Here is a 72,089-nt window from a genome sequence, read left to right on the forward strand (position 1 = left end):
TGTTTCCTATATTTTGGCGGCTTTCAGACAAATCAACCCATCTGCTTTAATAAACAGCTCTTTATGTCGATACGAGCATGTGATGTATACCAGACTGTACCGGGCAGTACGGTTTCATGCTCGGCTCAGGTGTGCGGGGAGGGAAAGCTGGCAGTTTGCCCTCCGCTATTAAAACAACAGGCTTTGAGTCGCTCCGGAGCAAAACGCACGCCGCTGCGCGCACTTTTACTATTTACCAGACTTTTTTTTCCTCCCTTCTTCTTCTTCTTGACATGCAAACATGTGGCGTGTAAATATGAAAATGAATGAGTGTGAGAGCTCTCCTGGCAGTGACTTCTCTCTCTCTCTCTCTCTCTCTCTCTCTCGCTCTCTCTCTCGCTCGCTCTCTGTCCCCGGAGAGCGGCGCGTCGGAGAGGAGCGGCTGTAAAAACCAAAGTGGGGCAATGAGACAAGCTGCGCCACAGCTGGCAAATCATCGATTTGAGCATCAGAAACGGGGAGGGGCGGTTCATTTACCTGCCACCCTCTCAAAGCAGCCCTCCTCACATGCCGCTACTCTACTCTCCTCTTCTTCACCCCCGCTGCCCGCAGCGCACGGTTGCTCACGTTTCTGCGCTCCATCAGCCGTGTGCGCTCCCCAACTTCACTCCAACCTCCGCCAGTGCGGTTTCTACTTGACGACCCCCTCCTCCTCCTCCTCATCCGTAGGACTTTTGACTTTTTTTTTCTTTTTCTTTTTTTTTAAAAAAAGCAGTTCTTCCTCCCACAGAGCAGTCGCCTATTTTTGGATCTCTCGCCGTGGAGCAGTGACAAGAGATTGTTCAACTTTTGATGGAAAACAAGAGGTCGGGCGACTGCTGACTTTAAAGGTACGGTCTCTTACTCTAAACTGTTTCTGCTCAAGTGATCGCTGTCCGCTGTCATTCTGTCACATGCCTCTTTATTAGAGCATCTGCACGGGTTTGAAATCACATTTTTATTGCGTGTCACATTAAAAAAGGGGGTCTCCTTGGAATTAGAAGAGTGAGATACTCTAAATGAATTAAAAGCAATTTTGCAGACCTTCATCTTCCAAATCACTTAAAACCCGCAGACCAAAAGTGGCTGTAAGAATTTAATATTTCAGAGAGATTTTTAAAATAAAATAAATAAAATTAAAATCGAGATTGTGAGCGGTGACGCCGAACCTAAACGCACGCATTCAGAACTTTCTAAATTTAAACGGGCCCGTGTCGTTTCTGCACAAATAAGCAAAGCACTCGTGATATTCGCGGGGTTAAGTGCACCCATCTCCTCTAATTCATTTAACAACTTACTCTGCGTCGCAGCAGAGGAGGAGGAGAAGTGATGCAGCCATCGCCACCGCTGCTCCTGGCCTGACCGTGTCACAGAAAGTTGCTTAGTTTTCCGTCGAGTCGTGAATCTTGTAGAAAATACTAGACTTCAAAATCAGGCCTTCCTCTCTTACTTATAATGAAGTGCGTGCTATCAAACAGCTGACACGTCTATTAGAAATGAATCTACTGCAGCCCAACTGCCCATCTACTTTTACTACTTTTTATTAGGCCATTAGAGCCACTTCATTTATTTCCTCCACATACTTACCATTTAATTACGTGTCAACTTGCTTCAACATTTTTACTGCTGTGACATGAAACATTTTGTGTAACTCTTAAAAAAAAACACTGACTGAGCCCAACAAGGTATAAAAAAGGTGTGAGAGACTCAGAAGGAAACAAACATTAAATGACTTTATTTCTTTCTTTCTGCTTGACATGGCGTGAGGCAGTCAAGAGGATGTGATGACAGAGTTGGCGTGGTAATGCTGTTTTGGTCTGCCTTATGGCTTTTGTCACAGTGCTGATAAAGTAATTTCAGGTACAACCAGACCTGTGTGTGTGTGTTTATGTGTGTGTTAGATAAAGAGATAGAGAATAGGGAGCAGTTATGAGAAGATGTATTAGTGTGCTCAAAATGCGTGGGCACCAATCTTCTGTGGTTTACAGGTTTTTAAAGGTTTCACTCTCTGTCTGTTCCTTTTGAAAAATAGCTGACATTTCACACAGCAGCAAGGCCAGTGGCTTTCACTCAGATATTCGAGATTATTTATATATAGATATCAGCATAAATACACACATGTAAGACAGAGTAGAGTTTGCGTTTAAGGCACAAGCAAGATGTGGCACAGGGGTGATCATTTGTGACAATTGTGCAGAGAAATTAATTTTATACAAAATAATAATAATCTAGCGGCGTTTTGCATTTCAGAGACCTGATCTGATAGCTTTCTGAAAAATAATAATTACTTCACGGTGTCACCGGTTGTTTACCATGTTGCTGCTGTAGTCAGGTCATGTGCGTTGCTCACGCACGTGCAAATTACAAGGTCAAGAGTGGCACTACTGCATGGGAAAAAGCAGGTTATGGCACAACACCGGTGATTTTTCTCCCTTTTATCTTTGCAGATCTGTGGCAGTTCAAGGTTCTGTGGCTTATCTGGTCAGTGCCTTAGACAGCAATGACAAACAGCCTTTTTCCTGTCTCGGGCTGCCATGTGTCACTTCTTGTAAAAGTCCTCAGACAACCAGAAGAAAGCCTCAACGGCAGTTTGTGAGCGTTGAAGCAAAACTTCTCGGTATTACTCCTCGCCTTCATTACAACCACTCCTTATCAGCTTGCGGTTGTGAAAGTGGCACAAAAAATGTTTGTGTACATACGATACCATGTCAATATGTTTGGCAAAATTTCTCCACTCGTTCTAGTTTAGCAGGAATGATAAGAATCAGAGTGTGAAGATGTCAGCGTTGCTTCATACTGCTGGGTCACACAGATCCAGCAGTAAAGCTTAAACATCTGTTACAGCTTATTAGTGCCTAATGAAATCCTCTGAATGTGTTCCCAGTTCTTACAATAACCCTACCGTGATTTACAATAAACCTACAATCTGAGAAGACATTTAAATATACTCACCCTTCTTCTTTTAAGTTACAGGTTTAACCTTGTTATACTCAGATTTTTCCCCTCAGAGCTTAGTTTTGTTTTCATTACGACTAATCGAAACTAGTGCACGCGGCATTTACTGTACTGTAGTAGTGTTGTAATAGCAGGAAATCAGCGTGTAGTGTGCACAAACACTCAGGGCTTTCTCACCGTCTTTTGCTTTTAAATCCCAGTGACGCTTCTGCATCACATCTCTTTTAATCATCAGTTTCAGGTCGTCAGGTCAAAGGGTTTCTTAGGACTGGCAGGATGACAAATTAAATCTTATCTCTCAGGTGGAGGTGGTGTTAGTTAAGTGTATATCAGCGTCTGCACGTTGCCGTGCTCTCGCTCAGTGTCAGGTTCACAGACTCTGAAGGGCAGGTTGTCAGGAGTGAGCGGGAGCAGAAAGTTTGTCCGGTGACCCCGAGACACCAATTAGCGTGGACATCGGAGAGCACAGGTTGTGATTTTTGTTGTTGTTTTTGCTGTGCAGTCTGCACTCAAATTATATTAGGAATGCTTCATCACTTTGCTTTAAAATTGAATTATGCTCTCAATCATCATTGCTTTCAGTAAAATTAGACAAAAAAGTTCAGGGAAAGAGGCTGTCCCTAAACACACAACAGACACTCCTATACGTCTCCATAAGCTTTGCTGTGTCGGCTGTGTGTCGTGGTTGTTGTTTGAATTCCTCCAGCAAAAGATGCTGTTTATTAACTCCCCCACCACCACCACCTCACTCGCTGAGTATTTGCTGGGAGTTTAGAGCTGGGCTGTTCCTCACTTTGCTGAGGCTGATATCTCAGGCTAAAACCATTAATCGTCTTTCTTTACCACCTCGATAATTATCGCTGTAGCAAAATAACAGCTCAGCAAACAGTGAAATTATACCTGTGGTAGGGAGCAGAGTAAATACCTGTTTAGCTGCCAGCAAATGTATTTATTAGACTGTCGCCAGTAAATAAGAGGCCTGTCTCGTTTTTTAATGTGTGGCTCTTTGGGGATTCCATCCCTCCACACTCCCCGCCATGCCTCCTCTGTATGAAATAGCTCTGTTATGATTGCTAATAGAGGAGAAAGATAACAATGATTCCCTCTTTTTTCCCCCGTTTTTTCTTTTTGGTGGCGTGTTACAACTAGTGTGGAATAAGAAAACGCTGGTGAGTTAATAATGACTGCTGCATTCCAGGGCTCAAAAATGTAAGAAAGCCCCCCCCCTGTCAGTTACAGACATACCACCCTGGGTGCATGCTTTTAGTGTGTGTGATTCAGGAGTTACAGCTCATTTTGTCATTATCTGGAAAGTTCTCTATAAGAAAGAAACAGGGGTGGGTTATGTTGTCCCGGCATGTTCAACTGCATTTATTTTGGCATATGCTTTGCATACTGTTGATCCAGATTCCTTGGCTTAGTGATAAAAGCATCATATTGTTTTTGGGTCCCCACAGTCAGCCCCGTTCGCTGAATGGCTTGGCGTGTCCTCCCTGGGACATAAAAAAATATCCGAAGTCCGTCACATTGGTTTTGTCACGCTTTTATGAAATGACATCCCTCTTATGTTAGATTTTTTTTTGGAGTTTGGAGTTGGGGGGTGTTTGTTCTTGTTCTTTATTGTGCTTCATGCTCCTGTATCAAATATAAATTACAGACGCAAACACATTCAAGTTTTCATGATTCAAATCATATTATTACCGGTCTAATCGTATGTTTTTTTTCTCAAGAGGGAAAAAAACCCTCATTGTCTTTCATTCGATGCTTGTCTTCATCCGATCTGTGTAGGTTTTTCTGAATCCTTTGTTCAGAGGGAGGAAAAAAAACAGCGATTTAGAGGAAAGCGCATCCCGCTAAGATCAGGTTGTTAATACCCACCCACATACCCCAATGAAACAATTTCAACAGATACTGTACTCTCTGTCTTACACACACACACACACACACACACACACACACACACACACACACACACACACACACACACACACACACACACACACATTTGCCTTATCAACTGTTTTGTTCGTCAGTGGATGGATGATGCATCCTTTGACAAGGGATTAAATATGCAAAGAAAAATATGTAGATAAAGAAACACATCTTTAAGTCTGTGCTTCTTATTCAATACTTCTGCCTAAGCCTGAATATTAAGTGTGGTTTCCTTACACGCTTGCGTGCCATCTTTTTTCCCTTCAACTCACTGCAGCCTCACTTCTTGCACACTGAGGCGAGTAACACCATCCCGTCACCTGCCCTCATTTCCTTAACACTCCCCACAAGGCCAGGGGAACTGTGCCCTTCACCGCCTCTCACCCACTTCAGGAAAAACCCAGCGAGCCATGACAACCTTTCTCGCCCCTTCAGCGTGCCCTCTCTCACAAAGCCGTCTTCAGTATTTCTTTCTGCCTCTCACACACTAACACCCGTGTCTCTCTAACTCTATTAATTGTTTATTTTTTGCCATCCACGAGGCAGAAATTAGAGTTTAATTATTTGATCATGTGACGACCGGTGTCCAGCACGCAGTGACAGAAAAGTAATTTCTCCAAACAGGGCCCTGCCTCTGATGCCTGTTGATTGTTCTATGACTAATTGGTTTTATAATTCGATAAAGGCGCAGAGGCGCAAGAGAGGGAGGGGGGTGATAAACAAGGCGGTGAAGGGTCCTCTGGGTGCGCCTGGGTGGGGATGTTGGCTTTGAATCGTTAGCGCAGATTCCTGTGAGGAGGCCTGACATGGGCTTGAACCGACACGGCGCTGCTCGGCGGTCATTACAGCCAATATTATCCTGATGGCGGGGGTCACGGGTTCGGGCAAAAGGCACGAACTTCCAGGGCAGAGGGGCCTCGTTACAAACGGCGCGGAAAAACGCTCGCCACCACTGAGCGGATGTACATGTGTCTGTCTGTGTGGCGTGCATCTGTGTGGGAGCTGCACAGTGTACAGTGTACACCACACGCCATCGGGGGTGGCTGCTGGGTGTGGAGAGTTTTAACCTGAAAACAAGAGGTGGGAGTGCAGCGGTCGATCTGTCTGTGTATCAGAAATGGGGAGGGAGGAAATCCTCGTGGGGTCTGCTGTCTGCAGCGACGCCGAGACCCTCTGAGGGGAACTGGCGTTAGGCCTTCCTGTCAGCAGGCCTGAGGTGGAGACCACTTGCTCTGCTTCTATTTCTGTCGACTTCATGTGATTATAAAACAATTAAGTACTTAGGAGCCGACTCTCAGTTCATTACATCCCCCTTGTTCTTTCTTTCTCTCTTTTCTGCCTCCTCCCACACCAAAGTGCGGACATATGAGAAATGTAGAAATCACCTTCTCCTGCCGCTAATTGAAAGCCACACTCCTTGTATGAGAAGCTAATTGAAAACACGGAACTAATTCGAGCTGAAGGATATATTCACGGCGGAGTAGTTTGTCTTTTTGTGGTCACCTCGCAGCAGCTGTGTAAGTAGCTCTTTACGTCTTGCATGTAAATATTAATAAACCACCTCAAAGCTGAGCTCTGTACAGAGCTGAATGCGAGCTGTCTGTGCGCAACAGGAAAACGCAAGCAGTACCTGTGACAGCGAACACACACACAGACCAAGGGTGAAACCGGTCACTCTTAAAAAAACATTTCTGAGAAAACAATGAGCACCTCTGAGACAGCATCGAACCAAATGATGACACATTGCGCTTGTATTGTTAAGAAAGTGTAATATTCTGGGTTGGGTTAGTGGAGTCTGTAGCGCCTTTTGAAACTTATTTGCCCACACACTGTCAAAGAAATGTCAGTGGCACTAAACAAGTCAAACGCCTCCCTTTTTCCTGAATTCATTCATGATAGAAAAATCAATTCTGCACCAAGTGCTGTGCTCTTGTTTAGAAAAGAGGTTCGCTTTATTTTTGTGGCTTTTTTTTTGCTACTCATTTAACTGCTTCTTGGTTTTGCACGGCATCTACTGTACAACACCCTTGTTTTCATTTTTTCTCTGCACATGACATATTTTTGAGGTTCGTCTGCGCACCCACACTGATGCAGGCGTGTTTTGACACGTTTCCTCGACAGATTATTAAATCCTCTTCAGCCTCTAATAATACTATTATGTTTATGTGTGTGTGTTTTTTTTGTTGCGCGAGACACTTGCAGAAAGAGCTCAAAGTCGAACCAGTGACAGCGCTAACCCCCATGCTGCGTCTGTGTGTTTGCTCAGACTGGATCCGCAGACTAATTTGTATTAGTAACCAAATAATCGCATTAATTCCCATTAGAAGCATCACAAGTGGTGAGCATGAAGACATCACAACACCTACGTAGAGTAAGTGATGGCGCTGCCGCTTCGCTTGACACACTAAATAAAGACGCCTCTCGATGCTGAGCCAACAATAATATATTTTCTTATTCATTTTCAGCCTTTTCTCCCCCTTTTGTGTGCCAATGATTAGTATCCTTTTAAATGAAAGGCACATAATACTTCATTTCTTCAGGGACGTGTGGTTTAAAAAGCAGCGGGCCAGATATGATACCACTGATAAGTGTGTTATGGGAAAAAAACACACGCGGTACCTGTGATAATGCACACACTGAGGGTGAAATATATTTTAATATTATTTAAATATGAGGTGTCTCTTTAGCATCCAGTCTGTCATGTCATTTTTCATGATTTCTTTACAAATGTAGCCATCAGGCACAAAATCCTGCCTGAACAATTACACTTGTGTACATGCATCTCCCCAACACAAAGCCACACAAGGCTTGTAAAAACCCACCTTGAACAGAGCTAAATCTGCATTCAGCACATGATTATAACACCGCACAGCTAGTATTTTTAAAACGGCTTTCTGTGTTTCAAAACCCATTTTTCCCTCTTTTCTGTGTGATACAAAACGGTATATGTTAATTGATAATCAGCAGTGTTGATTCAGTGGTGCATTCAGTGCAAATCTGTGCCCTTCTGGATGTCAGAGGGTTTTCACAGCCACGTCGGTGCCAACCTAGCTGGCAGTGCCGGCACCTGTTGGCGGTGCCAAGGCCTGGCAGGGGTTATCGATGCTCTCTGATGGTGCCCGACAATCACAGTGGAAATGACTGCGGCTGCTTGCGTCATGCCAGATAGAAAAGAGCATTTGCCGACAATGGCTCGCTTTCACCATCGCTCCTGTTTTCCGGATGCTGCTAACGACGGCCAAGGAAGAAAAAAACTGGTTAAAAAAAAGAAAGAGAGAGGAACGGGAGCCGCTGCCGTGAACATCATGTAAAACATGTCAAACGTGGAAAACATGTCAACGTGCAGAACGTTGAGTAGCAATGCTGTGCAAGCCGAGGTGATGCAAAGCAATCTGCTGAAGAGAAGGTGTGGGTGTAGGGGGGCTCCAGCCTGTCAGATTCATGTTAGTACAAATCACAGAGAACCTGAAAAGGAGGCGCATGCATGCACACACACTCGATATTCATGATTATTATTTCTATTCATGAAAAATAAAGTCAAATGTCCTTTACTTTCATGTATCTATGATGTGGTAAACTTACAAATAATCCATTCGTGACTTTTATGTCTTAAAGGGCTTGGTGGAAGTCTTGTTGCTGAATAATATGAATCTCTGAAGATGTATAAATAGTATTTACTCCACAGTTTGGGTCCTTTAACCACACTGCACACCACAGCTGGGTTTAATGCAAGTGTTGGCAGCTCACTGAAAACCAGAGACTGGTGGAGATAAGAATTGATTGCTGAATCTTTGAGTGACAGCCTCTGCACGTGAATTCAAACATGCTGGGGTCGCATATCAGCATTTTCAACAACTCTTCTACTTCCTGTTAAAAAAACCACATACGACGTGGGACCCTTTTAAAATGCAACCGCCTCCTCAAAACTTACACCTCACACTAACTAGGTGTCAATATTGCAAGACGTTCCATCTCAGGTCCGAAAGGTGAGTTTCACGTTGCATTTTTTTTTTCCGTTAAAAGCCTCTTTGATGGCCTCCTGCTATGAATTCCTAATGCAGTGTTTTTGGACACAAATGTATTTTAAAATGAACAAACTTTTGACCCCACAAAGGTGGGTGGAACAATGATTTAGTTTCACAACCAGGGGGGTGAATGAGAGGTGTAACTGTGATGCATCACTTCTTCCGTGATTGTTTTTTTTGATCAGTTCCAGGTTTGGCTTTATTTTAAAGACCTCCAGGTCTTTCCCTGCCTAAAAGAAGCACTTTATGTAAATTTAGAACCATTTTCTTTGTCGGGCTTCTCCGACTGCCGTCACTGGTTAAGCTAAGATGCTTACAACTGCCGGGATGCATTGTTTATGAAACAGCAGCTTTGTGTGAGACAATTTGCAGTCTTTTTTTTTCTTTTTTTTTGCGGGGATGAGCTTTATCAACCCTGCAAACACATCGTAAGTCAGCATGTAGCATTATGTAGCACTTCATGCACACCTGACCTCCACGATCGACAACATTCAGGTTCTGTCGATGTGATAGGTACACACACTTCCTGTTTTCTGTTGGTTTCCTGTTTTTGTTCTTGCACAGCCTGGACAGACGTGCTTCTTCATTTCTCTTTGATGTACACACTGGCCTGATGACAAAGCCACACCTTATGTTAAGTGTGAAGAAAAGCACGCTTTTTATGAAACAAGTGTCCCCATGCTTTCATTTAATGTGCAAAATCTATTTCCCCATGTATTCTCAACGCTGAACTTTGCCTCACACACTCCCCCATCTGGCTCTTTCTAGGATCTAAAGATGGAGAGTCAGATATGCCACCCCTCACACCATGTGTGGGTGTGTCCATCATTAAAATGACCTTTTTCTCATGAAGTCAGAGTGAGGATCTTATTATTGGGTCACCTTAATGGTTCGGTAAAAACACCAGATCAGGCCTTTATTGACAATACCAACAGATTAACTTGTGTGATGTTTTGGCAGTTCGGCCAGCAGGGACTGGTTTGAGAAATAATTACAAAATAATGACAATAGCTTAACATCAGCCTGTTCAGGGTTTTTGTTGACAATATCAACAGAGATTAGCTCATCTAATATTTTGGTCTAACTTGCAGTGGAGGTAAAGTTTTAGCACATATGGGAAGACTGCTGAAAGCTAAATGTTGAGAGAGGGAAATGAGAGATGTGGCAATGAAGACTGCTTTTAAAAAAAAAACTGTATTACTTGTACTATTTACAAAGCAATAAGTCAGTAATAGCCCTGAGAAATCACTAAAGCTTAATATTCAAGTTGATAAACAACCAACGTACATATTAATACAAAAATATGAGTCTAAATTGTATATTATTGCTGTAAGGGTGGAAAATGTAAATAAATATATTAATATGTAGTCAGTTTTTATTTGAAATAAAGCTATTATCTGCTTTTTAGACTTATATGTGTAATTTCTTATATTACTTTGTAGCGTATTTAGTTTTATATTTTTATTTAGTCTTTATTTAACTAGGAAAATATGACTCTTGAGATTAAAAATATCTTTTGGAAATGTGTGTCTGCCAAGATAAACATCAGCACAATCAACTGTGATCAGTAATCCACACATGGAATAGGAACATTATAGGTACTTATGTGTATGAGACAAAGCAAAATGGTTAATGTTAAAGCTCAGGCCTAAAGCAGGGTCAGTTATGGTCAGTCATCATATTTGCATCCTGAGGTCATTTAAAGTGGCCTTAAATATATTTGGTGTATGGTTTGGATCAAACTCCAAACAATATTTCTACTCTGCAAAAATTTATTTTTATTCCTAGTTATGAGATTATTTTGGAGTTTTAAATAAATGGGTTTTGTTTTTTGCAAACACAGCATTTGTTAAATTTTTTCTCACTTTTACGTTTTGCTTTCAGTTTGTCTCAAAGGGCCAGCCACCTTACTTATTTTGCTATTCTGACTTCATCTGGATGTAGATTAATTTGTCAAACAAAAACTATACATTTGGCCCAAAGTAAAGTCCTGAAATAAATAAATAAATAAAACACATCATAAATTAAGGTATCGCGCGCGCGTGTGTGTGTGAGCATCTGTGTGTTACTCGGTAATAAATGCAGGACCGCCTCACTCTAATCAAGCTGATTAAAAATTCCTGCGCGCACAGCCGGAAATCGCACCACCGTTCCTCCCCGTTGTGTGTGTATTAGTGAGTGTGTGTGAATGCATGTGTGTTTATGTGTGTGTGGTTTCGCTCCCGGTCCACTTTCTCCACTTTGTCTCCGCCAGGACTTTTCCTGCCTGAGATGCGGAGGAATAATCTGTTTTGATTTTAATAGGGAAGGCTGCTGATGCTGGTGGTGTGTGAGGGGATTATTCCTCTTATTTTCTCTTATTCTCACACACTTTACACCCCATCTCCTGCGCTCTCTCTCCCACACACACACATCCCCATCCTTTCTTCTATTTTTTTACCCTATTTTTTTACCCCCTCTTACCACGCCATTTGAAATGAGGAGGAGAGAAGGAAAGCAGAGGCAGCGGCAGCACCAGCAGCGAGGAGAGGAGAGGGGGGAGTGATGAGTCAATACAACTAATAATTTAATGGGGACAGAGAGGGAGAGACGGAGTGAGAGGGGGAGAGACAGAGAGGGAGATAGAGAGAAAGAGGAGCTCCGTCCGGACGCCAATCCCCAGCCAACAGGACACCTCCTACTATTACTATCAAGGCAGCTCTCTTATGCATCCACAGCGAGCCTTATTCATCCTCGGCATCGGAAAGTAAACCGCACTTTTTGACCCCCCTCTCCTTGTTTTATTTTGCGAACCTGTTTCGACTGTCCGCATATCGTCTCCACATCGCCTCCATGGCAAGCTCACACAGTCGCTTCTTAGTATTTTTGCTCTCTCTCAGTCTGCCGGCAGTCAAATCTAGCTAAGCCGACGCTGAGCTATTTTTTCCCGTAGTCCCTCCGTGAACACACACAGCGAGGGTTTGTTAGGTCTCGGCGGCGGTTGTTGTTGTTACAACTGTGTCCGAGGTGCTTGTGGTTCGTGCTGGCCGTACTGTGCGGCTGCCTGCTCGCCGTTTTGGATGTTGTGCTGCGAACTAAAGCCGAAGTCGCCTTCACTTGTAAGCGTTGCTAAATGTCGCCGGTTTTAACGCTTTCCGTTGCCGTCCTTTTTCCTCCACTTGGACGGAATTGGCTGTAACGTCAGGGCTGCACACTCCTGTCTCTCTCCGCTCCTGCCGCACACGCACAACCGCTTACCAATGTTCGCCTATCACGGTCCATCTCGACCTCGTCCTCCCTTGCACAGACCCGGGTTGTTGTTGTTTTTTCGCACCGCCTGCCAGTCCTCCGCCAAGAAGAGCAGGAGAAAGCATCTTTTTAAACACTGATTTTGGGAACCCCTCGCTGTCATGCACACGTAGAGAGATAACAAGAGAGGAACCGGGAGTTGTTTTTGGGGAGGGGGGGTTTCTTTCTTTTTTCCTTTTTCTTCTTCTATCTTTTCTACCCTGGCCAAACTTGAAGAAGAAGCGTTTTCCAGCCGGTGTTATATGCTCTCCAGTGCTGAAGTGCTGCGGTTCAGGTTGGTTTGAAGTTTTTTTCTTTTCTATTTCTTTTCTTTCTTTCTTTTTTTTTTAAACTCAACTTCTCTCTTAACTCCCACCCCCCTTTGAGCAGGGGCGTCCAGGATTTTTGTAAATGGGGTGGCCCAGAACAAAGCAAGGGGGGCCTTGTAGAAAGCAGTGTTTGATGAATTGATTGTGACTTGTTTTGTATTAAGAAACTCTTTTACAAAGTGGTTAAACTCTTTATTTAAGTCAAAGTCTACAAGTACTAAAACTTTAGCAGTACTTTTAGGTACTTACAGTTAAAATATTGATGATGCAGAAAAATATACATCATCTTATCATATTTGCTGATTCAATAGTGTACATAGCACTTTATTTTGCATCAAAAGACTAATTTAATCATTTTCTATATTGTTGGGTAGCTTTATTTATAATATTACAATTTTTTTATTGGATTTAAAAAAAATTGAATAATAATAAGTGGTAAAAACTTCAAAGAGTTTTTGTGTTTTAAGGTCATATAAAAATCCTGACCTGGATCCAGACTGTATCCGGGTCTGGATTCCTTTGGCTCCCTCTCTGTGGGGAATTAGTTGCTTCATTGGATGTTATGAATCGAGGAGTTCATGATCTTTTGAGTGGGGGTGGATGATTTTGCCCTTTTCACTCTTTGACAACAGCATTCCAGTTCAGTCCACCGGCACCCACTAACCACCACGAATAATTATTTTTCTGTTGTGACCTAATATTATTCATATTACTATTATTATTGATCAGATTTTCAAAGTTTGCCCGAGCACTTCAAATGATGTAGGAAGCTGTGTGTGTGTTTGTGTGTGTAAGCACACCTGTGGGTAAAGCAGCCATCCTCCATCTTTCCTTTTTGTCTCTTCCTCCCTTTTCTTTCCCACTTTAGATGACTACCCTCATGAGTCAGCTACTGCCTGTTTTGGAGTTTCCTCAAGCTGCTTTCTCCCCCCCACATCCTAAAGTTGTAAACTCATTGCTCGCCACGGGTGTTTCGCTGCACTTGCAGAATCTAAAAATAAAGTTCACACCTGTAAAAGCTTGTAACTGATTTTGTTTGTCTGTCACAACAAAATGACGGTGCGGCCTTTTGCCTTCTTTCTTTTTTTCTCCAAGCTGCGTCACGAATGGTAAGCCACACAAAGTGACTCACAAACTGAATTACGTTAGTTTCCCCTTCCGTGCGTGCTCCGCAGCACAACCTTGTTCCTTGAACTGTACTGTATTTATTGAAGTGGAATCTCCCAGCAAATTAATGTATTTGCTCTAAAACCTCGGCCTGTTTGCCTCCGCTCGCATGGGAATTTCTAGCGGGACACCCATACATAATACATGCGTTAAAAAATGGGAACATTACAGCAGCAAGATGACATCACCGCGGCCCGAGTCATCATAACCGAGGCGAATTGACAGTTACTGCCGTAATGGGTCCGTTTTCAGAGGTCTCAATTACTTAAAGGACTTTTTTTTGCTCTATAAAAATGTCCCTTCACATCTTCACATGTCAGTGATATCAACACAAAAGATTTTGCGTTCATTGCCCCTTTTGTATCACATGGCAACTCTTCATTCTCCTGCTTCTTTTATGCCACACACATATCTCCCCTGGCAGCTGATTACATGCTGTTTCTGCCTCCCCCAGGTGATAGTGAGCTGAGGTGCTGAGAATGATGGAACATCTCAGCGAGACGTGTTTGGGCAAGGAGAACTCAGAGCTGGTCAACAGCATGGCAGACGCCAAGGCCCCGCCGGCCAAGCTGCCCCGGCTGGAGCAGAACGGCAGCCCCCTGGGACGGGCCAGGCTGGGAAGCACCGGGACCAAACTCGGAGGGGTCCCGTACAAACCCACCAGCCACCTGCTGAAGACCTGCCATAAGAAAGGTAAGAAAGACCGAAACGGATCAAAAGGAATTTATTGAGAATAATTGTAAACATATAATTGTATTCTTTTTTGTTTTTTGGAGTGTTTATTGGCAAAAATAATCAATTTGAAGACTTCCCTCTGGGTCCTGGGAAATTGTGTGGCGCTTTGTGCGTTAATCACACAGGTGAAAATTAATCGCAAATCAAGTGATCAAGCACATATCCCAAATATGTGCGTCTAAAATTAGAATAGTTTCTGCTTTTATTTCTTTTATATGACAGAAAACTGAATATTTTAGGGGGGTTAAGTGTTGGTAGGAAAAACAAATGATCGGAAAATGTTTTCACTGCTTTTTTCTTTTAAGAAAAAAACTTTTTGTTATTTTACAGACAAAATTATTTTAAATTCAAAATAACCATTTACTTTCAGGCCTTATTTTTTGACATCTTTTATAGTTGTCCTTTATACACAACAAGATAATCTTGAAGGTGTTAAATGTTAGCCGCAGTGCCAGCCTGTATCAGCCGCATGCAATACAAATAAAGTATACGCAGCTCTGCGTGTATTTGTAATGACTGAGAGGAAACATAACCAATGTAAAAAGAGGAAAGTAATTTAAATGCAGTTTAAATAGGCCCCCTCCCACACACACACACAGCACCTTCCACCCACCACCACCCCTGCATGCTCTCCAAAACTCTTAAACCTTTTTACAATGCTTCTTTAGTCATCTCAGTACACACACACACACACACACACACACACACACACACACACACACACACACACACACACACACACACACACACACACACACACACACTCCCACTTATTTGCCCAGACAATAGCTAATAGAAAAGCACTGTGAGAATTATTCCTGTGCCGTGCTGCATAGCGCTGTGTCACTGCTGCTCTCTCCAACCCCGGCACTCCTGCTCTGACATTTGTTTATTAAGGGAAAGTTTCAGTCCTTTAAGAGCCATTGCTGCTTAAAGGGAGCCTTTACTTTGAGATTATGACATAGCTTTTTAATATAACCAGTGTCATCTTGTGAAAAACACGCCAGGCAAAGCCATCCAATATGTGAACCTTCATTTTATGATTATGTTTCTTTCTTTTTTTTTGAGTTTGAAATCCTGCAGGTTTGGAGTTGTAATAGCACTTGGCTGCGAGGGCTCAAATGTTTGTTTGTTTGGCTGGTTTGGTTTTCTTTGGCCAACAGGGACTAAGGAAGTCTTGGAATGTAGCTGCGAGAGTGTCCTCGGATGGGCCATTTCTCTTATTCGCTGCTTTTTATCTACGTGTTGCACACCAGCTGAGAGAGCCTAATTTCTCACCTTCATCATCTCTGCTTCTCTTGGCCTCCTACAACGTTTGCTCCTCCAAGCATCCTCTTTGCCCTCCCCTCCTCTTCTTTTTCCTCTCATCCTTTTTTTTTGTCAAATTTTAGAAAAGAGCGAAGCAGCCGAGAGAGGCGGCTGGTCAGCCACGGAGGCTTCGCAGAGGGCCCACAGTGGGCATTGTGTCCGAGCCCGAAACACTATTTACCGCAGCCCTCTCTGGGCTCCCTGGAAACAAAGCCAGTATTGATCCCCCAAATGAACCTGCACAGCAGTCTTTATTGTTAGATCTTTATCTATTAAAATCAGGGGAGGAGAAAAGCAGCTCTTTCAGCACATTCTTTTGCATCTGTTGGCTTATTGATTGTTTTGCCAGAGCTGTGTGCATCTTCTGGAATGCTTGGGATTAGAAAATATGGCAATGTTTATCATTTCTATCTGCACTTACAGCGTATGTAAAGAAACGTTCCCAGGTGGCAGCAGGTAGAGCAGAGACCTACTGAAAAAGTGGGGAAACAGGGCAACATTTACAAAGTACAGTAAGCAAAAGATTACCTCCAGTCAGTACTTTGACATAATTTTGACTTTCTGTTTTTATTCAGACTAAAACTTCAAAAGGCCAAGCCGCCCCTGTGCCCTCAAAGTCTAAATTTCACGCCTGTTATTTTAGCCAAAATGGCATATTGGATGATATTTGCACAGTTGGTCCCTTGAACATTTGACAGTCTTTGGACAAGGATTGTTCATTCCACCTAACAGCAGAGCCACTGTTGACACAGACTCGTAAACCTCAGGGCGCAGAGGTGGCTCGGGATTTGTAGCGCTGCATCATGGGAAGATGATTTTGGGTTGGCAGTCAAGGGGAAAAAGGCTAATGTGATCCCAGCACCTTGACAGTGAATAAACTGTGTATTGTGCCAAAAAGAGAGACGAGACTTTCTGTTTTTTGCGGCATGTTTGTTCACACGCGGTTAAGGTTATCATTATCACAAGCAATACCAATCAGTGCAGGCCATAGTGCAACACCTCTGCAATATTATGTCATCATCTTAAAGCTTTAGGCAACATGAAGGAATGCTACAACATTTAAAATGAATCTTAAAATGGGAATTTGGAGCAAAAAGCATCAGGGGGGAGATGATGGAAATGGAAAAAAAAGAAAGAAAAAAGAGGGCAAGTTCTTAAAAGACGAAGCAAATTCTGTGTCTAAAATTATGCACCCAAGTAATATTTGATCCCTCAAGCTGATCATAGAGTTTGGCAATGGGACAAAGAGGTGAAGGTGTTGAAGGAAATTGCCCTATAAAAGATGAAATATGCCTTTGTGGTCCAAACTTGTGTTCAGAGCTTAAACCTGGATGTTCACTTCTAATCCCTCGACAGCCAACCTCAGTGTAACTTAATCATCTGCACTAAATTTTAATCCCATTCCTCTGCAAACAGAGGACTGAAGGTCAGAGTTTTGCATGTGAAGAAATGGCTTGTGTCTCTTTGTCTGCAGGCAACATGCTGCCTGTGTTCTGTGTGGTCGAGCACTACGAGAATCCCATGGATTTTGACAGCAAGGAGGAGCACGCTGAATTTGTCCTGGTGCGCAAGGACATGCTCTTCAACCAGCTCATCGAGATGGCCCTGCTGTCACTGGGCTACTCCCACAGCTCAGCAGCCCAGGCCAAAGGTAACCCCCTCACCCACTCTCATCATTGTCATCTCTTTCTTCTCTGATCTGACGCTCTTCTTTTATGCTTATCAGCGTCTTTTCTACAGCATTTTCAGACATGCTGGTGCTTGTGCACACACACACTCACTCAAACCTACAGACACACATACACTCTGTGACCATAATAGCTTACCGCCAGCAGATCTGAAGCCACAGTAACACAACCTGACACTGATCCCAGAAAGTCTCCCAGGGGTCATACGCTACATATTCCCACACAGAGGTATCCTCGCACTCTCACAGAGGCTAGCTGCACAGTAAAATGTTTACATGCACATTCACTTGAGTGCTCATATTGTATATATTTATATACATATACCCTCGGTGACAGTGGGTGGGAGGGGCAGGTGGAGGAAAGGGTCTGCTAATTGCACTTGAGCACACGTAGGCTGAGTGCGGCTGTTTCAAGGTGCCTCGATGCATGCTCTTTTATTATAGGCTGTCCATCACGCTGCACATACATACACATCCTAGGCCACCTTTCTCATGAGCAGTCTTCCATCTCTCTTTCTGCTGTGCGGGCTGCCACTGTTTTAAAAGCACTCTCAGGAAAAATTCCTGCGTGGTTGTTGCGATTTCAGTGAAAATTAAGGAAATAAAGAGCATTTATGGCACCGGAATGCTCCTGGGGGTATCTATGCGTGGCTTCGTTCCTACCGTACATGTTTACGGCTTTGAAATGAACAGTGAAAGCGAGCTTTGTGCTGATTTATTTGCTTCTGTGTCCATTGTTGTGCTTTTGTTTCCAAATCTGTGATTTTTTTTCATGCGTTTCCACATTTTGTCCATATTTATGTGTGCCTGCATGTGTTTTGCATCATCCAGGTATGATTCAGGTGGGGAAGTGGAACCCCGTCCCACTGTCATATGTGACAGACGCACCAGACGCCACAGTGGCAGACATGCTGCAGGACGTCTACCACGTGGTCACACTTAAGATCCAGCTGCACAGGTAAGCAACCAATCCACAAGTTTGGGCACATGTGCACTGGAATATTTACAGTTGCACCAGCCCAGAATGTGTGCACATGTTCATACATATTCTTACCTGAGTGCTAACCACAAAACTGTGTTTGAAGAGAACAGTTAGTCATGATCACATTAGCATTTTCCCCCCTCTGATCTGTTGCGCTGTTTATCCATCTAGATAATTTCGATGTGAGTTTCAGCGTTTTGAAGATATATTGGTTGTAGAAATGTCTGCCTTCTCATTGGTATAATGGAAATAAATGACACATATCTTGTGGTGCAAAAATGCCAAGACAATACATAATTAAACAAAACTCAGCAGCAATATGTATTTCTGGAAATCATAACCTGGTTGCTCAAAACAGTCCACCAACCTAGCTGTGAGTAGTTTCGTGTAGGAACTATTTTCTTTTTGCTGTCTACATCCGCCACGCAAAAGATTGGTGCAGCTAGCAAACAGTACAACTCAGGCAAAGGAGATACCGTCAGTGTTTATCACACTGTTTATTACATGTGCTGGTGGTGTTTTTGTCACTAGCATAAGCCTTTTGTGTCCCTTTTAGAGAGTGACACAGTGAACGGCTGAAGTTAAAAGTGTTTGGGGGGGTTTTCTGGAAAGAGAGATGGTCATCTTTTCAAATGTGTCACAAGTCCTTCAAGTAAGCAACTTGGCAGCCATCTTGAAACACATGCGGGCACTGACTTGGGTGGTTATTTTGAAGCATTTTTGTAAATAAGCGTGATTTTCAAGACTTAAAATCAGCAGTTTCTTTCAATTACTTTTTTCTTGACTTTGTCCTAAATTAAGGCTTTTAAAAAGCTTTGTTTTTACCTTAAAAGCTCTGCTACTACTAGCTTCTTTGCTGTTGTGTGAATTGACCATGATTCAAACGGGACATCAGCTGACATCTCCCAAACTGGACAGTTCACACCAAAATCTGTTAGATAAATACCACAGCAGGCCAAATTAAAAATACATAAATTAGACCTTTTTTTAATGAACTCTCTCTTGAAAGTGTGTAATCTCAATCTCAACCTCTCAATCTCTGCTTCTAGCAATAACACATATAGCATGTGCCAGTTTACGTGTTTAATACCGAGAAAAACATTATTACTCAGACTGGCCGTTTCCAGGAAGTGGGAAAAACCCATTCATAAACCAAAAAAAACCACTGATTAATTGATCAGAACACAGATTCCGGAGAATTCGAACTCTTGGTAACAATCTAGCTTATCCATAGCTGAGAAGTGATTCTATGAAATTAACCGCTGAGTGATTTTTAACATGTTGCAGTGGAAACGTGAAATATGATAAGTAAATAACCGTTTTTAAACCAAGCTCTGCTTCAGCTCCAAAAAAACCAAATAAACGAATGTGGTCGGTGACTGCGTGGCTAAAAATGACTCACCTGAAATAGTTCCATAAATAAACCTGGCTGCAGCGGATATTTTAGGCAAAATATATTTCTTTTGAGTCTACATTGTGAATGATGAAGATGAAACCTTTACTATACTGAATACTGCTAGCTTTCTCCTGTCATTGCTCACCATATTGTATGCTAAATTATTCTCTGTAGGTGTGAGGCTTTGTCATATTTATACACACGGCAAGAGCATACAAGCATTTATAGACATGGACACAAACAGGCTCATATGCACTCATGGACACACACACACATGCGCGCGCACACAAACAGCCGACTGGCTCTGGTGTGGAGGCTTGTGCCAGCTGCACGCTAACCCAGTGTTCTGCAACCCTCTGGAGAGCTGTTTCTACTCTTTTTCTACCTCGCTCTGCCTCTTCCTTTTCTCTTCCCTCTCCTTCTGTTTCCCCCGCCACCAACACCATCACCACCCACCTCCACCAATGAAGCACTCACACACACGCACACACACACAGGCACGGCGACTGATGTGAACACGTCCACCAGCCAGACTACAGAAGGTTGTGTTTATTTCCGGCTTGCTAGCCCCTGAATGCATGGATAGCTGTCTTTCTCCGCTGCCCCCCTCTCTCTCTCTCTCTCTCTCTGCCTGTCTCTCTCTCCCACTCTCCCTCCTCTTGTTCACTTCCGTCTCCCCAGAGGCTTTCTAGCTGCTGGAGCAGTTTAAGGTGTTCTGGAAAATCCATTGTTTGTGTGTTAGAGTGTGCATGTGTATGTTTTCTTAGTAGCAGATGTGGTGTGCATCCCTTTTCTGTTCTCCTCGCTCATAACATTTCCAACACACCGGCTGACAGATTTATGGACAGGCACACACACACACAGCATCTCATGCGCCCTCATCGCTCTCTTATTCACGTCTCTAGCCAGGTTTAACGTGAAGTAATTCAGCGGTAAGTGTAATGCGAAACACACACAAAGTCACGGGAGCCCAGTTGAGTTATTCTCTGCTTCCACCCACCACGTAAATATATTTTACGTTTTCAAAACCCAGAATTCAGTCGGTGTCTCTGCAGCTCGCGATTGCAGCACAGGCGAACAGCAAAGACAGTCTGTTTGATATACAGCTTCATTTTGATTACGCCGTATATACGCAATTGTCAATATTGTTATTGGTTTGTATTTGTTTTTCCCCTTTTTCTTACCCACGCTGCCAAACTCTTAAAGCCCCCCCGCCCCGACTGCAGCAGAAATCTCGCCAGTAACACCTTAAATTGTTTCGCCGAGCACAACAAGCCAGGAAGGTAGAAGTAACACGAAATAATAGTCGCCACATGCAGCTGATGTATAATTCATGCATCAATCCAGCAGATGTGTTGTATAAAGTAATTAACTAATCAGAACAATCAGGAGAGAGAGAAAAAGAGAGAGAGAGAGAATATGAAAGAGGGAGCGAGATCGAGGCAGGCAGATACAGAGAGAGAGAGAGAGAGAGACAGAGCAATCTCCAGATGCATCTGCTTGATGCGCCAAATGAAATCTGTCTGTCTTGGAGGGGCGCTTGCAGCAGGAAAAACGAGCAGGGACCCGTGTGCGTTCAGCTCGCTTTCTCTCTGGTTTCCTCTCTGTCTTTGCTGCTCTGCCTATTTGATGCAAACCAGCCAATTTATCCACGTATGCATGTATATGTTCCTCAACCGGGGTCAGGCGAAATGCTGCAAACTGTGTTTGACACCTTTGTTTTTAGGGAAAGTGATTTGCTTCCAGAATTTTCAGCTCAGCACTTGATTAGTGGGGAAATGATCAGTCGAGTTGACTGACAGAAAATTAATCAGGAGTAATGATGATAATCGAAAAAGGTTCAAGCGTCTCGTGGCTGAGGATTTGGTGCGTTTCTCTTGTTTTTAGAAAATAGAACATAACAATTTTAACATGCGATTTCAAGACATTTTGTCATGTTTTCTGACATGTGTAGGCTAAATCGAATAGCAAAAGTATTGAAATTATGCTACAATAAAATATCCACTCGCTGCAGGTGATAATGTCCACAGCTTTTACAAATATTAGGCAGTTTTAGGAGTAGACTGAAGAAAACACCTATCTCGACTCTTAAATTTTTCTTATGCTTTTATGTTGTACACGCTGGATACTGTGCACTTATCATTTTCAGTGGGGTAGAATTGTATACTCACTAGATATGTCATTTACAACATTTCACTACAGTTGTCTGCGTTTTGTATTAGTACAGAATAGTAATTTCTTCGAATGAAAATTTCACACAAAACAATGCCAACACGTTCAGTGTGTGGAAAAAAGTAGGAAAAAAGCTTCTACTCTTAGCTAGCCAGTATTAACATCACGACACCTGCTGACCCTTTCCAAAAGCTGCAGATTGTTTGGTTTTCCCTCCGTCTGGCAACCTCTAAGAGTAAGATGTGGACAGTGTTTCACACCCAGCTTTTTGACTGTTACACTTGAAATATCAAATGTAAATGTGAAAATATGTGATTTAAGATGCAGCGAGATTTTTAAGGTCTATGATGTTGGATTGAAGTTGCACAAAAATACCTCTATAGTTCAATGTGTAATACACATGTGTAATGTCTATACTCAGTTGCAAGATTGTGAATTTTAGCATTTCATTGAAGATCCCATCAAAGCTGCTGCCTTCCTGTCTCAGTCTCCGTTCCATCTGAATTTGTTTTCATGCTCTACTCTTTCCCCCCTTCTCCTTTCTATCCCTGTCTGTCCTTTCCTCACACTCATCCCTTTCTTCTTCTCCCCATCCTTATCCTCCCTGTCACCCTCCACCCCAAATCCCTGTGTGTCTCCTCTCTCTTCACAGTTGTCCTAAGCTGGAGGACCTGCCGCCCGAGCAATGGAGCCACTCTACAGTAAGAAACGCCCTCAAGGAGTTACTCAAAGACATGAATCAGAGCTCTCTGGCTAAAGAATGTCCTTTATCACAGGTGCTGAAGACCAAACTGCTTATTCCAAAAAAAAGACAAAAAACAAAACAAAAAGCCCAACCCTACACCCTTCTATCATACCGCACAACTAAACAAACACCACTGTGTCCATCACCTCCGTGTTTTATCTTTAACTTATCAAATGCCGTGAGTTTGATCACATGGGAAAGAGAATCAGCATAGAAAATCCAAATCAATGGCTATTGTTATTTGTTTGCCTCTTGATTTTTTTTTTTGTTTGTTTCTTTTACCACCCACGACACACACACACACACACACACACACACACACAGGCTCGTATGTACCAGCAGCCAAAAAGCAGAGGTGTTGTTGAACGTATGGTTATTGTGAGATAAACACTGGCCCGGGCCCAGAACGATCTGGATGCTTTTTGTTCTTTTCTCATTTGATTCACTCTCAACATTTCAGGCTGGAGGTATGTTTAGGTTTTATATTCTGTGTCTTTCTTTTCCTCTTTTTTTTTTTTTTTTTGTCGGCTGGGAGGTTGGATAGAAAGCACTAGTGCAGATATTGTATTAACAGGCGGTGTAGTCAGTATATCACAGAGGCAGCTCTGGAGTGAATGGAATGAAATGGCAGTATATCTCTCACAGGGGCCAATAATGTGCGTGTGTGAGGGAGTTACAGCACAAGGAGATATGTGTGCACCTGTGTGTATTTGCTTGTATATCAATGTGCAGAGCGCATATGCGAAATTGCTATTTGCGTTTTGCATGCGTGTGTGTATTCACATCGGAGCGTGTGCGTAGGTGCCTTCAGTACGAAGCCAGCTCTCCTCCTAGGCCACCGTATGGTCACCTGGAGACCCTCATTTGCGTTGTGTGCGAACGCGTGCGAGTGAGCTGCTGCTCTCGGTGTGTGTTCGTGCGTGTGTGTGTGTCTGTTTAGCCGGGCATGAGCAGTGCGCTGATGATGTAAAGAGTCCCTGGGTGGCGTTCAGGCGGAGCCCAGCCCGGTCTGGTAATCACCCTGTTTACGGTCCATATGTGAAGACGGCTCAGAAGAGAGCACACGCTAGCTCAGAGGATTTACCACACAAGCACACACACTCCTGCTCAGACACATTTTTGCTATATTGACATACACACCAGTCTCAAATTAAACTGAAGATTGTTTTTGGTTTGCAGAGAGGACGAGCTGCAGACCTGAAATTATCTGATCTTTTTTTCTTTGTGAATATCTTGTGTATTTTACAAGCCAGTCTGGATTTCAGCGGCAACCTTTAAATGGCAGCGTCCTTTGTAGATTTATGGCAGCTACAGTCAAAATGTAAGGCAGCGAGCTTAAAAAGAATAATCCAGTTTTTAAGTTTTCGTGTAACTTGGCAGCTTTGCCGTGTTGCTGCTTGATAATCTGATGATCTCCTCGCATGTATCTCTATCTGCCTCACTGAAACATGGCTGCCACGATGGTGTTTGACATCTGTTACTCTGTGGGGTTGCATGTGGTCAGTTACACCCATGGAGCGGCAGTTTGCTCCTCCTAAACCCGATTGGTTTACGACCGTGGTCATCCGCACGTTGCTTCGATACACGGACTCCCTGCCTTGCGAGCGGTGATGTCACCGCCTGTGTGCAGTCTCATGAGAAGGTGAGAAGCCAGGAAGCATTTGGCCCACCCGCTGAGATTTCTGAGTTGACAGAAAAAAAAAGGAGAGAGAAATGAGTGGGAGGAGAAAGGGGCGTTGCAGGAGGGAGCAGAAGATTGGCACCTTTTTAGGATTAGTGTTTCCTTGATATTCTTCTGCGTAATCCCAGACCGAAAAGAGAGGTTAACAGATGAGAGAATCGCAGCGAGTGAGTGAAAGAGAATTAGCCCACCTCTGAACAGGGCTCTGAAGAGAGACAGGGGTGGGGGGTAGAGGAGGAGGGGGAGCAGAGCAGCGAGGGGAGGGCGGTGGGGCGTTATTTTGTGAAATGCTTCTTTTGTCCGGGGCCTTGTCAAACATTTAGTTTCATTCTTTTGTAGCGGAGAGTCATGCTTTGTGTGTTCGGCCTACAAATGGCTCGAGGAAACTCAAGAGAATGCAGTGTTCACTAATGCCTGTTGTCATTCTGCTACAGGAACTGTTTCTGACCCGTGCGAAATACGAAGCACGCTTCAGGATTCACAGTTCATAGCTGGGAGAGGCATCTGCAAAATACAACTTCTCCCTCAATCAGGCTGATTTTGTTTTCTGAGGTTGCTACCAAGCTTAGCATCCCCCTTGCCCATATTCTCAGAAACTATGGCAACAAATGAGATTTCCCCCCCACGCCCCCCACCATCGCCACCACCTCACCCCACTCTTTCCCATTGCCACCACTACCTCTTCTTGCCCACCCCCTGTTCACTCTCGCTGGGCGGCCCCTGATGCACCAGCTGCTGCGTTGTGTAGCAGCAAATAGTCATCAAAATGCCATCTTTTGCAGGCCTTCACCACCTCGGCTGCCACAGGCATAACCTGGCTGCCAGTGCGTGTGTGTGTGTTAGAATGAAGGAAGGGGAGGGGTCATCCCAGTTGAGGTGGATATGTGCCATAATTGAGCTCTGTTAGATGTTGGCGAGAGACGAGGCGCAGTGTTGCAAATGGGATGCGCTTTTTTCCCCAGCTGATTCAAGACATCAGGCTAAGTTGGAATGCGTGTTGGTGTTTAATTGTGTATGTGCTTGTGTGAGTTTGTGTAACAGCACCATGTGTGTTTGTCTGCAGGGGTTGTACTCTGTATGTGTGTGTGTGTGTGTGTGTTTGCCAGTGTGTATATACCACACTCTAACACTAGCAGCTGGGTGCCTACAGTACCTGCCTGCTGCACTGCTATTTTCTTACACACACACACACACACACACACACACACACACACACACACACACACACACACACACACACACACACTCTTTCCTCGCTCTTCCTGTCTCCCATGTTGGGGAGTGGAATAGATGTTGGGGACCGATAGTAGCCCAGTGCCACTTCCTGGTCTTGCTGATAAGCTCTCTGTGCTGCAGATGGCTATCACTTAAAGGGTCCACACACATGCTCATGCACAGAGACACACCCGCAAACTCTCACACACACACAAACGCAGTCATGCTACCTGTTGACAAGCCCTAGCACAGCCCTCCCGCTGGCACCGCAGTGGCAGCAGAGGCTCTGGTTATCTGCTTGATTTCACTTAGTGCGTATGCATGTGTGTGTGACAGAGCGGTGGGGAGAGGGAGAGAATAGGTGTGTGTGTGTTGTTTCGTTCTCACATACACACAGGGCCCCCTGTGAGAGGTAGAGTGATGTATTGAGGGAGAGGGCTGATTAATGAGGAGCGTTTATTAGAACATCTGTGTCAAAGATGGCGGAGAAAGAGGGAGCGAGAGAGATAGGGGAGAAAGACGGGAAGTGAGGGAGAAAAAAGCACACCGTCTTTTGCAGGCCTCCTGTTTGTTGCCTGGAGCCGCCTAAGCCCAGATATACTGTAAATAAAAGATGCCAGGCTGGAGGAGAGGAGTTCATTATCCCCCTGACTTAAAGGCGAATTCTTCTTACGTTTTAAATACGTGGTTTGCAGATGGATCTTTGGGTGGGGACGTGGAGTTGGAGAGAGACTGTCAATGTAGGACCAGAGAATTTTGAACTTGCAGCTACTATTTCCTAATACCAGTATTGTATAAAAATGAGTCAGTTCATGCATAAAAGTGTGACCCATTAAACCGAACCTGAACTCCGTCAGCGCTTCCGTTGAATGAAGGCTTTTCAATATATTGATAAAAGACTGCTTTGTTGTAGCGTACAAGTCCAAATGCAGACCTTTTCACCCTCCTGTTTTTCATCATGCCGGGATGATGCACCGCAGCATGGTTGGCACAAGTTCTCACCCAGCTGCACGAATGTGACTCGCCTCAGCTGCCTGAATTTGCCTTTAAAGAAAAAGAAAGAAAGAAATATTAATAATAATAAGCAGCTGAATGTTGAACTTGACTCCACCTGGTACAAGCAGGTATAGTAGTAATTGTGTGTGTGATAGTTGGTGTCTTTTGTCATTTCCATGACACAAAATTCGATGTCTTCCTAAACATGTAATTGCTTCTTTTCCAACCTCGGCTGGGTTTTAATATTACTGAACCAAGACTTGGCTAGCACAGAGCTCTAGCTTTTATAACGTCTCCTGTGTGGTATTCTCTGTCTCAAACAGAGGAATGGAAAATATTCCTCATGTAAATCTTTTAGGAGGAAGCTGGTTAAAATTGTGACTTACCTGCTGCTTTTTCTTTTTAACAAAAGGAACCTGTGTCTGTCTTGTTTCTTTTGGGTGGCTCGTTCCTACCATGTCTAAAGTTTTCGGTGCATCACACTTAGCTGCAGCGCTGCTGTATAAGGTGCGGCGTACGGCTTTAATCCGGAGGTCAGGAGTTCAGAGTTTGATCGACCTTTTTGATGGCACAGCTGTCACCCTTTAACCTCCTTTTGTGGTGAAAAGCTGGAGCCAGAGAACCAGAATCATCCTGTGGCTGTTCATTTCTGCTCACACTGCCATGCTACTCTGCCAGAAGGTTCCCCCCACCATCCTCCAAGCGCATATATTATAGAAAATGATAAAGATGGCATACCTATAATTTGAAAACAGATGGTTTGGTTCTTTTGAATATTTATAACAATCAAAAACAATTTCTCCTGTGCCAACCTCGCTATTCACCCGGAGGCCGGCAAGGTGTTAAAACATTCATTTTAATGAAACTGGATGGGAAAGAGGAAAAAAAACAGCTCTTTGTTTTTCCCAGGCGAAGGAGAGCGGTTGAAGTAAATGTTGAGAGGGCAAAGAGGCGACTGTATAGGGGGGAGATGGGAGCACGTACGCATCGGAGAACGACATGCTCGGTGCGGCCCCCAATCTGCTCGAAGTCGTTGTCTTTAACAGATTGTATAAATAAAGAGCCGCAAAATAAAAGAGGTTTATCTGTTTACATCGCCGAGCTCCCCAGGTGCTGATATTCAATAAGCAGCTATCTTCTTTTCCTTTCAAAGGTAAATATCTTTCCCACTGCATGCTCATGGAGTGAGCAGATGTAGAGCTCAGGTGACCTTATAAGTGACCCAAAAAGTTCAGACAAACTCATCGGCATTTGATAAAAAAAATAAAAGTAATTGATTAATTAATAAGAGATAAATCCCCTTCTTTGGTTTAATTTGTTTTACCTGTAGAAGAAAACAATCTCAGATTTCTGCATGTCTGATACTTTTCAGTTAGCTTTTTTCCCCTGGTACTGGGTTTTACTCGATCCCTATATTTTATTTGTTTTGACAAGCTACAGTGTTACTGCATGTTTCACAAGCTTTACTATTATGTCTGCATTTTCCACAATGAGAATCTAAAGTCTCTCTCTCGTTTTCTCTCCCTCTCCCTCAATCAATCTCTCTCTTTCAGAGTATGATTTCCTCCATTGTGAACAGCACTTACTATGCAAATGTGTCGGCGGCGAAGTGTCAGGAATTTGGGCGCTGGTATAAACATTTCAAGAAGACAAAAGATATGATGGGTAAGCAAAACGGAGGGGCGCAAAGTATGGCGCTCACACTTTTGTCTCTTTGCACACACATTCTCTCTCTCACACACACACACACACACACACACACCAGTCACCATTGCAATATGTTCCCTAACCAACCGTCTCTTTGTCTTCCTGCTGTTGCATGAAGCAGAAATACATTTTTATTTTGTTGTCTAATAATTTAAGCTCACTGCAGGCATTGTTACAGTTACACACAGTGTTAACTTTGCTTCATCCATTATTGCTTTAACTAACACTAATGCAAGAGCCAAAGTGACCCAAGATGTTTTGTTTTTTGTTTGTGTGTGTGTGAGTGAACAAAGTATGACAAGTATGACTTCAGCCGGCCTAGTCTAAAATTCAATTAGATTTTCTTATCAAACTTCTACCAACACGTGCTTTATATAATCGCAGAAAAATCCCCTTTGACCTGCCAGGAAATGAGGTTATATAATAGCAGTAGCACCCAAGCTGCAGATAGCACGCCGATATATTTTTATGTCTTTTGATTCAGCAGAACAGCGCTCTGTTGTGAGCTGGTTTAATGCTGAGATATTAGCTTTACCAATCTGTTGAACATTATCTTTTTTCTTTACCAGTGTGCTGCTGCTGCTGCTCGCAGTGATGATAGACACAGATATTATATCAAAATGTTTTCACAGCCTTCCATGCAAATAGTGTGTTGTGATCATATCTTATCTGATGTTTTTTTTCCCCCCTCCATCAGTTAAAGTAGCAACATACACTGGGAACTTTATTTACTCGAGACCTGCTGTACTTTAGTACTCTCTTGCATACACCTACACATTTTCTGTCACAGTTGTTTTCTTTTTGGTTTTATGTTCCTTAAAAGTGGAAGCGCTGCAGCTGCCAGTCCGGCCTCAGTTTTAAATGCTGATGTTTTAAATGTCATATTTCTGCTTAGCTGGAGTGGGAGAGACAAATTGTAGAAAGCCTTAACCCTGTCTTTCTTTCCTCACAACTCTGCAATGTGTGTGTGTGTGTGTGTGTGTGTGTGTGTGTGTGTGTGTGTGTGTGTGTGTGTGTGTGTGTGTGTGTGTGTGTGTGCCTCGCTATTTGACTATTCAGGCATGCGTCAACCCTCCCAGCTGGAGGGTTACCTGGGGACGTGTGTCCTCCGTGAGAGCCCACGTGCCAATGCACTAGGTATGTTGCAACATGGGCACACACACAAATACTCACACACACACACTGTAGAGGACTTTGCTTTGGCATTAATTAATTGTGCAGAAACTCAGTATAGCATTACTTACGGTGATGTCAAACCTGATCCTTACAGCCTTTCTCCTTGTTTGTACCTGTTTCTTGTAATGAGATTATACAGATTAATACACAAAGATAAACACACAGTCACTTTTTGAGAAACTTTCCTTTATACTCAGACTGTGACCTTAACTGCCGTTAACAACCAGACTTTCCAAAAACTGAATCACAATTATAATCTTGATCCAAAAACCAACAACAGTCATTTTAAAGTCACAATTAAAACAAAAAAAAATCGCTCTGTTAACTTTAACCCACAGGCTACACGTGGAAATCTCCATCTCAGTCACAACTAAACTTAGAGTTCCTTTACAATTTGAGAATCAATCTAAATGATTTATGCTTGTCTTTTAAAAAAAAGCAATAATTACTACACAGTTGTGTTTTTTCTTTGTATGATACTCTCTGAGGACTTCGAATCCTGATAAGAACCTAACCACAGATGTGTACGCACACAGAGAAGCAGCGATAGCATCTCAGGATGTACTCGTACACACTCAGATAAACTCACACGCGCGCACGCCATGTTAGCCAAACCTCAGAAGCAAAAACTTTGGCACATGAGCCTCAGGTGCCCACCACATGCCCGTGGCAAAACCTCCTGCCCCAGTCCAACCTCAGTATTTATGATGGGCTGTTGTATGTGGCCACAAATGGCAGCAAGAGAAAAAACACTGGTGAACTGCCAAGCATGAAGGCTGCGAGAGAGAGAGGGGCGGGGGGCACAGCAACCCTTTGTGTTTTGAAAGCAGTGTCTTATGTGACTCTAAATTCACTTCAGCACATCATGTTCAGTGAGTAGCTTTAGCCTGAAGTCAAGGGGAACAAGTACCTGGTCACAGGTACTCTCTGTCAGCTGAAGTGGGTGCCAGCGAGTGAGCGCAGGGAAGGAAACAGGAGCAGGAGTTGGGTCAGTGTCTCTCTCTCTTTCTCGTTCCCTCATTCTCTCGCTCTCTCTCTCACTCCCAGTCACAAACACACACTCCCTCCCTCCCTCAGCCCACATCCCATTCCCATTGTGTGTTTAATCCGGGGCTCTTTTGTGGCAGGATTCCACACGAGGACTCCCGCTTCTGTGGCAGCCTTTTTCTCCCAGGGCCTGCCATGCTCTTCTGTCACCCCTTCTCTTTTCAATTTGCATGGAAATGCCTCCATGTGCCTGTGTGTTTGTGTGTTGCGAGTATGCCCCCCAGCAGTCTGTGTGAGCGAGCATATGCGCACTACGCACATACACACATTCACATATGAGTGAAAAGGCACACCATACCATCAGAGCCAGGGAATGCCAGGGATTATGGAAAGAGATGTGATTATTACCAAGATTTTTATTTTTTGTTGCCCCCCCCCCCTCCACATCATTTGTTTTCGACAAACACTCAATAGACCCGTCTTGGCCGGGTGTTTTGTGCTTGCTGACAGTTAAGAAACAGGCAGCTCAAACACACGATTATTGTGGGTATCTTTGGAAAACATCCATGCACTTAATCTTTCATCTGCTGAAAAATTCAGCTTGTTGAAGACCCCCCCCCAAAACCACCCCTTCCCTTAACAGCAATTTATGCTTTTCACATTCTCATACGATGCTTTTCTGTGGGATGTGGAGGCCGCAGCACACTTCTGAGGTGTTAATGTTGCCATCCGTATGAATTCTTAAATACTGCCCCCTCACTCACTCGGCATAGTACATGCAAAGAGCCTCAGCATATGTGAATTCCTTAAAGAGAGGCGGTAACCTGAAAACATTCAGCTGCTCCAAATGCTCATTCACTTCGTTGTGGGTAGCACTTTAAATGTTAAATCATTGTTTTCATCCTCTAAGCACATAATTTAAACCTGTCTTAAAATATTCCCCAGCAGCCATTATGGACTTAAAGATTCCCAAAGCAAGAGATGCTGCAAAAATCTCCAAAATGCCATTAAATGACGGCACGTAGAATTTTTTTTTTCTCACAGACAGTTCGAGTCAAAACCGTTTCAGTATTTCAAACAGGGCAGTTCCTCAGGTTACTCGTTCTGTCCTCCAATGTACCCCTCCTTTCTCTCTTCGCTGTTCCAAACATTTTATATTTAAACCATCCTCCCCTAAATATGTCATATTGGCTAGCTTGTGTTCCTTATTTTAGAATTAAGGATGCAAAGAGAGAATCAGATTTAGCTGTATTGCTTCTGCCTCTGTGCATGCACATACACACAAACACGCACATATCATTTCTGTACCTACACACACACACAAGAATTTTTTTTTTCACATGATGAGGCCACAGACATTCTGTACTTAATTTCGAAGGCATGGTTAGTGGAAGACACAGGTCAAACACAATGAGGCTCTTTTATCTGCGTTTCCATCTTTTTCGTTTTTCTCTTTTTTTTACCCGGTCATTGGCAGGGAGGAAGAGGCCAGTGGAGAGTTCTGGTTAGGGGGAAGATTCTAACCTCCCGTTGCTTTTCGTTGGTTTCTTAGATATGTGCGAGCTTCACAAATGAATTCCCTTCTCATATAATGTAAACAGGAATGTAAGCTGACAGGCTTAGATTGACTCGAGGCAAACATTTGATCTGATGCAGGCCGGGTCTGTTTCATTTCTTCTGATTAGAGAGTATGACTATGGTGCCATTAAACTGGTGTTCATGATTGTTAGATGGCTATCTGCTAGTTTTTCTTTTTACGTCATTCTCCGCGCCTGTTTTTTCCTCCTCTGTTTTCTTTGTGGAATTTAAGCCAATCATTTGTTCGTGTCTATTTTTCTTTGTCTTTCTCCAGCGGAAATGGACGGCTTGTCCGACCTCTCCCCACCTGGCTCTAACCACAACCACAACCACCTGAGTTTTTCCCAGCAGCAGCAGCCGATCCCCGGCAGCACAGCGGAGCAGACTCCTTCGTCGCCGGTGCCGCCGCTGCCTCATGCTCCGCCGCCGCACGGTGGTCAAACGGGAGGCCGACAGCCCCAGCTCCCCGGTCTGCATCACCCGGGCTTGGTGTCCACACCCATCAGTCCCCAGCTGGTCAACCAGCAGCTTGTGATGGCACAGATCCTCAACCAGCAGTATGCAGTGAACCGGCTGCTGGCGCAGCAATCCCTGTCACAGCAGTACCTCAACCACCCACCTGTCAACCGCAGCTCCCACACCAAGCCTCTGGAGCCACAGGTGGCATCGAACACAGAGGTTTCCTCTGAGATTTACCAGTGGGTGAGGGACGAGCTAAAACGGGCCGGCATCTCACAGGCTGTCTTTGCCCGTGTGGCCTTCAACAGAACACAGGTGAGGAGATCGAATTGTAACAGAACTGACCTCAATCAGTGGGTTATATTTAAACTGGAAGAAAATTATAAAAAACATACTGCATCTGCCTACATCATACAGTCTTCATTCATTTTTTATCAATACTGTGTATATTCAGATGTTAATAAAGTATTTAAAATATGGAAAAGGTACCTTTACATCCCCTTAAAGTTCTTTAGTTGTAAAATCAAGTGGCACCGGTGAAATTCAGCCAAATACTCCCAACCAAAATCAAACCAAAAACATCAGCTTTTATCTCCCGTAGTAACACATCAAGTGTATATCTTACAACAACATCCTGTTTGAAAAGGAAGCGTATCACATTATCATTTCTACAATTTCACGAGATCTCTCTCGCTATGAAATGTTAGGAAAGGCTTCTGTATGAAGCCACTGCTTATTCATAATTCTCACACACTCCAGTAGTCTAGCACCTCTGCTTCACTTGAAGACAGATGGCAGGCTGCCATGTGAAAGACCCAGGTTCGGTCATGGCATCCGTTCTCTCTCTGCCAAAAATATGTGGTTTCACTGCAGAGTCAGAGGCCTAACAGACATATCAACAGACACAGATGGCAGCGTTAAAGCCTTAAGACGTACTATCTGTGTTGGGGGGTTGACAACAAACCTCATTACCTCTCCATTTTCTTTGAAGTTCTATATGTGAAAAAGAAAAGGGGGGAAAAAGAGCGATAAGGATCTATTGGAGTTAGAACGTACAGCAACAAAAATTATGTGAGTGTTTGTGTTACTTACTCAGACAGTGGTGGTTTTGTGCAGCATGGCAGGCTCCCACACAAATAGAGCCTTATCGGTGGCTGATGTTAGGAATTAGTCCAACGTGCCTTCGGAGGATTATTTATTAGGTTTGTGTTTCTTCACAAAGTCTGCATTAATAAAAGGACAGGGGAGGGAGGTGTTGATTAGCAGGGTGAAGAGGCCTCTGTCAGTGCAGGAGGTGGATCAAAGGAGCAGAGGTTGCTTTTTTTTTAATGGGGTGGAAACTACTCAACCCAAAGAGACAGATAGAAATGGTTGATGGTGAAAACTGATAAGCATGTTCACACTGAAGAATGCAAACAGACACACACAGAGTTCAAGCATAAAAAGGATATACTGCTAATCTGTCCTCTGACAATGTGTATCCATCAAGTACACAGTCACACCAATAAAAATGTGTGGTTTGTTCACACATGTCTGCATACCACAGACCTGCATATTTTAAACATGACATATATGGCTGCATATATTTTAATAGTCACCGAAGAAACACCGCCAATCGCATATTGCAGTTCTGATCATTAGCCCGAGAGGACTCGAATGCTTTAAAAATAAATAAATAAAGGCACAAATCTGTTTTTACCATCACTTTGTTTTATTACCAAATCACACGTATTGATGGTGAGAGAAGCGGAGCGATGGTTTGCACAGTGTGTGGCCAAGAGCTGATGAAAAGGCCCAATCACACGTCTCTGATAATGGAGTCATCGCCGTCTCATAATGATGGAATTGAGCGCTATTGAAAAGTAAACAGAGGATACACTGATTGCCCGCTGAACAAGACAAGATGTTTCAGGCGAGTAGCTCCGCTCTTATCCAAAGCAGTACACGACTCAAAGAATATGTCCAAGATGTGCTAAATACCACCCATGTGCGATGGGTTCAGAGGCCACACACAAGTTTCAGTAAAGTGGGTTTTTTTCCCGTCATCTCCACAAATGATCATGGATGAAGTGCTTTAGACTGACAGAACAGTATTGTTGTACTTCCAGACAAAAGCCCTGCAGAGAGTCATGAGGATATGATGGGATGATTTTATAACATTAATAATGGACTGCTCTCTGTAGACAAAGCTCCTGCAAGTCTGTGAGAGGTGGAGACTCTCATATAATCAGTTGACTCAGAAAAGAAAGCGTGTGTGAGAGCGTCACAGCTCCATTGTCATTAGAGTCTCCATTTACACTTTACTGTCTTACTTAAGAACCCTCTAATGTGATTATTCTCCTTATTGGTTACCACCGTGACCCCTGCTTCACATCTATTTCCCGCTCTGGGAGCCTCTTACTCTCTCTTCCTCTTTCACTTTTCTTTGATGCTGCTCTCCGTCCACTGCTCTTTTGGCACCTTCTCGTTTCTTTTTCTTTTTTTCTTTTTTTAAATATATATACTAAATGTGGTTTCATCATGTAGGGCTTACTGTCTGAGATCCTGCGTAAGGAGGAAGATCCCAAGACGGCGTCCCAGTCGCTACTGGTCAACCTGCGCGCCATGCAGAACTTCCTGCAGCTGCCGGAGGCCGAACGTGACCGCATCTATCAGGACGAGCGGGAGCGCAGCCTCACGGCCGCCTCTGCAATGGGCTCCGCTCCGCTCATCAGCACCCCATCCAGCCGACCTGTACAGGTAAATTATTGTTTCTGTGGATGCTCTTCTGTGGTTATACAGCATGTTGTAATAACCTAAAAAAAACTTGCTTAAGTAGAACAGGCCCCTGCTGCTTATAGTGGATGCTGGGGTGGTGGATGGGTTCAACCAGCAGACACACATGCAAAGTTATGGAGCTTAAATACGCCACCAAATTAGGACGGTGAACTTGACATATGATGTGAGATGAGGCTGTGCTCCACTGGTAGCAGAAGTGTGATGGATAAAACACAAAGCATCAGCAGTTGTAGTAAATACTTTGTCAACTTTGGGACCCAAAAATCATGTAGTATTGCCAACCAAACCCAGATGTTTATTGCCATTACCCTGCTTATTAAACTCCACAACTATTCTGTTGTGTGGCCAACTCAAAGAAAACCCTTTCTGCTCCGAGTCAGAGTAATCTGAAATGAAGTGACAGTTCTTTAAAGTCCTGTGGCTGACAAAAAGCAAAGAAAATCTACTTTCTACACGGTTATAGTTTTCAGTGTGCACACAACACTCAGGGCTGATAAATCTACATTTCTACCCCATAAAACGACATATCTGAAGGGATCTGTTCCTTTGAACTGTTGAGCCAGCTCTGCCGAGATGTTGTTGGTATTTCATGAATGTGTTTACACGCAGTGAGCAACGGGTAAAGGTATGCATGCGTGAGAGCAGGTTGGATTGAGCTGAGAATGTCTGTCCGTCCGTCTTTGTGTTGGGATCACAGACAGACAGACAGACGTGTGAATCAAACCTCGTGACGCGGGCGCTTTTTTAGAGGTGCTGCAAACCACACAAGGTCAAACAAAACGCTATTTCCTTTTTCTTTCTTCTTCAGAAGATTCAGTCAGTTGGTATAAAACATTTGCGCGATGTTAAATATTTATACTGTACAAACACAGGCACCTCATGCACTCATTAGCACACTCTGTTTTCTGGGACAACAACAAGCGTGTGTACAAGAACAACCCCAACACATTGTTTCGTTGCATACTTCACATTCCCCTCTATTGTATCAGCCTCTCCAGAAACACATGGAACAAATAAAAGTCTGTCAGTGGTAAAGAGAACATACTTTACATTCTTCCTGCATGTAAATGAGTTGTGCATCATCCCCGCCCTCACCACACAGGTGAGAATGGTGCACAAATGATGGATAATTTTTTGTGCTAATTTTGACCTTTTACCATGCATTAGGCAGCATTAACAGCCCTCCCATTTCAAAAAAATAAAGCTCACTCGGTGATGACAAGCTCTGTGAAAGATCAAACATCGTTTAGTCAGTGCGTCTTTCAAAATCGCTTCGTACCACAGCACAACTTTGTACCCTCGCCGCAAATCAGTGTCCCTCATTTGAAAGGTATGTGGCAACTTTCTACCACTTAAGCCCATTTGAAGTGCGGTCAGCTGCATTTGGGAGGTGAGAGGGCCAGACAAAGGCTTCTTCTGTCCTGTCTCCGGTGAAAATTTGGCTTTTATTTAGGTGCGGAGGAGAGTGAGATAGAAGCCCCAGCCCACCCATCTTAAAAATCAATCTTCCCTCTGAAAAGGCTCAGCGTGGTGGCAGTGGCCGGCTGAAAAGAAAGAGTCGTACTGTGAAGCAGCGGTGCTGAACTTAAAGCAGGAGCATTTTGCAGTTCACGGCTCATCTTTACAATCTCAGGCTGTGCCGGCACAGGACGGGAACTCAAAGCAGCAGAGTGAACTATCGCACAGGAATTTATTGATGTAAAAAAAGGAAAATAAAAGAAGGTTTTGGCAAAATAATCTGCTTCTAGTGTTCCTGTTAGTGTCCTTAAAGCCAAGGCAGGAACGTGGAACTATGAAGTGCCTGTTAAGTTCATATCAGGCTTATCTTAGCATATCTGCAGTGAGCTCACAGAGCTGCAGAGGCACATAACGAAACAAAATAAAACAGAAATAAATCTCCAAGGCGGAGAATAAAGGCAGTGGCTACAGCATGGTGTAGAAAATTCAAATCCTGCTTTCTGATTTTTATTTTCACATCACTCAAAATACTGTTGGCACATCAGTACAATATCTCAAGGCCTAATATGCTTCACCTGTATGACTTAAACCAATTGACATTTATCATATAGACCTGTTTTCTGTCCTTCCTCTCACGCGCACACACAGATTTGCACACTCATACACCTGGCCATCTGCCAGCCTCTCCTATGAAGCAATGCGGTGTGAATTTAAGCACATAAATCAGACAGGGTGGCAATTGAGCCTGAGACAGAGGAGGGTTTTTATTGGCCTCATAAAAACAGATGCAGAGGTATGTTTCTCTCACATGTACCGATGGCTCGGCTCGACTCTCCCAAAGCCAGTTAGTGCATGTCTCTGCCTTAACAATTTGCTTGACACGGTACCCTCCTGCTCCCGCTGACAAGCCCGTGTCGAGCTGTCATAAAACAGGATAAAAGGCCCAGAAATTCTCAGACATTCCACTTTCACCACAAATTTCAGAGATTGTTTTTTAACACATAAAGGAGCTCGTATTAGGTGTCTAGACAAATACTTGAATATATATGTTTTTTGATCACCAGTTCCATCGTGAGATGGTAGCTGTTGGTGTTATTATGGTTTATTTGAATGCCATTTACTTGTACCCACACCCAACCCTGTCGATGGTTCCTTTCAAAAAGACTCGTATGGAATGATTCATATGCTAATGGTTCTTGGGTAATGCTTTTATTAGGATACTTGTTACCTTGTCAAAGGATTTTCGTCAAGATGCAACAAGCCGCTGAATGAAGATGATTTGATTTCACTTGACTTACATTTATTTTTTAATCACCGGCTTGACATAAGAATAATAACGTTTCACACAACACATCTAAGTGTTTTTGAGCAAAGTAAGGCTGGTGCTGTGTGTGGGTGAAATCTACACTCGAGCGCGCGGGTGTGTGTGTAAGAGTTGGCTGCATGCATGATCATGTGTTCAGACAGATTCCCTTTATTATTATTTTTTCTTATGTGAGCCTGAACAAATATGGTTGTGTTGTGTTCTAGCCCCGAAGGGAAGACTGTAACAGCGTAAGGCCGGAGGATTGGAATCCCCGAATCCCTGTGGGCATTTCACCTGTGAGCAAACAACTTCACCCCTTCACTTCCCCAACCCCAGCACTGCCAACTGAGCAGATACATTCTCATTGAAAATACAAGTCACTCTCATTGACAACAATATCCCTATGTCAGTGCAATTTTAGTGTTTTCTATGTTTATGAAGCTGGAAAGTTATTTTTCAAGCGCGAGGCAAATATTAATTTCTCTGTCTATCAGCGCAAAGTGTTATCAGAAAGTCTGGAACAATAAAGTTAAATTACATTACATTACTCTGTTGCAGTATTTAGTAAACCAACTGTCACACAACACTAATAAAAAAAAATCTTCAGACAGAGTAGAGAGTCCAGGTCCACACATGCAATCTAAACCTGCCAAATACAAATAGAATCTTATATCTAACAACATATTAGAGTTTAATAAAACCGGGAAAGCCTTTAAATCAAATGTTTGTTCTTTTTATTACCAGGTTAAACCGTCACCGCTGCCCAGCGAGTGGAACGGCAAGGCAGACAGCTGCATCCTCAACATCAACTCCACCATCTACGATGAGATCCAGCAGGAGATGAAGAGGGCCAAAGTGTCCCAGGCCTTGTTTGCAAAGGTGGCGGCCTCCAAGAGCCAGGTAGTGAAATACACACTAAAGAACTGTCGCAAATTGTCCTCTGTGTTTAGGTAGCATAATTTGTTAATTGGATCGTGCTTTCTAAAGTAGAGCTGTACTGATATGCCATAAATCCAAGCCTGAAAGTCCAGACGGGCATACGTAATTGTCCAATGTCCACACACGTGCAGACACAGCCTTTGTGTTTAAAGCCAGAAATTGAGGACCTTTTGTCTCTGATTGGTGAACTCTGGTGAATTTCCTTCAATGCGTGTGTGCAGGAAAACTGTACATCTCCATCAAAGGTTGGAGACGGCGCATAAGGAAACTTAGCTCAGTGTATCAGTGGAGCGATTTATCGTCATAATGACACATGTCTTCTTTATTGTGGGTTTGGAGTTTAGCAGTCGACACTGTTTCAACACCAAACAAACCTGTTTATATTAGCTCCACTCAGTTAGATGATGATGGGAGCCCCTGTCATCTTCTCACAAAGAGCGCAGAGCTCACACAACACAAGCTTGTGTGTGTTGGAAACAGAGGGTGAAAACATAGCGCCAGTTTAACTCTTTATTAAAAGCAATTAAAAATGTAGCACTGAGGACTTATTATTAAAGGTTTTCGTGTGTCTGTCGCAGGCAGAGTTGGGAAGATTTCCACAATTGTGCTTGATGAAGAAGATGGTGGGGGGGAGAAATAGATCACCAAGGGCGGAATAATCTTGAAATATCTGCAAAGGCTTTATTTTTTTCTTGCTGATTAGGATGATTATAGCCCCAGATAGCTTTGTTTTACCAAATTGCAGTTTGATGCACAAACCACTGTTTTTGTTAAGGAGTTCAAAGACTCCTTGGAAGGATAGAGAAAAGGGGGAGAGTGAGGCGGTCGCAGTATTAACTCGCTCATGTCTCTCTCTTCTCAAATGACGGTTTGTCTGGGAACAGGTTTCCATCATGCTGTCTCCACCTCCCTCCCATCTCTCTGTCTTGCCCCTCTACCTCTCTCGTTCCCCCGATTTCTGCCTCTCTTTCACGTTCCATTCATGGCAGGCGGGTGTGAATGTGAATTGAGCAGCAGATAAGAAGTGTGCTAATTATGCCTCTGAAAAGGGGCCTGGGAGAGCACTTATCTCTGGCTCTATCTCGTAATGGGCGCTCCCCGGGCAGCTGGTCCTCCCCCCTTACTACCCAGCCGGCATTGCCACATCTACCAGCACCGCCAGGCCAGCGGCTGCTCCTCCCCAGCAGCACCCACGTACTCTGAAAATCAGATGCTGGGACCCAGCTTTCCGCTGCAGTTTCCTCAAAAATATTCAAAAAAGAAATTGCCAATATATATTTTTTTAATTTAAAGCAGGACAGTGGGTTCATTGTGTTAGTTTCATGCTCTGGGCAGACAGTTCAAGCATTTTTATCTTACTATCCTCAATGCCAGCATCGCACTCTGGATAAAAAAGGGTTTCTTTTCCCTCAATGCTGTGTATAGTATCACTGTCATACACAAAAGTAAATAAATATGGCACTTTGTGTAGGCAACCGCAGGGCTGCAATGATATGTTAAATGATAGATTAGCTAGTTTGCTCGTCAAGCCATGAGTCAATCATTTTTGTCAGGTCTCGTTGTAAAGACTTGCGGAAAGAGTTAATCACCACAACTGAAATTTACAGACGTCCCTAAACACCTCGCAAACAGGCAAACGGCTATGAAAGGTGATACACAGATATAGCGTTACTGTATTGAATAGAAGATGCCTATAAGGATACAATTACTTAACACAAACCATATGGAGCAAGTCTGAGCAGCAGAGCTAATGCTCACTGAGCCAGTTGGTAACTAATCAAATGTAATCTCGCCCTGTATTAATCACTTCCTCTGACATGCAGATAAGGAACAACGTTGTATTTAGTGAGAACCTTTATTACCATCTTTGTACTCAATTTTACTGCAGTTTTTTGTACAGATTGAAAGTATCCTTGTGGCTGGGAGTGATGAAGCTGCAGTTTACCAATATTCTCTAAATGCCTCACAGACAGGCGATCGGTAGATGTGAAAGTGTAATAGAAGGCAGCTCTTAGTCAAAATACAAAGACTTGACACTGCACTAAATCAGGTCTCTAGCAATACACCCGAAGCAGGTGAACAATTGTCAAGAAATGAGAACAAACCATCCCGCTACACACACACACACACACACACACACACACACACACACACACACACACACACACACAAGCCCGTTCAGCTATCTTAGTGAGGACCTTCATTGACATAATGGTTTCCCTAGCCCCTTACCCTGACCATTAAAAATGAATGCCTAACCCTAAACCTAACCATAACCTAATTGTAATCCTGACACTAAAAATACATTTTGAGCCTCAAACTTGTGAGGACCGGTGTGTGTGTTCTCACAAGTGACTGTTGGTTCTCACAAGTATAGTAGAATGCAGATTTCGGTCCTCACAAAGATAGCTAGACAGGAACACACACACAGATTCCTAAATAGATAAGAACCAAGCAGACGTCCTGTTCTCTTCCTCAGTGCGTCACCTTGGTTCCTGGGAAATTATGACGGCCATTTTTTTCAAAAGATTGTTGCCGATTTAACAAAACCAAGTGATTAGTCAATATAATAGTTATTGATTAATGATGAAAATATTAGTAGATTTTGAACTATTAAACATGAAATATCATATCCAGTAAAAGTGTGCTGCCTTTATGCTAACTGATAAAAGATGGCACTAGTTTTATTTTAACCAGAAAAAATCATTTTAAAATGTGGTGGTTTGTTGTAGAACACATACCCACAATATGCTCGTTAGTGATTAGCAGTGATTTGTTGTCTCTTTAGTCATATTACATATTATTGGCTGCAGTGGTTACTCATTTTTAAAAGAGGTGTTGCTTTAAAAACATTTTTTAGGTTTTTAAAATGCTAGTAAAATGCTTGTCTAAATCAGTGAGAGGAACAGCTGAATGTATCCATTTATAATGTTCAAAATCATCACTTAAGCTTAGGTCAAGAGAGGTTTGCAGCCTTGCAGGGGGAAAAAAATAACCATCCGAGCCGTGGGTAGAGCACCATGCCAGCAGAGACTGCTGGTACTGTGGTTGGTGATGAGGATGGAGGATGGGCTAGACTGGCAGGATGCCCATATGGGGTCCAGGGAAATAATCATGGGGGGAGGGGAAGGAAGAGGCCTCATCACTGAAACTGGCACTGTCCTGTCTGCTTGGTTTGCATTTCAAACTCTGCCTGTTCAGCTCAGCTTAGGGTTTCCCAGTATGTTTACATAAGCACGGGACCAGGTGACTTGGACACATGCGGGTAGGTGCACACCACTTGGTGTATTTAGAGTATCTGAGACAGCCAAGAAGATGAGAACAGATCTGACAATCTTTAAGGAGAGAAAGATGGGAGATGGTGACCTGACGGAGGCCACGGGCAGCAATACTTTGAGTAGAAAAGTTAACCCGAGCCTGCTCATTGGTTCACGCTCCACTGAGCGTGCGGTTAGGTGTGGAGCATGTACTGTGTGTTTTTCTGAGGAGGCACATTGAATGCGTGGACCAGTGCATGTATACTCCAGTGTGCATATTTATGTCGGCTGGTGTTTGGGGAGTTTTTGGAACGCAGCCATTCTGTCCTCTCCTAGGGCTCGTAACCACTGAAGGCCTCTGCCAGTCCTCACCCTCCACATGCACATATTCAACGTTGCGTTTCAATCACTCTTTTACTGCCACATATTCAGAGTAGTAACTATAGAGCAGTGACTCTAACCCGAGCCATAATACTTTATCAGATTAATGTTTGCTATTTACTTGAAGTCAGACCATTCATTTTTTTAAGCAATCCACAAAGCCATTCTGATTTATTAGGATACATATTGTGTTTACTCTTTGATAAAATCGAAATCATTATTCATGATCCGTTCCTCAATGATTCAGACTGATCGAACGCTCCAAGAATGCTCCATCTCCATTTAGCTTCAGGAGATGTCAGACTTGGAGAAAACAACTGCGCGCTGCTGGTTCAAATCCAGCGTTGACACTGCCAGAAGTTGTGCTATTTGCCAAACGGCCCATTTCATTTTAGCCTGCAGAGGTGCAAGCTATGATCTGGATAGCTTGGAGTTGATGTCAACATTATTAACTGGCTCAGTAGGGCTAGTGCACTATCTAGCAAGCTGCAGTGCTTTGTTTTCATTCATGTTAACAGGGGAGGCTTGCTGTGTTGGCTAGCCTGACGGAGAGGGCAGCTAATATTCAGCTGAGCGATGGGAGGTCGGCTGAGGGTGGGGTGGAGCGGATCGGGGGCATTCCTTTGACACGACTTTTATGTCTAAACATTCCCAACACTTCCTGAGAGGAACTGTGCGGTGGATGGAATCAGAGTCCCTGCTGTCATAAAACAAGCACCCTGGGAGCCCTGCGCACTGCGGGGCTCAAAGCCCTCCGACTCCTCAATGGCCAGTGGAGTACAGAACGCAGTCAACACCACAAACGGCGCCCTCCCTCCCCATCTCTCTTTCTCTTTCTGTCTCCCTCTCTCACTCGCTCATTCTCCCCTGGAAGAGGCTACGCTAATTAGCCAGGCTCTAATGAGACAGAATGGCACTGATCTGGTCCGCCGCTGCGCCACCGGGGGGGCCGAGCAGGGGGGCTGGTGCAGTAGGGGAGAGAGAGGGGGGGGAGGTTGGTGTATGCCATCTGTCACCCTGCACCCGCCTGGCACGGCAGTCCCTGGAGTGGAGGAGGGGAGTGGTGGGGGGCCGGTGATGGCGGGGAGTGAGTGCCTCGTTGGTCTAAGGATATGGACTATTGGGTGAAGGTGGGTGGAGGCGGCGGGTGGGGATACTGATAGGAGGAAGGGAGGGTGACCGCATAACTGTGACTGCTTCATGTTTCCAAAGTTGCTAATTTCCTGTTACGGGTAGAATCCGCTTAGTGGTTTTACATGTTTTATATGGACATGAAAGCTTTTCTTAGCTTTAATCTCAGCCAACTATACCAAACCAGACACACACATGCAGCTCTGCTCCATCCAGTGGCTGCTTTACAAGAGGGGCAGATGGCTGACCTTTTCGGTGTCTCTGTCTAGATTGTGACCGTTCAGAGGTTTGTCTGTTGTGAGGAGCTGCTCGGGGTCGGAATATTAAAAGTCGCGTTTTGCATGAAAATCGTGGCATCCATAGATCGTCAGAATCGACAGTGAAGATGTTACACTGGTACTTGTTACAGTTTTGCATCGCTTCCCACAAGTTTGACTTTTACTGTTACAGCAGTGCTGGCATCAAGTCTTAATTTTTGTTTGTGTGCTTCTCCTCACCTCTCTCTCTCAAATTAGGCAGATCAGAGTGAGCATATCACAGCCCCTGGGGATCTAAAAGGGCCGTGACTGTTTATTAATTGATTTATTTATTTATCTCCCGTGCCTGCTTGGTTATTAGGTTGCCATGGGAAACAGGCTAGGCCAGATCCCCTCCATTATTAAAGACACAATTTCTTGAACTGGAGACCCAGCTGTCTGAATAATTAATTTAGTGAACGAATTATCTTGCAAACGGTAAGTCTTCCCCTCCCTCTGAAATGAGCCTTTCTCTTATTGTTTAATGGACAGTGGAATTCCCACCAGCCTGTTTTCTGAGCCCTCCTCCTCTTAGTGGGAGCACGGGGTCTCACTGAGCATGCTCAGAGCACTTTGTGTCTCTCTTGCCATCTCTCTCACTTACGCCTTACATGCCACCTCTCACCCCATCTGTCTCCAACCGCACAACTCCCTCCCCCCTCGTCGCCCACCTCCTTCCCTGCAGTCCAAACTAGGAATCTGCCCCGACTGTCAAGACTCCAAATTGTCTCATCCTCATCACCTCTAGTACATTACTGTATGACAAATGTTTCGTGGAGCACAGCAGCTGTTAGCCAGTTCGCTACATAACTGAAGTAGCACTAGAGCTCTCTCGATAAACAAGCCTAACCGATGCTTATTCTGTCACACAGCTCACATCACTAGTTCTCACTGTTTTCTGGCTTGTTAGAAAAAGTTACTCCTATTCCACTGACAGGCACAGGGTTTTGCTAGCTTTTTCTTTCCTGCAAATGTTAGCAAGCTAACCCACTCCCACTGTCTCCACTTCTCCTGACAGACCACACAGGGCTTGTTCTGAGGCCCATTCTCGCTAATCTGATCAGGCAGGCAAATACGCCGGGAAAAGCGCTTTAATGATCCCCCTAATTACCTCAAGTCAATACCAACTGTATTATTAGACTCGGGGAAAATATTCCATTAGGGTGCCCCCCGTGGGAGTCCCCCCTGTGCGCGCTGATGTCACGCGCTGCGCGCCCCCTACGCTTGTAATTAATTTTATTTACACACGCAGGAATGCACAAGGTCGCACCTGCAGCCCGGAGCCGCCCGACTCGGCCCGCCTAATCAGATCTGTCATAATTACCATTCTGCATGCTTCTGACACACGCCGGGAAATATTTCAATTTAACTACAGCCACTAGCTCCGGCAGATGCAGCGTGAGAGAGAGAGAGAGTGTGTATCTGTGCTAGTGTGCGTGCATACAGAGTGTGAGAGAGGGGGAATTGCATGGGGAGATATTAGGACCTATCTAAGTCCTCATCCTGCTTACGTTCACTTGGTTTTGCTAGCATTATTTGTTCTCCTCTCTGTCTTTCAAAATCTCCTCTCTGTCTCTTTGCTTCCTCTGAGGATGACTGCCTCTCACTACTAATCACTTTATCCACATTGAATTCTATTAGTAGGTAAATTTACAATATACTGCATGAACTGAGCCTGACGAAGGGCTTCCAGCCATGTTTCACAGAGACATTTGAGGTTTTTCAGCTATTTTCTCAACATTTGAAAATTGTGATTTTATTTTAAGACAAGTCCCTTCAAATTGAACAGGAAACAAAAAAAACATATATCTTTTGTCTGCCTTTAAATATTTGATCAGTTTCACTAAAATCTGCAAACTTGTCAACAATTAAGAACACTTATTTAGCTGACATAGACAATTTGCAGGTTCCCTGCTATTTCAATCCCTAATTCAATAAGATCAGTCATGATTTATCAGCTTAATTATGCTTTGATATTAGCAATTAAACCCCAGCTTTGAATTAAATCTCAATCAAGCTCTTATAATTGATGGAATCAGACTCCATGTAGGTGCTTTCTGCGTTTGTAATGTTGCTGCAGTTGTTGATTATCTGCAGTTCATCTTCGATGTGTTTGTTGTCTTGTGTGCATTCATCCTCCATCTGCCTCAGCAGTATTGAATAGAAAAGATTATAAACAAGAGGTAAATTTGTGGATGGAGAACAGTGTTTGAACATTCAGTGTGGCTGTGCAGACAGTGCGGATATACAAATATCAGCCCACCACCAGGCTAAACTAGATTATGGTGCAATTTCAACAATACTAATATTTGATACAGAGAGACACGTGTACTGTAGCATCATCAGTGACTCCATTTTCAGCCATTTTGTACACATGAAAAATCTGTGGTGCTTTCCTGGACAAAGAGTCCACTAAAATGTGAAGTTTACCTTCTTAGGAGAGAAAATATATTTCCTGCAAGTGTTTGGTCAGGACTGAGCAAAATATTACAACAGTTTAATTTGTGGATATGCAAATTATAACAATTTTTTTCCTTGGGCTCGGGCAGCGCATTCATCCTGCAGACAATCAGGATTTTCTGCAGGAGGATGACTGTGGGAAAGTCCCTGGTCGTACAATTGTTACTGTGTTATGTGCAGTTGTGTGTGAAGAACTTTGCTGGAAAAGAATAAAATGTGTGGTTAAAAAAAAACGAAACTGTAACCACACAGATGTTTAATGTGCTCCATTTTTGATGGACTGGTCATTTGCCTTTGGTTATTCTTTATGCTCCATCTGCCTCTATTTGGTTGCTCGAAAATACCCTCAATGCTTTATTGGTTCGGCAGCCATGACGTAAACTGCCACACAGAGCTAGTCGGTATTGTTTCTGGGAAGGAGTGCTGACACAGAGAGAGGGCCATTTCCTGCACAGTCATGCCTCGCCCTCACAATGTGTGTCGCGTTAGCTGTCAGTCTGTTATTGTTGTCAACTTGCTTATTGTATCTGGAGAGGTCGCGACCCCTCTTCAGAAAACGCTCGCTGTTTGGCTAAGACTTCTCCGTGTCACAGCTCGAATTGAGATTAAATGTTTGGCATGTATGATTCAGACTGGCGAATCTCTCTCCTAAAGCTCAGCCACTGACATCCTCACAAAAGAAGATAGTAACACAATCTGGCAACCACAATCTGGAAAGCATCCTCTCTGACAAGACATCAGAGTCGTATCAACGAGATTTAATAACTAAAAAAAATAGAGTTTTAAAGGCAAGTTTCTAAAGATTTAGATGACTCAGTTTTTAATCCTTAAAAGCTTTCCTTAAGAAAGAAGCGACCGTACTAGAAATTTCATCATTAATTTCTGCAGTTGCAAATCCAGCCATCCTTGGGGCCTGTCTGTCATTTTACAAAGATGGTCGTTTGATCCGTTTGTTTTGTAGTCTGCCTCCTTCATGAGGGCCTAGGACCTGCGTGTGAATTAGAATCAGATGGTGAGGTTATGAAAAATTATGCAGAGGTAAATAAAAATGTGGCTTAACAATAAATTCAACTCTTTGATCACCATCTGGTGAACAGCCTTAGATACGATACAAAGAAGGGGGTATATTATTAGAAAGTAATAAATGCACTGAACGTTTTTCTCTCGATCCGTTGGAAATGCCTCATACTTTCAGTGCCGTGTTGTCTTCTGTAGTTAATATCCACTCATGAGTTGCTTAGAGAGGCAAACTAGTGATTTAGTGGGTCCCTAGTTTCTCCAGAATTGATCAGATTTAGTACTGGCTCTTTAGTATTGGCGTGGTCTTTCTCAAAAACTATGCATCAAGACATAAAGTCTAGCCAGAAGCGGCATTATAAATGCAACATAAAGCGGCCTGAAACAGAGCTCAGTAATCTCCTTTTCAGCAACATTGGATACATTAGTATTTTGTCATATAGCAAAGCCATTTCCAGCACAAACCTTCTCTTAAGTAAAAGAAATAATGCAAACACGATTACTTTGCATTACTTTGGATATATGATGAATGCACAGTTCAGTAATCTTTTCCATTCCAGTAGCGAGACAAATTTGTATGTTCAAATCTTGCTAGCAGACATTTTTAGTGCAAATCTTGCCCTTGTCCTGATCATCTGCCTATCACACGGAGAATGAAAGAAAATAAACACGATTACTTTGGCTACATAATAAATTCCCCGCATAACCCAACATATTCATCTAGCTGCAGCGGTGCAACGATAATCAATGTGGTAAATCCTTAGCTGAACTGCAAATTAATTCCTTCCCTTTAAGCATTGATCACTGGATCACCCCCACAGAGGAACATATATTTGGATTAAGGCCTGTCCTTTTGTTAAAGGGCTAGATGAAGTTTGTGCGAGTTTGTACGTTTGCTCCGAGAAGGCAAACTACACAAACACAATTGAGTTGAACTTGAAGAAGTGTACATTTTTGTCACAGAGTTCATCTGTTACAAGAGATGGGAACAATGTGCTCTTAGTATATTTTTTGGCCGTCCTTCCAATTGCCACTGCAGTTCAATTAAGGCTACTGACCCCGTTTCCACTGCCTTTTCATCCTCACTGTATGCCAGAAACAATTCGTACAGTCAAAGCTTTTTCTGTTTGCTTATAAAGACCCACACGCCGCAAAGGAATCTGGCCCAGAAATGTGCAGTCAATTATTGCTTATTGTTGCGGGAGATTCGCATATGCCGAAGCATCGGGAACATCTCAAGACTCCACCGTCGTCAGCAGATGGGCGTCCACCATGCCGTAATGTATTTACAACACGGCGCACGTTACCTCGCAGGGTTGAACCTGCGTGCGCAGACGCTGGATTGGTGTGCTCGGGGAGGAGAAACAGGTTTGAACATACCGTGTTATCGGCTGCGTTTATCTGCATAGTGTTGCCTGCCAGTGCTGGGCCTCTGCCAGGTTCAAGGAGGAGGAAAGACAGTGATGCATTGTCTTCCCCTTTCTTTTAGCTCGCTCCCTTATTCAGACACAGGAGGTTTGTCTGGCTGTCTCAGAAACCGTCTTCTCCTCCAACCAGCCAGCCACAACAATAGCCACAATCATTTCTTCATCACCGAGTTTCCCTTTTCATTTTTTTGTGTCATCTTGGCCTTTTTTGTCCAGATGGTTAAAATCCAAATGGTGCTCAAAGTACTTTTTGTTGGGTTGAATGTGAGGCATTATTTTTGGTCACGCAGTAATCTGAGAAAGGAGGGCGGGAAAAACCTCAAATGGCAAATTGATGGACATCTGTTGGCTTATTTTAGTTATTTATTTTTGCAGTGGCCGAGGTCAGCTTGATGGGGCTGATAACAAGCAAATGAGATTAGGGGGAAGGTGTTGGTCCAGGCCATGTGACAGACCTCTCCCTGTCTGTCTGCCTGTCTGTCCACTCGGCCTGTCTCACAGCAGAGCCAGATTTTTTTTTAAACGTTCCTCCTTCCATGTTGGGGGTGTTTGCAGCAGTAGTTTGGTGGTGAATGGGTGGGTGGGTTGAGCGGTGAATACCATGCTGTTCTCTGACAGAGCAGGCCTATGCTCTCATTGGCAGCTTGTGACTGCAGCACACATACACGGTGTACTGCATTGCATAGCTGGGTGAATCTTGCGCATGAATTCAACTATTGTGTTGCAAGGAAACCGTTTCTCTCAGAACACCCGGTTACTATTTATATCAATATTATACAATGGTCTGCTGAAGCTCATGGGGCTGTGCTCAGATCTGACCTCTAGGGCCCCGAGGTGCTCTTTTAATTTGGCACCCCATGACCCCGTAGCCCCATGAGCCACCGGTCATGTCTGTTTCAAAACAAGAAAAAGAATCCTTGATTGTCAGTCCAGTTGTTTGAAAGTAATTAATAATTAAGCAACAATGACCCAGAGGCAGCGGATTACAGCGCAATATTGTTGCAGGTGTGTGCCAGCATAGCAAGATAATCCTATGCCTTTCAGTACTTATTGCTTCAATGAACCTGTTTGCAGCATCTGTGAGTTCAACTGAGAGATGTGCTTTGTATCCAGATAAACTGCCTTTCCAGTTCACTACTTAATCTGTGATTTCTGAGGTTATCTAGGTTGGAAAAAATGTGTTTGGATGGACGGATATTTGTATAGTGCTTTTCTAGTCTTGCTGACCGCTCAAAGCGCTTTTTATACTACAAGCCACATTCACCCATTTATGAAACATTTTTTTCACTTTAAACACTCGCATGCTAATAGCTACACGTGGGGGCAATTTGTAGTCCAGTATTTAGAGTATGCTAAGGACAAGCAGCCTGAGAACTGACCTCTGCTCTCCTGAGCAATAGCTTTCTTTATTAGGTCAGCTGTAAAGCTGTTTGTCCTTAAATGCATAGTAAATATGATTTATTAACCGTTAAAGTGAAGGTTAATTGTCAGTAAAAAGTCAGAATGTCATGAAGAATTGCAATTTTTGGGGTCAATGTTGTGACTTTGAGGTCAAACTAATGATTCAAATGAAAACAATGCAACAGTTTTCACCCGAGAGAAAATTTAGTGGAAAACTGTAAAAGGCCTACTTTGTGGCGTTTTCCAAAAGTGCAAGTGATTTCCCACCATGGGCAAATTACAGGTGCGGCAGACGCAAAGGAGAGTGAGGAAAATGAACGTTTACACCGGTTTTAGGTCACCGTTCGCTTCCAACACAGACATTTGTTAAGTTTGGTCGTCGTTTTTCTGCTGGGTGTTGAGTTCTAGCTTGGCTGACATTGTTTTCTGCGGTTGCAAACTGTGAGGGGGGATGAGAGGTGCGAAGATTAGAACTGTAGAGTCCACCTAATAAAAATAAATCTGTTACTTCTGTTTCTGATATGAATGTAGGTTTGCTGTAACTGATCATTATCAAAGTTATCAGCCAAAGACAGTGTAGCAAGTATAAGTAGACTTTTGGTTCCTGTTGCTGCAGCATTTTGTAGTCATGCGATATGAGAAAATGCCTTTACAACAATGTTGTTGTGAAACACTTTGAGAGAGCGCCGTATTCTCTATTGGTCGTCAAACAGGCCTGTTCTGAACTACCTGTTCTGTTTATTTATAGAGAGCCCTTAATGATCTTCAACAAAACACTGAGTACACTGCATTGAAGAGCCCTAGATTTTTGTTTTCTGGGCCGTATTGGAACACTTTAGTGGCAGGGGCAGCAAGTTCCATGATCCAATCAAGAGCAGTTGGTGCTTGTCAGCTGCAGTGGAGAGGCTCAACAAATTACATTAAACAATAAAGGGGAAAACTGATTTGAAACAGTATGGTAATATCAGTGGAGTGCGGGAATGTTGAACATAAAGTCTCGTTGATGGGGTAATTTTTGTGAAAAATAGTCATATTTAAGTAGGTTTTATATCAAATAAATTTCATGGTATGCCATATTTTACAGTACATTTGTTACTTTACTTTATCCCAACTTTATTTCTTCCAAAGTTCAAGAGGGAACTGCTCACTTCTTTCTCTGTCTCGCTCTCGTTGTCCCTCTCCATCTCTGTCCTCTCTGCCGTCCCCCTGCCTCTGCCTGGACTGTGGAAGCAATGCAATTAGACAAACACAAACAGAGCTCTTGAAGCTGGAAAGTGCTGACTGTCCACTGTCCGCAGTGTTGGACAGGGGCGGCGTTTAAAAACATTCTTTTCTTCCTGGCACGTGATTCTTCCTTCAGCATCGTCTATGGCAGCCCAGAAACAGTCGAAAGCAAAAAAGAGAGAAAAAAAGCCACACAAACGAACATTCATACTTGTGAACTAATAAACTCTGTACTTTATTTCATCAAATGGACTTCCTGGCATTGGAATGGAGTTCACGTCGCGCCTTTGTTTGATTGGCTCTGCTACTTTGGGTTTAATCCTGCTGGTTTGGGGAGTGTTTGAGTTGGATTACTCCATCGTTGGGCTGGGGTACTGTTTCTCTGGCTTTGACAAGATGGTGTGTGGTGGTTTGTGTGCGTCTGTTTGTGTTTTGTTTTTTTTTGGGGGGGGGGTGTCTGTGTGTGTGTGTGTGTGTGTTCTTCCTCACTACCGAATCAGCTGAAACCACAGACAGCCCAACTGGAGCGCTGTCCAAATCCCTCTGCATGCAAATTAAAAACGCAACAATAAACGTGGCAAAGGAACAAGGTGGGCACGCAGGCTTTATGGCCCCCTCTCCCCCACCTTTCTCTCTCTCCTTCCCTCCCTTTATGTCTCTCTCTCTCCCTCTCTTTCTCCCCCTCTCGCCTTCCTCCAAAACCCCTCCTGGGTTTGATGTGGCTTATGGGAGGAGTTGGAACAGGGGACAACCAAACTGCTGAGTTATCTCTTGCATGCAGTGTGGCGGCGTGGCTCTGCCCTCTGTGTGTGTGCATGTGTGTCTGCGTGCAGACCAGCAGCACGGTGTAATCCTGTGGAAATGAAAGGTGCTGCCGCGCACTGGCCGGGAGATTACAGCGCCGCTCTGTCGCGCTGCCAGGACAGACTACCCGGCTGAGAGAGCGGCCCTCTGTAACACACACACTCACACACCTCGCTGTCTGTCTTTGACGCCGCGTTTCCTCCTCGCTGCTTTTTGCTCCGCGGCCATCCCTCCTTCTTCATCCTCTCTTGTTCCTTTACAGCTCTCTTCTAGCTTCACTACAATTTCATGCCCACATCACTGCAGGCCCCCCCACTTCGTTACCCTTCTCTCTCTCCCACGCAGCTCTTCAGTGCGTTATTTCCTTTCACTCTTACTCACACACTCACACACTGGCCTGCTGAGGTTTAGGTCATCACGTCTGACCACGTCACTCAGCCCCTGTAGAGCCCTTCTGTCTGTGCAGTCCTCAGTCTTTCACTCGGCTCCATGAGCAAACATAAACACACATTTAGCAACTGTGACCGTGAGGCGTTTCTGTTTGTAAAGAAATGAAAGGGAAGTGAGATTAGTAGTTAGAATCGAGTAACACCGATGTTGCCAACACTTTAAATAATAGTTTGACCAAGCAACAGTTCTGATCATTTTCTATTTTTATTGTGTTCTCCCTTTATACTGGGGAAGCAACCATTTTAAATTTTTCATATTTTGAAAACAAAACGTAGCCTGACTTTGCTAAGTCTTCATGTTTTTGCTGATTACGTGGATGTCAGTCGACATCAGCAAAATCTGATGGTACCAATAATAAGCTGACATGTTGGTGCATCGCTACCTGCAGCTGTTTTTATGAGCAATAATCCTGCCCACTGATTTCTTGGTCATTTCAATTTATCATTAGATTCATATGTGTATTGCATCTTGATCTTCAAACATCCAATGAACACATGAACTCGAACATCTTGATTATTTTAGCAACTGATTAGTTCCCTATTTAAACAACAAAAATTTAATATAACAAAGAATAAAATATCAAAGCAGTATGACCAAATGATACGATGTCTCTAAAAGGAGACCAACTTTTATCATGCATGTTCAAGTCATGTTGTCAAATACATGTGTGTGTGTGTGTGTGGGGGGGGGGGGGGGGGGTTCTGCCTTCCCCGCTGCACTTTGAGTGTTAGCGCTTCCTGTGTCGGGCTCTCGCTGAATCTTTTAATCACCAAGGTCAGACCTCTTTGTGCATTGTATTAATCAAATAAAGCCTTTTCTAAGTGCACTTGTCTTATACTGTTCCTCAGCTCTGTCTTTCATGGCCCTCTGCTGGAGCATTTTAAACATGGGAGTCACTCACTTCCTCCCAAGGGTGCTACTCAATATGCCAGTATGTCTTTCTTGTCATATTAAAATGTTCCCTCCTGCTGTGCTGCTTGACCTTGTCTACCTTACGTCTTCATCTTCAGCTGTGTAACCCAAAAAAGCCCCAATGGTGCATTTTATGAGTGGTTTTCGTTTTATTTTGTTCATTTTAGTGAAAAAATGTGTTAATTATTTTGAAATGGTGTCACAGTGGCTTTTTCTTCCTCACAGTACTTTGATGCTTCCGATAGAAGCAGCTCTGTTTTAAGGTTTCGTAGTCTGGTTGATTGTTTGGCCTTTTTAGGGCTGCAACTGTGCTTAAACATTTTGGACATCACGGTCCGAATTGCAGTACATTCTATTCTTACTGATTTGTATCCTTTTTCTCCTTCCTTCTCCCTCCTTCCTTTCAAATGTTTTGTCCAGGGCTGGCTCTGTGAGCTGCTGCGCTGGAAAGAGGATCCGTCTCCAGAGAACCGAACACTCTGGGAGAACCTCTCCATGATCCGACGCTTCCTGAGCCTCTCTCAGGCCGAACGCGATGCCATCTACGAGCAGGAGAGCAGCGCCAGCCAGCAGCACCACAACGAGCGGCCGTCGCACTTGATGCACATTTCCAGTGACCAGCTACAGGTGAGTGTGATATTTTTCACAAGATTATGACCTGAGCCAGTGCCTTTGGGCAAGGCACCGAGCTAAAACTACAACAGATGTGTTCCAGAACATGAATATTGAATCACAGCAATATGTTTCTGGGGCTGAATCCACTGGTTGGCTGTGGCTGATCACATGTTGGGTTAACTGCTTATTCTAAACTGCCCTTAGGTGTGGATGTCAAAGTAAAATATAAGGTGCTCCCCTCCCCCAGCTGTTAAAAAAATGGATAGATGGATCACTAATTGCTAAATCAAAGCAATTTGATTATTTGTGCTTGTGATTTGGATCTCTTTTTGGTACAATTTCTTATGAAAAGTAGTTTAAAGATATTATGTAACAGTGGAGAGAATCATTTTTAAAAATCCTAATGAAGTCTGATTATTGTATCTGTGCATATCCTGTTTTCCAAAGGTCTGTGTCAAAAATAATTTAGTTTAAAAAAAAAGGGAAACCTTAATTTTCCCCATTTGACTTCTTCTTTCAGTAATTCTAACCCTAACAGCACTCAGGAGTTTCTGCGAACACATAAATTAACAACACTGCAACACTTAAAAGTTGCTACTTTTTAAGCAAAAAACGTTTTCAAAGATATCATTAGGCTGAACTTGCTTAACAGAGCTGCTTTATAAGAGACATCTGGCAGATGAATAGAAAATAACACACAGGCTCGGTTAACGGTCGAAACATCTTAATGAAGTACAATAATACTTCTATTAAAAGTCTGAGCCACAGCAGAGTGGTTGATTAGTTATTTGGTTACTTGGATACAATGGCAGCGTTTCACAAAGACTGTCATTTAGTGGATATAAATAAGGTAATAGGATTTCTTTGACAAATCGTTTGAGCAGCAGATATGGAATGAGGGAATTTTGTGCATACTTTGCATGCAAATGCAAAACGGTTGCAGATTGATAAAATAGGATTATTTCTGATTTAATGGTGCAGTTTTACAGTGTCCATAAGAGACTGGTGTTTAACTATTTTGTGCTGCTCTTTTACTAACGTGATACATTAGCCAAATTAGCTCACATTTGCTCAACAAGAACTAGCCCGGCTCAGTATATGGATACAGTAAAAATCACATCTTTGGGTGCATTTATGCAGCTGGCAAGCAGAGTCCCTGCAAAGTGCTGTTTTGCAAACTTCATTATGAAACACCTATCTACAGTGTCTGACTCAGAAATGAAAATAAAAGAGCGCCCATTTTGCAGGGTCAATAGAGACCACGAGTTGCCCACTCACTCGCTCTCCAACCACACAATGAGACATTTTACGAGTAATGTGTCATGTGTTTACACTAACGGGACTCTGACGGCAGAGCGAAAGCCATCGATAGCATTCTCACACGGCGGCAAATCAGCCAGACCATCGCGATGTGAATTGTACACAGGGAGCTTGTTTATCACTGCCGGGCAATAGAGGCCGATAAGCAGCACAGGATATAATAGAGAGGCCAGTTTGCCTGTGAATTCCCAGTGTGCGTGGAGCCGATCGTGTCACTCATGTGTACGAGTGTATATGCTGGTGTGGGGCTGTTGCCTCCTCTACCTCCACAATGAGACTCAAGCTCCCACTACCGAAAAAGGAAAAACATCATATCTGCAGAACTGATTGCATTCAATCAGATATTACATGGAAAATTCCTTCAACCAAGTGCCTGTTCTATACACAGCAGGCCCATTTTTCCTCACAACTCAATTGATTTTAATGAAAGGCCTTATTAAGGCGCCGATAAGTGTTCACTGATAACATCCCCATCTCCTTTCTCTTCCCTCTTTCTTTTTTTTTCCTCACTGCAGGCTCAGCCGCCTCAGACACAGCAGCAGCACCAGCCCTCCTTGTCCCTCCACCCCTCCCAACAGCCCTTGCAGCAACAGCAGCCCACCACCGGTCCCCGGTTGCCACCTCGCCAACCCTCCACCGCCTCTCCGGCCGAAACGGAGGACGAAGGCAGCCGCGGAGGGAGCATCAAATCCCGCACGGGTGGAGGCAAGATCTCCCTGGAAGCTCTAGGTATCCTGCAGAGCTTCATCCAGGACGTGGGCCTATACCCCGACGAGGAGGCCATCCACACCCTTTCAGCCCAGCTGGACCTGCCCAAGCTCACCATCATCAAGTTCTTCCAGAACCAGCGCTTTTATGTCAGTCACCCAGCAAAGGCACCCAAGGAGCCCATTAACAACAACAACAACAACACCACTATTGCAGCCATCGTCAACAACACCACCAGCAGCAGTAGCAGCAGCAGCAGCCCGGCCTTTGAGGAAGAGCTGACGGACTTCAGGGAGAGCGGAGAGCTGTTGAAGGAGCTGGACGAGAGCACGCAGACCAACAGCACCATCTTCTCCATCAAGATCGAAGAGCAGCTGGGCCGAGGTGCCGAAGCCCAGTCCGAGTCAGAGCACGAGGCCAAGGAGTAGGACTCTCCCTCTGAAACATGTACTGAGAGTTTTCCTGTGCACACAGACTGGTGACTGTGCTAAATGTAACGCTCTGGCCGCCACAGAAACACCACACTGCAAACAAAGAGAAGTAGTGTTTTCAATCAGTACAGCATCTGGACTGTATGAGGAGTGTTCATATATATATATATATATATATATATATATATATATATACATATATATATATATATATATATATATATATACATATACATATATATATATATATATATATATATATATATATATATATATACATATATATATATATATATATATATATATATATATATATATATATATATATATATATACACACACACACACACACACATATGAACTCACAGTGCGAAATGAGTGTTCACACACTGGAAAGCCCATTTCAGACTCAGTAATACAAAAAGTACTACTTTTTCGATTTTGTAAAACTTGTATTATTCACTGTAAAGACTGATGCATCGTTTAAATAATCTGCACAAAAAAATTATTAAGTATGTTGCCGTGGATATTTGCTGACTGCACTCTATGTCTGTTGTTTTACACTGACTTACTTTATCTTTTTGAGCTACTGATTATATTGAAAAAGGAAAAAAAAGTTCCCCTGGAGTTTGCTAGGACTTCGATAGGTGTTTACGTATGTGATGTTTAACTGGATTCTTTTTTTTTTTAAGAAAATAGCAAATGAAATCAAGGACCATGTGGATGACAAGGCCTTAATTATGAGGTATCAAGTCTGGAGCCTGCTGGCAGATTAGTTATTCTTTTTAAAAAGCGCATAATGTGATTATGGATCACTCCAAACTCTGGAACGCGATCACCCAGCCCAGGTGCATCTACGAGAATAGCTCAGTCTCTTTACATATTATTTGTTAGGGAAGAAATATAAATATATATATATATAGACATTATATTGTAACTGTAAAAAAAATACAGTCTTAAAAAACTATGCCAACAAATGCCTTGTACTATACGGCACTGCCGATGTTAGATTATTTTGCAAAACCTTTGTCACTGTAACTTTCTGAATTGACACACAGTTGGAAATGTGAATTTCACAATGTTTATGTTGTCTGACATTATTTATTTGCAGTTCATGCAGTGTTTCTGATGTAATTACTTTTTCTAAAAAAAAAACTAAAAAAACAGTTTATGTTTCCTTGTGCGCGCTCTCTCTCTCTTTTTTTTATTCCACCGATCTTGTTTCTATTTATAAATGTAATTTCAGTGGGCAGTAAAAACAAGAAGTGTCTTAAACGTTTTAAATGGAGAAATGTGCTTTAAAGGTTGCCTATAAAAAGTGCTGTATGTCAAGCAACTCATGCTACAAGCTTCACAATTAATGTTGTATGCAATTTTTACTATCATGCAAATAAGCTTAGGTAAAATGACTAACCTATAGAACACCTTAGAAAGAAAAACATATGCAATCTGTGTGAAAATCGATGTCTGCGATGTGTCTTCCTTTGGTTAAGAATCCAATTCAAAAAGCTACTCCTGTATAAATATTCTGTAAAAAAGTGTTTCTTTTTTATGAGTTCATTTCAATGAGAACACCAGTTATTTTGTTACGACTGACTGTTTTATAAGTGTTTCTCGGTTCCTTTCGGCAGAAATGTTCTAACTAGAAGTGGTTATTGATTGTTAATTACACAATTAAACTGTTTGTATTGTACCACAGATTTCTTGGCATTAACTTGACCAGGCTCTTTTGACACCAGAGGTGTGTTTGTCTCCTCTGGAAACAGGAGAGGAAACAATGTGAAATGGTTGTTTTTTTTTTTTTTGGTTTTTCTTGGTTTTCTTTTTGCTTTTTTCTTTCAAGTTCTGCTAAGAAAGAGCAACTCCAGTTACTGACTCATTCCGCTGCGATCACTGAACCCATGTCACTTGTAATATCTGTAAATATCACATCTTATGAATCATTAATTGTTTAATATTGTAAATATATTTGAAGTTTGTGCAAAAGCTCACCGTACAAAGCTGAATCGCCATTCTGTCGTGCCTCTTCCTCCCAAACCGACTGTACCGGGGCTCTTCTGCTGCATCTCCACTTCTACATGCTGAGTGTATGTGAACCACCTTTGAAATCTAAAATAAATAAATGTTAGGTGTGAACACCTGTAATAGCAAAGCCCTCTGCAGGAAGTTCGGCTATAAAACAGCGCAGGTGTCCTGACCTTGCCGTAAACCCCAGGCGGGGCCAGGTGTCTACACCTTTAGGAAATTACCCCCACCCGTTCACACCCTGAGATGTGTGCCAGCCTGTCTGGGCCAGCGTTCCCTTTGTGTTGTGCTGTTTTTATCCCATAAATATAGAAAGAAATCCACAGTGCAATGTTGTGTACGTTCACGGGAAAAGAACAATCAAACGAAACAGACATATAGAAGTGTCAGATGCTCTCAAGAGGACATCCTTTTGTCAGAGGTGATCAGAGGGTACACGATACGTGTTAAGAGGTGATAAAAAAACATTACCGCATGTCACAGAGCAAAGAGGCGCCATTATGCTTCATTATTTCTCCATTTTGACATTACAAATGGCTTACTCACTGACAAACAGAGGTGAAGGCACCAACAAACAGGAACTCTAGCGTAATACTCCTCCTCATTATCACTGTTTTCATAAGGATCAGCTATATTTGCCGCACGCTTACAAAAGGTTTTTCTACACAGATGGCTAATACTTTGCTCTAACAGTGGTTCAAGACTTGATTTCTGATGTTTTCTGGAAAAGTTCAGCTATAAAGTGAAATATCCTACAGAGGGGTTATCCGGTGTTCTCCAGCAGCTGTAAAAAAAAGTCTTCGGCAAACATGGTGTTATTTCAGGGGATCGTGAGATGAGGAGGTTTGCCATGACAAGAAAGAGCCAGTTCTGTTTCACCATGGGTGGGTATCATGGGTGATTGCTCAGAGAAGACTGGCAAGCACCGAACAGGTTTGATACTCCATCTCCATTAGGCTGTTCGCTGGCTCTCCACGGCACCAAACACACTTCAAAGACTTTCCCTGATGTCAAAATAGAAATCATAATTACGACAAGAATGGTGACTGATGAATCACTGACTCCGTTACCCCCGGGCGCCTCATGCTGTTGCTTATTTAGAAAAAAATTAGCAGGCTACACAAATTTACCAGAAAGCATGTAGATGACGCCACATCATACTGTGGTATGCCGCCGGTGGAGAAAGAAGCCCAGCAGATACAGTGTCTTCTTGTGATATTTGTAGAAATCCTCAGCGTCAGAGCAAATAAACAGCTTCCACATAAAGACGTGGCTGGCAGACGGTGGGCTGGAGAGGCTGAGGTCAAAATGCCAAACAAAGTTTATTTTTAACTAAATTCACAGGTATGTATATTTGGATGTCACAGGAGGTATCCAACTTTAAGCGGAGATATCATGTCACATATAAAGTGATATTTTACCTGCAGGTCATAGGAGCTTAATGGAGTTGGTGTAGAGCTTTGCCTTACATTTACACAGGCCAGGCATGGAAGTTCAGCAATAATGCAACATACACAAAAAAGTCTGTTTTTTAATTGCGTGTCAGTTTTACATTCATAAATATATGATATATATATTTTTTTTATTACATATATTTTTGACTGACAACTATTCATCTCAATTAGGTTTAGTACTTTATGTTGAAATTATGTTATCCAAATGAATGGAAGATGCACATACACTTTTAATATTTGGTCCAAATGTGTTTTAATATATACAAAAGCCTGTGATGTAACAAAAAAAAGGACATTGTCAAAGTTGATAAAGATTTTTAAAAAGCTGCACTTAATATTCTTTACAAATGTGTCATCTTAATGTAGTATCTTCTTTTTAGCATGTTTTCAGAGTTAAATTATTTTCTGTCTGATAACTAAATATGTCAGTGCTGTGCTGTAAAAAGTACCTTCTGTGCTCCGTCAAAGAGAAGCTCCTGAGTGAGGCCTTTAATTCCAACTGCCAACATGTCAGATTGTCGTGCTGGACAGCTTCCAGGTTTGTGGTGAAAAGTGTTTAAGTACAGTATTTTAAAACATTGTACACAGCTACACTCCACCAGCGCACAAATTGAAAAAAAAAAAAAGACAAATGGTGGACAGAAACAGAACTGAAGTGACAATTTAAAATCAAACATCCCTGATGAAAAACCTACAGTAGGAGTATGTTATCCCACTAATGTGTATTTTATATTTCTGGGCTGCACAGCTGCACGATGGACACATTCAAAGAACGTATACATGCTCCACTGAACACAACCCCCCAGGGTACATGCAAAGATGTCAATCAACAATGAACATTAACACTTCACAGGCGATTTGAAGGAAGCAGGAGTTTGAGCTTTCTGAATGCAGATTTGAGGGGATGCATCATATTTTGCGTGTGTGTGTGAGTGTTTTTTTTTCCACTTTGTGTTATCATAACAGACACTTAGCAACTCTGAAAAAAGAGCTCTGAAAGTGTCTCAGTGTTGGGTAAACCAGGGGATGGGCTCACGGCTTGGCCCGGTCTCTCACAGGCTCTGTTAATTGTTCACGTGATATTTGATCCAGTGTTTGTACTCATCAGACTAATAGTCGACGTTCAGCAGTTAGAGAGAAATTCTGAGAATTTTACAGCATCATGAGGTGGTATAATTTTATTTCTTAGTGCTGGGGAGAAATAGGACATCTTACTTGGAAAACAGAGGTTAACATAAGTTTTGTGCAAAGTGGTTGTGACATAGAGCATGACCTTAAAACTTCCATGCAAAGGAAGCATTTTAAACTTCAAACATGGAAGGAAGGTGGACTGTGTACACGATGATATATGACTGATTCAAATAACACTCAAAGATATGCAGTTTTGCATTGCTTCAGACCGTGTGTAGCTTATTGTCAGCTTTTATTATTTATTATTGTCAGATCAATCGTCAAGGACTTTCCAAGTTGCAGCAGAATCCAATTCAATTCAAGTTTTCAATTCAGGCTCATCTATATAGCACCAAATAACAACAGCAGTCTCCTGAGGGTGCTTTGTGTGACAAGGAATAACACAGAGAAAACCCCAACAAGTAAACGACCGCTTCTGAGCAAGCAACAGTGGGAAGTAAAAACTCCCTTTTAACAGGAAGAAGCCTCCAGCAGAGGGAGGGGCAGTCGTATGCTGTGACTGGTTAGGGGCGATGGGAGGAAGACAGAACAAAAAATACACTGTGGAAGAGCCAGAGATTATTAATAACTAATGATTACATACAGAATGGTGTATAAATACATAGAGAATGAAAGAGGTGATTGAAGAAGAAAGACGTCCCCAGCAGCCTAGGCAGCGCAGCTAAAGGAATAATAACGCAGATGTGCCAAAAACTGCATTTCCTTTAGTAAGCTTGTTCCAATGGTGAGTGAATCCTTGCACGGCTTCATAACAACTCCAAGTGGGGTGATTAAAAAAATGATATTAACTCTTCCATTTAAAAACAGGATTTTAGACATGGCCACTTTGACACCTGATCGATCAAATAGGCCTCATCTCTGCTATTTGGAGTCGCTAAACTGGACCTCTCTACTGTGTTTGTGCCTTTTTGAGAATTTTTAAAAATGTAATTATTTTACAGTTAAAATATCTTATTTTGTGATGCCAACAAAGGTCTGTGCTTCAGTTTTGGTGAGTGGCTGTTACTTAGCACTATTTCTTAGCAAATATCTATGACAGTACATTACACTCTTATAGTTTATATGTAGACCTCACTAACCAAGATTAACAGCACTAGCTTGTAACCTCAGTTTTTAATCCAAATATGGTCACTTCTAATAAAAAACAAGATGGTGGTGGCCAATACAAACCAGTCCCTCTTTTGCACATTCTTTATTAGTTACTCGTTTGTTACATGCACTCTGAAAGGGTAGTGTTGTCTGAAATAGAAGCGCTGTGCTGTGCACCATAAATAGCATGCAATATCTGACTGCAATTGCTGTGCTAGCTACTGCACTTTGTGAACAGTTTACCACACATGTAACACATGCAATGTTTGCTCTCACCTGCATGATGAAAAAATCTGCTGCAGTTAGCTAGCTGCCACTGATTTCATCATCATTATCAGTGATAACTGAAATCTTTGCTTGCCTCGATCTTTCAGCTATACAGCCAAAATATTGACTGTTGAAGATGTACAGTGCTCCACACTCAACTTTTTGATATTTGAGTACACCATTCAGATACTCATAGAACACTTTAGTCCTCTACTGGTTTGGGAATTAGCATCAATTAGCATGTTTAGTGCTCTGGTAGGATTAGCTTGAGTCGGTACTATGGGGTTAACATAAACTGTACATAAAAGATGGAAGTAGGCTCTGTGACTGATTTTGGACTCCCGACTTTGCAAGTCTCAACATTAGCATTGTGGCCAGTAGTGGTTTTAGATACGGGCGGCATCACGGGCATCTGCAAAAAAAAAAATTTAAAAAATGCTCGTACTCATGCTGCCCCGACGTCATGCCAGCGCATATTGGGAATGGCATAGGCACCGATCGGTTTTCTATCGCCCGGTGGCGGGGGATTCTCTGACCGGCTGGTGCAGCATCTAATAACCAACTCGCAAAATAAAACAAAATAAAAACAAACCAACAAACACGAAAACACCAGACTTATAATTTGCAACAATGTTTTTTCGAAATTCTATACACGAAAAGTGAGCGCGAGAGCCCTCGGTGCGCCTGCTCGCTGCTGAAGTCAAAGTAAACTTTATTGTCATTTCCGTTACATACAGTCCAGTATATAGAGAGACGAGACGACGAGGCTCCAGTTACAGCAGTGCAAGTAAACAAACAATATATATAAGAAGAGTAAGAAAATAAATTTACATTTTAGGACTTGGGGTAAAGGGATCAATAACAATTTAAAATTTACAGTTTGATGATTTAAAGTCTCACACACAACCCGTCGAAAGGGGAGGGCGGGGGGCGGCTGCTTCCAAATAGAGCACATTTCATTTATAAGGTTGTAAATCCAAGCTTCAAGAAATCTCAGAAATGCACCCTAGACAAAGTGAATCTGTGAACTAAGGTGTAGGTGTGTTAGATCATGTTGTGGTGATCCTTGGGTTGAGGGATGGGTGTTCATACTGGAGTGCAAAATTAAAACCAATGTAAGATGGACAAGAAAAGTTCAAAGCCATCAGTTTAGAAAAAAGAGAAAAGAAGAGGAGGAGAAACGAGTAAAAGATGCAGGTAAGCAGATGTGTGATTGGACAATGGCAGGTCATCCTGAAACAATCAGAATCAGAATACTTTATTAATCCCTAAGGAAATTATGTGGGTTACAGTTGCTCCAAGAAGAAATGGTAAAAATAGTAACAGTAACAGACTAAACTCCAAACAATACATTATGTTACAGATTTTAATATTAATTAGTCATTGTTAATTGTTGATTTGTCCTGTTCTCATTGTATGATGAATTGTGATGGCTGTTTGGTAGCCGTTAGCATACTATGCATACTCTCTCTCTCTTCATATGTGTGTGTGTGTGCAACAGCTTTATGTTAATGTACAATCCTTAATATGTTTTGTCTGTGGCGCCTAACAGGCTAGGACCGCCACTGATTGTGGCCAGGTGTTTAGACAACGGGGTGAAGTGCTATCATCAAGCTATAAGCTAATGCTTGCAAGCAAGGCAAGCCTAGCCAAGCCACCTAGCTCAACACAGCCCCAGTTCATGGTTGTTATAGCGTTTGTGTTTTATTTTTAGTCTTTGGATTTTAAATTCCTGCTTTGATTTCTTTGTTCCAGTATTGTGTGAGTCTTGATGTTATTACTTTGTTCATTTTAGTGATGAGTTTCCATTTTGTGTTTTTGTTTAGGTCTGTTATTATTGTTATCTGTAGCAGTAGCAGCAGTTTATTCCTTAGTCCCTCTGTGTTCTCTTGTTTAGTGTTAACGTTCATGGATATTAGTCTCTTTGTGTTTTTTCCTGTTTTACTTTGAAGGTTAGTTTTCTTTTGTGTTCTGTGGTAGTTTTGCTTCCTCTCTGTCTTCGCTTGATTCCCTGATTGTTTTCATTTGTTGTTGACAGTGTGGCCCTGTGTCTCATTCCCCTCCTGTGTCTAATCCCTAATCAGCCATCTGTGTGTGTATAAATAACCCAATCCTCCCTGTGTACTTTGTCAAGATGTGTCCTGCAGCCCAGTTACTTTGTTTCCATGGCTGTCCTTAGATTTCGCCTCTTCCTTGTGTTTTTGGATACTTGTTTGTGTCCCTGTTTTACATCTACTTCGCATCTTATTGCACTGGAGACCAAAACTGTTTTGTATAAGGTTGAAAACATGCTTTTAATACTGTGAAGTTGGGCACTTTAACATGGGAGTCTTTGGGAGCCAGCCCCTAGCGCCCATTAGAGTTTTTGGCAATTTCATATTGCTTTCATTTTTCAGTCCTGGACATTGTTACTTAGCTATGAAGCTGCGTGCATTTTTAAGCTTTGTTTTGGGGCAAATATAGCGTTCATAACGTTCATTGTTTGTATACAGTCTAAGTCCTTAACGGGCCAAAGGGAGCTCAACAAAATAGTTTAATTCTTTAACACACAGTTACAGCACAAAGCAAAGTTCACCTCTGTTTATTTTCTGCTGCAGTCCTTGAATAATTCCTTGGTTTATACAAGATTATAGGGAAAAGTCACACAACTGGAGAAAGTTGTAGGTTGTTTATTTACACTGTTTACAAAGTAGGAAATCTTTGCTCGCTAACAGACACCACAACAAGGGACAGTGACGCAGTTTGTTTGCTTCTGATTGTTCATTGTTGTGTTTGAATAGATTCTATATAATCACAAACATTTTACCTCATTTAGTAAAATACTGGTGTCACATATGCCATGAATTGATAAAACACCCGAGCTACTTTTTTTAAATGCATTTATTTACAATCATAGCTGTGATATGAATATACACAATATATTTAATTGCATTTCAAGGACTAAGCTTTGCAGTACCAGAGCCGCAAATGGTTGTTAGCTTTCTGCTAACACAAACGCTGACGTACCAATGCATACACATGCTGATGTAAAAGGTCTGCAGCAGATTTACTGGGCAGTGTCTTGGTTATGTTTCTGCTACGTTTAGCTCCAGATTAATCGGGACGTTACACTCAGGTTCCTGCGCCACAACATCGGCAGGTCTGGCTCGCATAGCGGAGTCCTCTGTGCCTACACGCGAGCCCTCGGGACTGCGCAGTAAATCAAACAGGAAATGCAGCAGAAAGCCTAATAAAGTTATTCTAATGATAGCAATCTCTGCGGGATCACCACAACGTAAATTGGGAACTTGTCTCTCCCTCGCTCCTATGCCAAGCTGCTTGGTAAGAGCAAAATGAAACACTTCTCAACAAATGTAAAGATGCAGAAACAGGTTAGAGGTGTGGAAATTAATGACATTCATCACAGAGTTGATTTCTGCCCTCTCGCTCGTTGTTTTAAGGTGATAAAATTAAACACGGACTTACTCAGGGGACTCAAGGTGTCCTTCTGGTCACATTCATGTAGAAATATTACACTCCCATGCATATATTGTCTGATTTATGTCACAAGTGGCACATGCCTGTGCTTTATCCTATTATGTCATTGCAAGATAAGGGGCTCATCTCACAAAAGGTTTGCAGATATCATCTTTAGCTCGTTTCAAAGGGTCTAACCTGGCGCAATTTTAGAAGTAGGAGTACAATAATAGTCCATTTCTGGCCTTAAAGGTACAATCTACACAAACTCCCACACCCACAGTCCATAGGTTAACTGATGATTGTAAATGTATCTACAGATATAGGAGAAATAAACTGACAACTACTGTTTGAATGGAATATTAAGATATTAATATTATTAGAATATAAAGCAATTTTTACCACTACGCTAAGGTACAGAATTGTCACCAGACAAGCATGACTGATATCTATAATGTCCAATTCACCTGGGTACCAATAAGGGTACAACAGCATTATTTTTATAGCATATGAGGCGTATATCACACATAGAAATTAATGCACACAGACAAGAACATGTGAAGCAGGGCTGCTGAGGATCCTGGAGCATGCGTTGGTGATGCATGTCTATAACGACAAATTAAAGCCTAAAATGATTTTTTTGTGATGATCTAGTGTCTTTGCCTCTTCTCAGTTAACGGCCAGCTGCCCAGGTAAACTGGTAACACAGATTTATATTTGTATTTGTATTGAGGGTGCTGCCCTCATCTAACAGATGTTCCTTTGCACAGATGCCTCATCTCCACATCACCCTCATACCTGAAATAAGTTCCCACGGCTATGACATCAAACATCGGTGTAATGTGTCAGTCATAGCTGTGCACAGACACTTTAGGAGGCATGTGTTCAAACCGAAAAAGGAGCAAATACATAAGTATAATAAAAAATGTAAAAATGAAGCTGCACAAAGTAACACAGCTTTTACTTGCTTGAGTTATTTTTCATTCAGCACTCCTGCAGATATCCATCAGATCAAAAATTAGTATATTAGTAATTTATATGATGATCTTTTGCATTGAATATTTCCAACCTGCACTTGGTTTTGCTCCAATTACCAAATGCTTAACAAAAAAGTGCTTTGAATGTTCAAGTAGAGTAGGAGAGTGTCATAAGAGTGAGTCCATTTAAAAATACTGTTTTTGATGATATCTGTATTGTAAAATGTGTAAAATGTAAGAGGAAAAAAGCAAAACTGATAAAAACTGAGTGACACTTGAAGCGGACTTATGTTCTGGACTTATATATTTACACTTGTAATGTGTCTGAGCTCTACCTGTGCACGTGCTTGGTGTCACTTCAGAGTAACTGGCACTTTTATGCTAGATTACAGGGTTTTTTTTAACCATTACTGAGGTCGCTGTTACTCTTGTTGTCTGGCAGTTGTATTGTGTTATGAAGGTTTAGTCAGCCATGATGGCTGAAACAGAAGAGCTGGAATTGAATAGAAGTGCTCCACGAGCCGTTATATCAATATGAACTCTGGGTGAATTAAATGCACAGCGCTGCATTCTTTCCTTGTTGCCCTCGTGGGCACTTTGAGAACCCTAGGAGCGTACCACTAAAAGTACAATAGGGTACTTCATTTTCTGAGAGTGTAAGTACCACATTCCACTGCTTGTATTTATGTTTGGGGCCGACACCTATGGCTGCCCTTTTATTCGCCTCCACTGTTTCAGACATAACAGCTTTTGTTTGAAGTCTGGAGGCAGACACAACAGCACAGCGGTGGCTCCATGGCGCTCAGACCCTTCCACCTCCGTTTACAGTTCAAGCATCTCAAGCATAATGTTGTGAAACGGGCAGATGAATCTAATAGGCCTCCAAGAATGTTGACATCTGCAAACTTAGAGATGTATGTATGAGTCCATTCACTCGCCTTGTTGTCTGAAGGAACGGATATGAGTATTTTTTAATGTATTTTTAAAGAATTGAGTAATCACTTTTGCTTTTTAGGAAAAAGCAACGTAAATTCGGGGATAGAAGTGAGCTGATATATTAACGAATGTTGGTTTTTCTGTCTTTTTGCTAATGAATTATACCTGACTGAGCAGCCACTGCAGCGGGCTGCTTTAAAATTACAGCGAAAATCAACTACTCTCTATTTATCGAGTCTGCGGCCTGTTGTTCATTTTCTAGGAATTTAGTTGAAGTGGCCACTTGTTATTTGAAGTACTAATTGAACCCATTTTCCTTTTCTAAACCTGTCTTACCACTTTCATTTTAAAGCAATAACTCATCGATGAACAACACCACTCACCAGGCTCCACTTGTCACAATAGTTCCACTTATGCATTGACCAAAACAGACTCAACAGTGAAAGTTGCATTGCAGATTTTTAGGCCGCTGGCACGTCAAAGTGCCTCGCCACTTATCGGTGTGAATTATGTTTAATGTATTCAGTGCGAGGCTGTTAAAAGTAGAGAGCTGAAAGCATCTCTGTAGGTAAACTTAAGGTATGAGCACTCACCCAAAATCAGGCAGTTTAGGAGGTCTCTTCACAAGCCTGTCCTTGGAGGTTTCCACACTCCGGCCTTATTAAATTCAAAAACAAAAAGGAGAAAAATCCTATTCAGTCTTTGTCTTTGATATTCCTAAATGTCTTTAAACCGTGTAGAACCTTTGCAATATTTGAACCTTATTGAAGTTAATTCAGCGGATTTAGGTAAAGCATGCTTGCATCTGCGTCAGTGTTTGTAGATGTGAGTTGTGATCTTCCAATCATGGGGATGCTTATCCAGGAGAAGTTGACACGTCCTGGTCGGCAATCTGCAGAGGAGCCAAGGTGCAGATACTACATTCGAGCATTTTTTTCCCCTGATCATAATTGCACAGTGACAGATGGGCAATGGTGGAGCGCACAAGTATACAGCATGCATAGAAATGTGCTCATAGCTCCAAACAGGAACAGCTTTAAAGCAGTCAGGTGGGGTTTTTTTAGACTCTGCTTGCCTACCCAACACCTACGTCTTCACAGCTGAGACAGAGTTGCAGGAAAGATGCAACTTTGAGATATGAATAGTTGTAAATCTTTGCTGTTACAGGTGAATGGTGGAAATTGTGACCCTTTTTGAATCAGACAGTGTCTCTTGTAAGATAATGGAGCAGTTCTCGGCTTCTTGCCACCTTTCCCTCCTCGACAAGTAAGCATCAAGTGAAAGCAGGGAGAACAGAGAAGAAGCAGTTAAATTGCCTTAACAGCTGTGCAGGGTATGAATAACTCGTTAGCTGTGTGCATTTTAAGTCATCAAATCCCGAACCCCCTCACCTAACCCTCATTTGCAAAGGGGACAGGAGGGAGGTGCTAATTAAAGTGATAAAGAGAACAAATCTTATCAAATCTGGTGCTGGATTTTTGTTAGAAGGTGGGGTGGAGGTGTTGGTGTGTGTGTGTGTGTTTGTGTGTGTGTGTGTGTGTGTGTGTGTGTGTGTGTGTGTGTGCATGTGTGTTTGTGCAGAAAAAAATCTATGGTTACATCTGTATTCTGAAACACTCAGGAAAGGTGTTATTTCATGTTTAATTAATTAAGCAGTCTCTTTAACTGTATCTTGACAAATGTGATGCCAATTAGATAGTGAGGAGAAATTGTTTATTGCTAATTAATGGTTGATTTCAGGGGAAAAGAAGTTAAATCCTTTGGTATCATACCTTTTCCTAACTGTTACATTGTAAATGAGCATCTACATCTTGCTCTAGAGTGAAAATATCGACTTCACGCTTGAGGGTCAGAGGAAAGTTTTTACTGACTCGTTGATGGTTTACATGCAAATTTGTAGGTGCTTGAAACGCATGTTGTGAAGCCAATGTTCCTTCAGACATTTGTTTGAAATTATATTGTGAATCGCTAAATATCTAAATATCTTGCCCAGAATAGGTTTAATAGTAGTTAATGTGGCAAACACTGGTTTAAGCCAATTTTAGGGAACAGCTGTTGCATTTATGACATCTGTACAGTAACAAAACAATCATCTGTACAAGACAAAGTCCAAAAAGTTGAGAATATTTGAAAAACACAAACACATATCAAACAAGTTGTCCCAGTCACAATAATAGACTGGAAAAGTGCAGTGCGTTCCATATGCGTAACACCTGATGATAGCATAGCGCATCCCACAGCCAATTAGGTTAAATAGTAACAGGTCTGATGGAACTTGACTGAATATTTAAAAATAAAAAAGCTTTCCAGAGAGGCTGAGGCTATGGCTACGTACACACGTACCCGGGTATTTTTGAAAACGCAGATTTTTCTATGCGTTTGCACCTTTCGTCCACACGTAAACGGCGTTTTTGGTCACTGAAAACGGAGATTTCTAAAAACTCCGGCCAGGGTGGATATTTTTGAAAACGCCGTTTTTGCATTTACGTTTGGATGAGAAAAACGGCAAAAACGCAGAAAACACAGCGTCAAAGGTGTGCGCATTTTTTGACGTCACACTGTGCGCCACATTATTGTTTCGGCGAAATGAATTTCTACAATACTATTACTGTTAATTGTACTCTCTGCAGTGTTTAAATGTTTACAAATACATACACAGTTACTGTCCCTCCACACATACGACTCGGTTCTGCTTCTATGCCCCAGCTTTGTTTACTTTTTTCCACCGAGGCTTCTAGACTTCTGATTGGCCAACATTTCTGCATGGTTAGGAATATATCGCCACCTGTTGCTTTGGCATGTTCCTAGCAGCGTTTTCCTTCATTTCTGCCTTTACATGTGGACGGGATTATTTTTTAAAACGAAAACGGAAATTCTCCGTTTTCAAAAATACCCGTGTACGTGTGGACGAGTCTGTCCAAGATAGACAGAGGGAGATCATAAGGTTTTGAAAAAAAGTGGGAAATAGGGTGAAAATACAGTTTCTCCACAAAAAAAATAACAGGACATAAGATGAATGTGTACAATTTAAAGAAAACACAGATGATTAATAACAAGTTTCTTTGTGTAAATCGTTACATGGACTCACACAAATGTTAATAAGTTTAAAAAATATATAGAACAACATCCAGATATTAATTTACTGATTTGAGTTCATCCATCCAAGTCCACATCCACTTCACATCTGTGAAGGCACCATCAGTGCTGGATGATATGCATCCAGATTTTACAGCAACATACTCTGCCGATCATATCACAGTAGCATAGCATAGTATTAAGTGCTAAAATGGGCTGCCAGCAACAAAGGAAGGCAAGGCAAGGCAAGGCAAATTTATTTGTATAGCACAATTCAACAACAAGGTGATTCAAAGTGCTTTACAGAGACATTAGAAACAAAAACAAATAAAAAGCATGATTTAAAATTGATTAAAACAAGCAAACAAACAAACTAACTAAACACACACATTTCACACCTGTTCGCGCGATCTGAACCCTTATCGTAAGGGGAGCTACCAGTCCTTCTGTGGACGAGCTACTTTCTATTTTAAATTCCCTGAATTTAAAATACTCTCTAGACCCAGTCTAGACCCAGCTGGGGAGCTACCCAGAGCTCTAAACCCACTTAACAAACAAACAAACAAACAAAACAGTATATAAAATCAAAACAGATAAAATCAGAACAGTAGGTAAAATCAGTAGTTAATGTAAGTTTTGAAATTTAAGCTTAACAAACAAACAAAACAGTATATAAAATCAAAACAGATAAAATCAGAAATAGATAAGATCAGTAGTTAGTGTAAGTTTTGAAATTTAAGCTTAAAAGTGTGGATTTGGTGCTTTATTCAAATGCAGCTGAGAACAG

The 72,089-nt window shown here is 42.6% G+C and overlaps 1 protein-coding gene across 1 annotated transcript; it reads left to right on the top strand.

The window, feature by feature from the left end:
• The first annotated feature begins 14,172 nt into the window (after positions 1–14,172).
• satb1b (SATB homeobox 1b) lies at positions 14,173–56,829 on the top strand. The gene is made up of 12 exons (XM_085365908.1): positions 14,173–14,386; positions 17,211–17,387; positions 18,255–18,381; positions 22,626–22,749; positions 28,164–28,275; positions 29,377–29,454; positions 32,333–32,832; positions 35,044–35,256; positions 38,284–38,355; positions 38,804–38,959; positions 54,179–54,385; positions 56,209–56,829. Exons 1-12 carry the CDS (start codon positions 14,173–14,175, stop codon positions 56,827–56,829), a joined length of 2,601 nt encoding a protein of 866 aa, XP_085222034.1.
• Positions 56,830–72,089: the final 15,260 nt, after the last annotated feature.

The sequence above is a fragment of the Diplotaxodon limnothrissa genome, linkage group LG11 (genome assembly GCF_057381915.1).
Source record: "Diplotaxodon limnothrissa isolate DT_005_m linkage group LG11, D_limnothrissa_male_GT1.1, whole genome shotgun sequence".
NCBI classification, from domain to species: Eukaryota; Metazoa; Chordata; class Actinopteri; order Cichliformes; family Cichlidae; genus Diplotaxodon; species Diplotaxodon limnothrissa.

Coding starts and splice junctions, on each gene's coding strand:
- satb1b (XM_085365908.1), top strand. CDS start 14,173: ATGATGGAACATCTCAGCGAGACGTGTTTGGGCAAGGAGAACTCAGAG. Junction 29,455..32,332: donor CCCACGTGCCAATGCACTAG/GTATGTTGCAAC, acceptor GTCTTTCTCCAG/CGGAAATGGACGGCTTGTCC. Junction 38,960..54,178: donor TGGCGGCCTCCAAGAGCCAG/GTAGTGAAATAC, acceptor TGTTTTGTCCAG/GGCTGGCTCTGTGAGCTGCT.